At 33.8% G+C, this 63,569-nt stretch overlaps 3 protein-coding genes, 1 non-coding gene and 1 pseudogene across 11 annotated transcripts; all 5 read right to left on the bottom strand.

The window, feature by feature from the left end:
- Nucleotides 1–18,524: 18,524 nt before the first annotated feature.
- TRNAI-AAU lies at nt 18,525–18,600 on the bottom strand. Its single transcript has one exon. It is a non-coding gene; the product is annotated as a tRNA-Ile (tRNA).
- A 4,345-nt stretch (nt 18,601–22,945) lies between these two features.
- On the bottom strand, nt 22,946–28,701 carry LOC123887486 (pentatricopeptide repeat-containing protein At5g55840). Of its 3 annotated transcripts, XM_045936811.1 has the most exons (5): nt 28,324–28,701; nt 24,935–27,880; nt 24,507–24,812; nt 24,159–24,383; nt 22,946–23,055 (listed from the first exon to the last, which is right to left on the bottom strand). In XM_045936811.1, exons 1-2 carry the CDS (start codon nt 28,356–28,358, stop codon nt 24,970–24,972), a joined length of 2,946 nt encoding a protein of 981 aa, XP_045792767.1. In that variant the 5' UTR covers nt 28,359–28,701; the 3' UTR covers nt 22,946–23,055; nt 24,159–24,383; nt 24,507–24,812; nt 24,935–24,969. The 3 variants fall into 3 exon arrangements, with proteins under 3 accessions (XP_045792767.1, XP_045792764.1, XP_045792765.1); XM_045936808.1 differs by having other exon boundaries at nt 24,483–24,812; nt 24,935–28,701; XM_045936809.1 differs by having other exon boundaries at nt 24,935–28,701.
- A 3,063-nt stretch (nt 28,702–31,764) lies between these two features.
- LOC123887487 lies at nt 31,765–35,365 on the bottom strand. The gene is made up of 3 exons (XM_045936812.1): nt 35,124–35,365; nt 33,058–33,125; nt 31,765–32,968 (listed from the first exon to the last, which is right to left on the bottom strand). The coding sequence occupies exons 1-3, from the start codon at nt 35,227–35,229 to the stop codon at nt 31,970–31,972; spliced, it is 1,173 nt and encodes a 390-aa protein (XP_045792768.1). The 5' UTR covers nt 35,230–35,365; the 3' UTR covers nt 31,765–31,969.
- Nucleotides 35,366–38,802: 3,437 nt separating this feature from the next.
- Nucleotides 38,803–40,497, bottom strand: LOC123886001 (annotated as a pseudogene).
- A 2,603-nt stretch (nt 40,498–43,100) lies between these two features.
- On the bottom strand, nt 43,101–60,047 carry LOC123887484 (histone-lysine N-methyltransferase ATXR7). 6 transcript variants are annotated; one of them, XM_045936803.1, is made up of 22 exons: nt 60,034–60,047; nt 59,593–59,674; nt 56,811–56,885; nt 54,978–55,536; nt 54,776–54,892; nt 53,967–54,287; nt 53,550–53,867; nt 53,162–53,473; nt 52,657–53,091; nt 52,101–52,521; nt 51,866–52,015; nt 51,542–51,691; nt 50,978–51,399; nt 50,766–50,888; nt 50,294–50,374; nt 49,197–49,250; nt 48,896–49,047; nt 48,003–48,089; nt 47,398–47,517; nt 46,262–46,380; nt 45,260–45,435; nt 43,101–43,862 (listed from the first exon to the last, which is right to left on the bottom strand). In XM_045936803.1, the coding sequence occupies exons 4-18, from the start codon at nt 55,473–55,475 to the stop codon at nt 48,068–48,070; spliced, it is 3,576 nt and encodes a 1,191-aa protein (XP_045792759.1). In that variant the 5' UTR covers nt 55,476–55,536; nt 56,811–56,885; nt 59,593–59,674; nt 60,034–60,047; the 3' UTR covers nt 43,101–43,862; nt 45,260–45,435; nt 46,262–46,380; nt 47,398–47,517; nt 48,003–48,067. The 6 variants fall into 6 exon arrangements, with proteins under 6 accessions (XP_045792759.1, XP_045792760.1, XP_045792758.1 ...); XM_045936804.1 differs by having other exon boundaries at nt 45,383–45,435; XM_045936802.1 differs by having other exon boundaries at nt 43,101–45,435.
- Nucleotides 60,048–63,569: the final 3,522 nt, after the last annotated feature.

Here is a 63,569-nt window from a genome sequence, read left to right as displayed (position 1 = left end):
CATTCACTTCTAATGTGACCATACCCCTCACATTCATGACATTGAACACCTTTATTTGGAGCTGATTTCTCATCTGTTACAGGTTTTCTGAAATTCCTGTAAGTGTTGCGACCAGTGTCAGCTGCACCTGTCTTTGAGCGTTTGTCCATTCTCTTTAGCACCTTATTAAATTGTTTTCCCAAAAGAACCATTGCATCAGAGATGCTACTTTCAGACTCTGTGTCACTCTGTTGATCTTCTTCCTCAGCATTCGAGACAAAAGCAATGCTTTTGTTTTTCTTATCCGTCTTTTCATTTGTAGCTCCCTCATAGGTTTGTAATGAACCAACCAGTTCATCCAGCTTCATTTCTGTGATATCCTTTGCTTCTTCTATAGCTGTGACTTTCATGTCAAACTTCTTAGGTAAAGACCTAAGCATTTTCCTTACCAGCTTTTCTTCAGGTATCTTCTCACCCAAGGCATCAAATTGATTATCATAATCAAGTATGGTCATGTGAAAATCCTGAATGGTTTCATCATCATTCATTCTTAGATTCTCGAACTTAGTGGTTAGGAGTTGTAGCTTTGACAGCTTCACTTTAGAGGTACCTTCATGAACAGTCTCAAGGATGGTCCAAGCTTCCTTAGCAGAGACACACTTTTTGATGAGTCTGAATATGTGCTTGTCAACACCATTATATAGTGCATATAATGCTTTTGAGTTTGCAATAGCAAGCTCATCCTCTTCTTTGGACCATTCTTCAGCAGATTTCAACTCAAGAGTTGGTTTACCATCTTTGTCCATCTTCACAGGTGGAGTCCACCCTCTCAGAACTGCCTTCCATGTCTTGCTATCAATTTGTTTTAGGAAGGCCATCATGCGGGACTTCCAATAGTCATAATTTGAAGCACCAACCAGAAGAGGTGGTCTGGTAACAAACCCTCCTTCTTTGTCCATCCTTGCCAGAAAAAGTTTCCCTGGAGCTCACCCTAAAATTCAGAACAGGGTGCCTGCTCTGATGCCAATTGAAATTCCTGGCACACAGTGGACAGGTGTTGATCAAGGTGTATCAACACTTGTCTGTTGTAGACAGATGTTGTTACCGGTGCACCAACACTTGTCTATAAACAGAGCATAAAACATAAAACAATAAAAACAGTAAAGTAAACAACACACAAGAGTTGTTAACCCAGTTCAGCCTAAAGCCTACTCTGGGGATACCAATCCAGGAATGAAGTCCACTATCAGCAGTATTACTTCGAAGCTAAACTCACCCGTTTACAACTTCTCACTTAATCACTACCCAATGACACTTCTACCTAGGAACTCCTAGATATGAGACCTCGTCCCAATTCCCACCTTAACAACACACTCAACGTTGTTATTAAATTCAACGATTACAAACGGTGGAGACACACTCATAAGAAACTAGGATTCACTCTTGCTTAAAAGCTTGCGAGCAAACCACACAACACAATAGAATAATCTCCGTACTTCAAAGCTTAGGAGAAGTTCACACTTACAACTCAATAAACACAGGTCCTAAGCTTGCATCAATGAGACACAAGAAAGGCTCACAATTAACACTCTAAAATCCCTAAAACACACGCTTTGTAAGACACGATTTTAGATGCTTGAAACCATATGCTTGCCTTCGTATTTATAGTAGTAGAAGGACTTGGGCTTCAAGACAAAATTAGGGCTTCTAGAATTGCGGCAGCAGCTGATATATTTTTGAAAATAATAGTTCTATTTTTGAAACACAAAAATATATTTTCCAAAAATATAATTCTTTTAGAAAATATAACTAGGGTTCGGCTGCCTCCTGAAACACATTAAACACGTGCGCCTTCCTCTGTAAGAAACCTTGAAACAATTCTTCAATCAAATCTTCAAAAGATTGAGTAGAAATTAAAACCCGCTAGCTGGCGCGCACAGATACACAGACAGGTGTTGTTCCAAAGTGTACCAACATTTGTCACAACACTTGGGGTTAGCACATATGTCTCAACACTTGGCTAAAATATGTTTTTGCAACATATAGCCAACATACAAAAACCCAACAATGGAAATGACAAGGTGCATGTTGAAAGAGAAGATGCTACCTAAGTCATTTTGGGAGAAGCAATGACCACTGCTTGTTATGTGTTGAACAAATGTGCTACCAAATGCATAGACAAAGTGTCAGAGGCTGTATGGAGTGGTTTAACTCCATCTGTGAAACACTTGAGAATGTTTGGCTCATTGTGTCATATACACACTTTAGATAAAAGAAGACAGAATTTGGATGACAAAAGTGAAGCCCTCATACTTGTAGGATATCACACTGAAAAGTCCTATAGGTTGTACAATCCAATTACTAAGAAGACCACAGTCAGCAGAGATTGAAGTGACAATAAATGTCACAAGAAATGGGGTTTGAATTGTGACCATTTTTAAAATTATTTTATGTTAGTTTAAATAACTCAAGATAATATTTCTTTTAATTGGTTAGTTAACAATAACAAGATAAAAAGAAATATAGTTATAGCAAGAATAAAATAGACAAGATATAAATGGACAATATAAATACTGAGAGTTAGATGCTGAATAAATAAATGTTTAAGGCCCAGAGCACTCTGGTATTATTTAGTTAGTTAGTTTAAGTATGTTTTAAGGTTTTTAGAGTCCAAGAGAAAAACACACAGAAGTTATCCTGGTTTACCCAACTTGGGCTAGTCCAATCCTCACAGTCCTTGTGAGATTGTCCACTAAAATGCTCAGATCAGAACCTTCTGTTTGGCATCAAAAACTTTGAACATCACAACTTGATCAATACAATCTGCTTTTCTTCACTCGAAAAGACTTTTACACAATCAGCTTTTCTTTACTCGAAAAGACTTTCTCACATACACTCAATTTAACATGAAAGAAAGACTTGAGAGGGTTACAATATTTGTGGGGAGTATGGGAGAGAGATTTGAATTTCATATCCAACTTGACATGTCACTAAGTTGTGCTGTCAATTTTGTTGCGAATAGTGTGTTATCGTTGCTTCAGTAACATTACCGTTAGTCCAATTTGCACTTCACTTTTGTTCCATGGTTTCTATTGCATTTATGTGGCCCATATAAGTCCATAAGAATGAATCTCTTCCTAATTTAGGGTTGGACAACTTGTTATGCAAGTGGGAGAATAACCATGTGCTCATTTGTACTTGTTTTGGTGACTCATATCCTTTGTTCACAACGGGATAACTCTTGTTGGATTTTTATCCCCTTTATGTTCCCTTGTTGTCGTTGGCAAATATCTTCCATCCACAATGTGTATGTGGAAGTTGCTTTTAAATGGGGCTTTACACTTTTGGATCCAATAATGGCAAGGCCCATGAATAATATTTATTCCATGTTTGACATAACTCCAACATAAGTGTTTCCTTAAAAGTCTTGGTGAGACAAAAAGGAATATCTTCATGTGAAGCTTTTATATCATTTTGGCTTTGACTTTAAAATGCTTCATTTGTTTCTACTCATTGCTTCTATGTTTTGCTTGTGCATTGGTTACTCATCCATAACGTTATCGTTCAAGTAAAGTAACATTATTGTTGAAACAATTCTCACAAAACACATTAGTAGATAACAAGATAATCATAATTAAAATTAATTAACATGTTTATTATCTTTAAAACATCAAATAAGAATTTTGTCCTCAACAAAGATGTGGCAATCAGTGAAGAAGAGCAATGGGATTGGGAAGCTGCAAGCACAAGGTCAGAACAAGCTTTACCATTCACTTTTAAAAATGATGAAGTAAGTGATACTCTACCAGTTACTGCAAGAATTGAACCAACAGTAGCACATGATGAATCTCAAGATAGAAGATCAGAAAGAAAAGTAAAGCCACGTGTATGGAGAAAAGCTATGGAAGATGAAATCCAATCCATTGAAAGAAATAATACATGCAAGTTAATGTCACTACCTGCTAAGAAGAAGCCAATAGCAGTTAAATGAGTGCATAAAGTGAAGCACTTACCTGATGACTCAAGTGCAAAGGCAAGACCTATAGCCAGAAGACTCTCACAACAGTCTGACATTGATTCCAAGGAAATGTTCTGTCAATCAGGTGTAGTGACAAATGTTGCAACAAGATGTGGAACATCTGACCACAGTGTGTCAGAAACTCAATTGGAAAGCTTGGTACCAGTTGCAAGATTGGAAATAGTAAGACCTGTGGTGGCAATAGCAGACCAAGTTAACAAAGGAAAGTTAAGCTTGGAGTATTGTCCCACTAACAATCAACAAGCTGATATAATAACTAAATTTGTGAAGAGAGATCATTTTCTCAAGCAAAGAAGGAAAATGGGAATTGTCAGCTTTGACAGTTTGATTTAAGGAGAAATATTGGTCAGGAAGAGTTTTAATTAAGGAGGAGTATTGGTTTTGTGATTCAAACTCATAACATGTTCATCCTCTGAAGCTGTAGAGCCTCTGAAACTGTAAAGCCTATGAAGCTAGAACAAGTTCTGACTCTGATGTCTGAAGTCAGTATAGGCTATGAATCTTCTTCTTGGTTCTGATACGCGTTTCTGTTTTCTTAGTTAGTAGTTAGCGGTTAGTTAGTGGTTACAACTGGCATAGTTTGTTAAGTCAGTTACATGACATTTTTTGTGTATATAAACAGTTGTAATATCTCATTTGTAAATAACGCAATGCAATAAGATTTTACTTTTCCTTTATTCAATTTATGCTTATTCTAATTCATCATCTTCTCTCATTTTTTTTCATTTTTCATTCATCTTTCATTAGTCTGTGTTCTTTGTTTTGGGATTAAATCCCCAATAATTTCTAGCTAAAAATTGATTCACAGCTCGTTATCTTGATTTTTTTAAACAATCTCACATTATTTTTTGAACTCTTCATAACAGATAAAAAAAATTGGTTACATCTTTAAATTAACTCATATTTTTAGAGAGGAAAATTAGTGCGAGGATGATTGCAAATTTGCAATGATTGGCTTTTGAAACAAACTAGAAAATTAAAATGGAAACATGCACAGTTTGTTATTTACCAATAAACAGTAAATTTAGTACAAATCTTTTCAAAAAGCCCTTCAGATTCAGAATATATGGCCTGTACTGTCTAATCAATCATGATAGTCAAAATTACATGATACTCATTCATTGGCGTCAAAAGTTTACATTCCTCTCGCAAGTTTATCATGCATTATATATTATACAGTGCAATACATTCAATCATTCAGAATAACGAGGGAAGAAATAACAATATTCTCCTAAATATATATAAATTTAAAAAGTATTTTTGTTTTACTATATGCAAATCATTTAAATCGTTAAATTTTAGGAACAATTTTTTTATTATTTTAGCATACCCTAATAAAAAAACTCCATGGAGATTTCACAAGTCTTGTCAGTAATTTGGTTATTTTTCCATCGATGCTAAAAAATAATATTTTTTTACAAGTAAAACTATTAATGCGCTAACACCAATATACTATGAATATGATTCAAATTTAAAAAATATATTATGAATATTTTAGTTATAATGTAGTACTATTTTTTTGTTAGCATGTATTCATGAACCAAGAATCGAACCACTAATCATACAATTAAGGAACCAAAACATTTACTACTTGAATCAATTTATTATTTTTCCGTTAACCTAGTAGTAGTATTATTATAGGACTTATTTATGATTCTATAACGAGTAACTTTAATTCTTGCATGCCCATATATACATACATACATACATAGTTTAATATTTATTGCGTCAACAAAAAAAAATTTATGAACTTGAAACAATTTAATTTGCAAAATGATAAGTATGAGATAGTACAATATAAAATAAATTTAATTTTTAAATTATATATTGTACGATTTATCTCATACGATATTTGATAAACAATGGACAATAAAAAATAATATAAATTCTACTATGATGTCTTTGAAAATACATTTAGTTAGAGAGACGAAATATAATAACTTTCAGGATTAATTTATCATATTATATTGTCTCATTAAATACTGAATTGAGACATGATATGATAGTAATCCTATCATGTTTCTTATCTGCACACCAAAATAGATCCTTAGTGCGTATTAATGTATATGCACGTGTCTTTGTAAATCGAAATCGAAATATTAATAAAGGTCAGGGAGTATAAAGAGAGAAATGGGAGAGTAGAGAATTAATATATTTTTAGTAGAAAAATAGCATTTTAATATTTCATATAAATCATATTTGTGACGAAAAATAGTTTCACGATATAGTGAGGACAAAAAAAAAATTTGGTTACAAGAGATAAAAGAAGAGAAAAACAAAACAAAAGGGACTACTCCCTAATAAAAAATCACACCCCTAGGATCAGCGTCAATAAGGCTGAGCAACTCGGTAGAGGGAACTGTTAACAACACTACAGGAGAATTCGCTGAAGCTCCCAATTTAGCTGAAAGGTCTGCACACTTGTTGTCTTCCCGAATAGTGAGGACAAGATTAATTCTTGTTTTTATTTTGTCTCTTATTTCCCTTTTTTTATTGACTGTCTCTTATTTCCTATTTTATTTAATTTCATAACCAATTTCTAAATAATCAAAATTTAATGATAAAATGATTTCCTATCAAGACCCTTATTTTTTAAAAAAAAAAAAACTCAATATACAAACATATCAATGCAATAAAATACTAACTAATAACATGTAGTATTCTCTCCTTAATTAATTAATTTATTCCTCACATTAGACATAAACAGTGTTTATAATTAATTTAGGGTTGTGTGTTGTCCTATAATTTGCTCTATACCTCGGTATCTAGGCTAAGTCATATGACCAAATTCCTCATTCATTTTGTATCTATCCAAAACAATAATATGCATGGTCCGTGCCTCATCACTTTTATTTTTTTATTATCAATTTTCAGTAAAGAAGACACATATATAATTACAATTGCTGGAACTTTGTACACTTATTTTTATTTCTTTAATTTTAAATTTCATCGAGATGCTAAAATGAGAAATATTATTGTATTTATTGAATGACTCAAAACACCCAATTGTAGTCTTGCTGTCCACTATAATTTTGGGAGGTGTGTTTTTTCTGTCTGATTTTTATTTTCCAAATTCGTCTTAATATGTAGCTGACATTTGTAAAATTGCATATGGCAGAGTTTCAGGTGGAGAACATTCTTTAAACTAATAAGAGGAGAGGAATTTATATGCAAAATTAAATTAAATTATTGAGGTTTTGTATAATCTTAAGAGTCATGCTAACCGGTGTTCCGAAAAAATTTTAGAATTGAAAATAACACTTTTTAAATTTTTGAAGAGTTTACTGCACAAACTCTAATGTCATATTACTACAGTGCCCCATTGAAAAGTGAATTGAAAAGAATCCGATGCTAGAGAGGAAAAAATTCCTTTTTATTCTAAACTTTGGTGGTGAATTTTGGAGGTATTTATCAAATAAATAATATCTTTGGCAATTAAAGTTTTACTATCTGATCAATAAAATAATTTGATATTTGAGAAAATTACTTTCTTTTACTAAATTAGTCATTTATTTTTTTAAAAAAATTACATCTTTTAACCTAACTTTCATTCTTAGTGCACTTTTTTTTTTTGGTATACTTCTTAGTGCACTTTTATTACCAATTTATATGATTATTACGATATATATATATATATATATATATATATATATATATATATATATATATATATATATATATATATTATAAAAATGTTTCACTACTCAGCACAAAAATCGGTCCTTAACACATGTTTCTGCCAAAAATATAAAAATTAAAAAAGATCTTGAATTAACTGTATATGCACCGTCAATGTAAAGTTGTTTTACACCTGCATCCAATAATATACAGACACATCATGTATGATATTTAAAAACACATGATGTATCACATTTATTAAATGATGTGGCAACGTATCATTGAATGTATGTGTAAAAAATCTTGACACCGACAATATACGACGATTAAACTCAAAAGTTCTTCTAAGTTTTGATGAATTAGCCAGATATATTTAATTCATCAAACTTTTTTTGTGTCACCTATTATGCATTTGATAAAAAAAAAACAATATTCCTTCAGTTCCTTTTTACTTGTTGTTTTAGAAGGAAAAAAAAAATTGTTTCAAATTACTTATCGTTTTGATAATTTAAGGTTATATTTTGTCTATTATACCCTCATGTAAATTCTAAATATTTAGGAGTAATTGTTGAAACCGTAAAAGATTTAATATATATTTGGAAAACTAAAGTTTTTTTTTTACATAACATATTAATTTTTTTTTGGTACATAATATATTAAATTTATTGGAAAAAGAAAGTGTGTGAAAAAGAAAATGTATTTATTGGTGAATTAAAATAAAGGTATAATAGGAAGATAAAGTGCAAAAATACAATTTATTAATCTGTTTTTTTTTTTTTTCTTTTTCCAAAACGACAAATAAAAATAACAAAAGAAGTAATAGTTACTTACCATATGACCTCTTATTCTACATAGCATTGGGAGCATCGATTAATACGAAAGATTGATTTCCAAAGAAATAAATTTGTTTTCAAACCTAGTTTTATTTCTATAAAAATAAATCACGTCAATTAAGTTGATAATAGCAGTAATAACAACATTTTTATATTGAGGTGACCAACACCTTTTGTAGATATCCAGAACAATATCAATAGAATAAGTGTCAATAATCTATATAAATCTATAAAACTAAGATACTAATGAAAGGTCAATATTGTCCTTACTTGCATTACATGTCCCTCTCATTTTTATTTTTTTTAATATCCCATGTTTATGAATTATGATGGTGAGTGGTATAACCAAAGCTTAAAATGGAAAAAGCAAATACAACTCTGCATTGATTCTCAAACACTAAATTGAGAAAAATGGTTAGTAATTAAGTGATAACACATGAAAAAAGGGTCTGCATCAAAATCATGGGTATTTTTATATGAATTATTTTATTTTATTTTTTTTATAAGCAAAAATTGAATTATAAGGAGTACAAGGGGTACTCAACCCTTACAATTCAAAGGTAATCACCTCATATTCAAACGAATACAATCCAAGGGATTATTACACCAGTCATGAAAAGCCACAAAATTATTGCTCCCTAAGCGGCCTATAATCCAAAACCAAGCAATATAAATAATTTGGTTCACTAAAGAAGAAACATTAGCGAAAGCTCCTCTAAATAAAATATTATTACGCTTGCTCCAAATACTTCATGTCGTCGCCAACCAAATAATGTGCCGGAAACTCTTGCTATTATTACCAAATATTGAGTCTCCAAATAAATTAAAATGACATGAAGTACTAGTATCAATGAACGGAATCAGCTTGGTTCCCATCCAATTGAAGACAATATTCCATACTTGTGCTGTGACGTCACATTTGAAAAAAATATGATGGGTATCTTTCACTTCGTTGAAACAAAACACACACCTTCTCTCATGGATGTTTGCGATGATGCCTTTGTTATACAGGGCCTCCCTAGTTGGTAATTTATTCAACAACAATCTCGACCCAAAAATGCATACCTTCGATGGAACATTATTCAACCAAACATTATTCAACCAGACTTGTTTTGCAAGGCCATATACACTGTTTTAACAGTAAAAAGACCAGCAGTATGTGAAATCCATTTTCTCCTATCGCTCATCTCCCTTTGTGGCCGCACCGCTTCCAAAATTAAAAGAGTATCGTGCGCTACTACTGTTTCTGTATCTGATATCTCTGCTGTCCATTCGAATTTCCACACCCAATTGTTGCAATCCCAAGCACCCATGGAAGATATTTTATTGTCTTGCTGCAAAGATTTATTGTAAAGTGCGGGGAACAACTCGCGCAAAGGAGTCGCTCCTATCCATTATTTTATGTTTGCTTTTGAGTATTATTAACGGTGACTCATAAATGTAAAAGTGAATCACAATTTATTTTTTTTGGAAGAAAACCTCACAAAATAAGTCTACATCCACCATTAATGGTTCAATTATAAGGTGAGAACATCTCTCGGTGTACTCTACCGAGAGATGTATATTTATGAACCAAAAGAATACCACATGAGATGAAATTGAGAAAAAGATAAAAGCAAAATCCAAAGGGGACAAATAGTAAATTAAATTAATGAAAGGTCAATATTGCCCTTGCTTGCACTACATTGAGCCACATATCCCTATCATTTTTTCTTTTTTTTTTAGATAGCTAATGCTTATGAATTATGATGGTGAGTGGTGTGACCAAAGCTTAAAATGGAAAAAGCAAATATAGCATTGATTCTCAAACACTAAATAGTAACTAGAACATCGACCCGTGCGGTGCACGGGTCTGATCAGCTGTAAGATATATAATGATTAAATAAGATATAATAATTCCAATAATGTAAGGTATATGAAAAAAATTGTGTAACATTAAACGACAGTTCAACAATAATTTTGCATAAATATTCATACAATGAAAATTATGTTATATTACGGAAGACTTCCTTATAGACCACATTCGAAGTCTTAGTCGTATCTTCATCGTCGTCATCGATGATCAATATTTTTAATCATTTTCTAGAAGTAACTCTTGAAATTGCAACATACAACTGACCATGTGAAAACATTGGCGACGGAAGATCTCAACATGCTTTAAAGATTGTCCCTGACTCTTATTAATAGTCATCGCAAAAGAAATCATTATAGGAAATTGTCTCCGTTGAAATTTAAAAGGAATTCTCACGTCAGATGGTGTCAGAGAAAATCTAGGTATGAAAACCTGATCACCAATATTACTTCATGAAATAATTTTTCCTTCAAGAGCACGTTTTCCCAATCTCGTAATAATAAGTCTTGTTCCATTGCATAATCCTAATTTTTTATTCAAATTCCTTAATAGCATAACTGGAACTCCAACTTTAAGTCTCAACTTGTGATTTGGAAGTCCCGACGTAGAAATCGTGTTCAAAAATTCGGGAGTATGAACATCATCCACTGTTTGACCGTCTACATTTTGTGTGAGTGGAGTATCATAACTCAAATATGTTTTTTCTTCACCAGGAATTAAATCCAACATATAATCATTTATTGTGTCGACTATTGAATTTTTAGGAGCTAGTATAGCTCTATTTTGGAAATACGCTATATCGTTCATGTTTTATAAAAGTTGGGGATAGGTGCTTTCAACGATAGAAGCAAGAGGATCACCTGAATTTGGAATCAATAAATCTGATAGAATGTCAAGTTCTAAATCATCGTCGTTGTCATCTCCAATTTCTCCATCGCCAAAACCCAAAACCCATTCAGAAAACAATCTTCTTTGTTCAACGTCTGCACTCGAAGCACCACCGAGAAGCCTCATGTTTTTACTCAATATTAAAACTTCACAAAAATTCCAAAGAACCGAAGAATTAATAGTAGCATGAACAACTTCTGGCCTTGTACCTTTGGGTATTACTGGTAGAATTTGTCTAAAATCTCCGTCGAAAACAACAACTTTTTCACCGAAGGGAATGTGTTTATTTTTTCATCAACAGACTTAAGAATATCTTTTAAAGTTCGATCAACAGCTTCGAAACAGTGTTTGTGCATAATTGGTGTTTCATCCAATATAATGAGCTTTGCTTTTTGTATTAATAGCGCCAAAGGGCTTTTAGGAACTATGGTACATGTTGAAAACTCGTCAACATTTAGAGGAATACAAAACCTTGAATGTGATGTTCTAGCGCCAGGTATAAGCAATGCAGCGATCTCACTTGAGGAAATTGTTAAAACTATCTCACCTTTTGAGCGTAATGCGGCTGACATGGCCCTCTAGATAAATGTTTTCCCTGTACCGCCATAACCATAAAGAAAAAACACACCAGGTTTGTTTTCGTTAACTCTTGTCATGATTGTGTCATATACTTTATGTTGCTCTTAAGTCATAATTGACATCAATCTAACATGTTCCTCAGCTAATGATTGTCTGTTATAATTCAATTTGTTGTGTATTAAACTATTTTGTATATCAGGAACTAATGATGTGTCTGCTCTAGGCATTGAAGGATAATCTTTTAAACTCTTCCCACAACTACGTAACATCATCTCAACTCAATATCTGCTAATGCATATTGTATCAATTATCATCGGTTAATATTAAATCTGGAATGTTAAAATCAAAATAATGAATGTGATTAGTGACATGACTATGGTTGTGTTTGGTTGTATTGCAAAAAAAAAATTGATTTAGCAGAATTGAGTTTGATAGATTTGATTTTGGTTAAAAGTGAGTTAAACAGAATTGATTTATGTTTGGATACATTAACGTAAAAATAAAGGGTATTTATAAAAAATATCAATTCTTTTTCCTTTTTTTTTTTTGACAATTTTTTTTTCCAATTTTAAAAAACTACAATTTAATAAACTTCATAATAAATAATTTAAAAAGTGATATAAGCAAGATTACGTGAGACATTGAAATGTAAAATATGTTTTTTTTTTAATAGATTTCAATATTGTTGAAGGTGTTATAGTATGAGAATATATATATAACTTTCCAAATCACACGTGATAATAACTTTCCAAATCTCACATGATAATTATTCTCTAAATTTATGATCCGGTAAAAAAAAAATCATTGATCAGGAAAGACATAAAAATATTTTGTGATGAATAATATAGTCAACAATAATTTTGATATGATATACTTTTAAAATTTATGGTGCTTATCAATTATTGCACATAATTTTAATCACAATTGATATATTTGCCAAAATGGTTGGAAATATTGCCTTGCACTTAAGGATTGCGGGTTCGAATCCTAATCAAGACAAAATTGTATTATTTTTTAATAAAAATTGCAAGATAAAATAGAGGAAAAACAGGAAAACAAATTAGGGTTTAGAGTCTGCTTGTGTATATAAGCTTATAATATAAAAGATTAGAGAAAAATGGTTAGTAATTAATAGGGTTGTCAATTTGCATCCGGTGGAGCGGATCCCCGCGAGGATTGCCCCATTTGGAGCTCCGAAAACAAAGATTTTATCCCCGTGGGGATGGGGATGGAGGCAAAAATCACCCCGCAGGCACTTCGGGGCGGGCATCGGGGACGAAGCATCCGTCCCCGTGGATTCCCCAAATCCGTCCATATATACACTATATATTATTATTATTAATATATATTAAATGTTGATTTTTTTAAAAAAAAAGTAATGGAGTCATCCATATTATTCTCCACCGATTGTTCGCTAATTTCACGCGTTCATTGCGTATTGCGTTTTCCAAGTTCCAATTCACAATCCTAGAAAAGTGGCTACTTTCTCCTAGACTCTTCCATTCCTCTACGTTACTTTTTCTGCTCAACTCCACCCTCACGGCCTAACTCCACTCCTCATCTATATGATCATTGCAACCGGCCAACACGCAACAACTCTCTTTCTCAGCATTGCAACAACCACAACAACTCTGTCTAATAGTATCATGTTAATATTTTGTCAAGATATTTACCAATTATCAATAGTTTTGAGATATTTTGGTTATGAACTTTTGTATGATTATGCATATTTTGCTATGAAATATTTTGGCTGTTAGGTTTTGTATGATTATTAGTAGCCAAATGTTTTTGCAATGTTTTTTGGTTATGAATGCATTATGTGTTGTTTTTATTTTTTTAAAAAGAAAGGCGCAAAATATTTGTATTTTTAAATAAGACAGAAAAATAACGTCATACTACTGTCATAAATTGACCGAAAAATATAGAAATTTTGTTAATATTTTATACATCCGTGGATCTCCGCAGGAACCGTGGGAATATGTGGGGATGAGGATGAGGACAAATATTCCCCCTGTGGGGACGGGGATGGAGGCAAAATCTCCCCCGCATGCACTTTGGGGCGGGGAACGGGGAAGCTTCATCCGCACATTCACTGCTCCGTTGACATCCCTAGTAATTAAGTGATAGCATATGAAAAAAGGATCTGCATCAAAATAATTGGTATTTTATGATGAATTAATTTATGTTAACTTTGGAGTATTATTAATAGGGCTTAATTGTACATTTGGTTCATTATCTTTTAAAAGTTTCAAATTAGTCTCTTATTTTTTCTTCCGTTTAATAAGTTAGTCCTCCCGTCAATTTTTTGACTAACGCCGTCAGATGTGGACATGTGACAAACAGAATATGAAATTTGACTTAATGGCCATTGGCCGTAGGTAAAAGTCAGTGAAATTTGACTTATAGCAACGGCACTGTCCGTAGGTAAAAGTCAGTTTCACAAACATAAACCACAACAACAACCAACCTCCGATCCTCAACAACAACAACCAACCTTCGTGAGATCTTGAAGCAAAAGGATGAAGATCTTGAAGCAAAAAGATGAAGATCGAGAAGGAAAAGACCGAGGAGTTGTTGAAAGCCAAAGATGAGATCTTGAAGCAAAAGGATGAAGAAATTGAAAATCGTGGTAAGGAACAGGAGAAACTTCAAGTTGAGCTTAAGAAATTCCAGAAGTTGAAAGAATTTCAAACTATGTGAAAATATATTGAATTTGGATTTCCATTACATTCGGTTGACAGTTGAATTGAGATTGGAAGCTCCAGATCTGGACTGTGTAATCTACGGCGGCAATAAGGCAGATCGACAGATTTTTTATTTTTTTTGAAGCTTTGTAACTTTTGCCTATGGACATTTTCTGTTGCTATAGGTCAAATTCCTTGTAGTGTGTTTTCCATTTTCCATGTGTCCACATCTAACGGCGTTAGTCAAAAAATTGACGGGAGAAACTAACTTATTAAACGGAAGAAAAGATAAGGGACCAACTTAAAACATAAAATAAAGATAAGAGACCAAATGTGCAATTAAACTTATTAATGGTGGTTCATAAATGTAAAAGGGAAGGACAATTTTTGTTTGGAAGAAAACATCACAAAATAAGTCTACATTCATCATTAATGGTTCAATTATAAGGTGGGAACATCTCTCAGTGTACACTCTACCGAGAGATGTATATTTATGAACAAAAAGGATACTACATGAGATGAAATTGAGGAAAAGATAAAAGCAAAATTCAAATGGGACAAATAAAAAAATAAATTAAGAGAAAAATAAACTTTAGAATTATGGGATGAAGAAATAGTTGATTACCATTGGTGAAAGTGCACTTTAACTATATGAAATAAGCTTCCTCAGCAAATTAGTGGTTTTTTTATTGATAATAATTTGGGTAAGCCTAGTTTTAGGCTTATCCGTGTGTAAGGAGGTTTTTGCCTAGTCTCCCTCCTTCTTTTGTATTTCTCTATATATATTTTTTGAGGCAGTAGCACTTTGCTACTCCTCTTTTAGGAAAAAAAAAGTGCACTTTAACTAATTAATAAACTTTAACTAATTAATAACTATTATTGTTGAAACAAAAAGAGTATATTATTGTGGGCATTGAAAATAAAATTATTTAGTCGCAACTGCCGCCCCTCATATGGTATTATTTTGAAATGTTGATTTTTTTTCAAGTCATATTTAATATATTATAAAAATCTCTCGTAACTTTTTTTTTTTACAAAAAAAGGTTAACTTATTTTAATAACTTATTTTTTTTTACTTTTGCCCTTAAAAATTTTGAATTTTCTCCCTAGTTATGTTTAATATATTATAGAAACCTCTCTTGCAAAAAGTTAATTTTTTTATAGAAGGATTCATTAAATATGAATTTTTATGAATAACTAATATACATCCGCAAAAATATCGCTCATAAATTTTTTGAAATAGATATCTCAAATTTTATCTTTAGTCCCTATATTTTCTACTTATGTATCAATACAACTATCTATTTTTTATAATTTCTAAGAGGACCAATATTGTTACTCATAGATTAATACAAGTGTTTATTTTTTATAATTTCTACGAGGACTTATATGTCTTTAAAGTCCACGATTAATTCATTTCTTTACCTATTATATATAGTCATTTCAAATTTATATTCATATATTTTCACGCGGACCTATATTTCTACTCATATATTAATACGTGATGGTGGCTCTGCAAGTGCACAGAATCGCAACCAAGTAATAAAGTGACAAGTTATCGTTCTCCACAGGGATTGTGCCAAAATTACTAGTTTCTCTTAGGAATTTAGATAATTTGTATTCGCTTTGTTTGTTTAGATATAGTTGTGCGGGTAAAAGTATATAGCAGGAAAGTAAATGACTATAAAAGTAAAAGGTGTGTGTGTGTCCACGCGGGGTGGTTAAGTGTTTTCGAATCTCTCTCTTACTTCTGCTTGGTGGTTAATTTTCTTTATTCCCCTCTATTACGATTAGTCTTTATAAAATAGGTTCAGGAGCACTCTTTGCTTATTTCTATTTCAAACTGGTTAGAGCCTAGTTTAGGTTGCCTTTACTGCTTATATGTATCATCGCCCCAGTCGATTCCACTTTTTCGTAGTAACTTATACTTAGGTATCCTTACCCTTAAGGCTCAATTGTTTCGCAAGTTGTCACGTGTGCCTAAACTAGTTCTCACCCTAACTTCAAGTAGAATTTATTGTTCTTGAATTAGCTTTAAAAATACACTAAAACCTCATATACTAAATTTAATTGTCTCATGGAGAATCCTAGTGTACGTCCTTCAGTCGAGAGAATTAGCTTCGTTTCCTATCCGGTACCCGCTAATATCCTTAGAGTTTATTCTAATGTGATCAGTATTAAAATAAAGAATAAAAATCGGACAATAAAAGAGTTTATATAAGAATAATTGAATTTAAACCCAAATTATACAATACCAAGCATTCGTAAGGGAGTTCATCGACTCCACCTAACATAGGAAAAATAAATTACAAAGACAATAACGAAAAGAACCTTATTGGCCACGGAGTTCCTTGACCTTTCTTACCTCCTCCTTAGAGTTCTCCTTACTCTAGAGTGAGTATCACTATTGTTGAGTGATTTATGAATGAATAATAGTGATTTATAGTTTTTCATGTGGGTTTGGGCTTTTTCTGCGCGTCCATTGCACCCATCGTGGCAACGATGGCGTGTAATTTTGCATCATCGTGGCCACGATGGATCATATCGTGGTACGATGGAAGATCTTCTCCAGATTTTCTGCTTTCTTCAACCGCCTTTATCGCGCCACGATGACAAGTCATCGTGGTACGATGGAAAAAATTTGTTGTAGATTTTCTTCAATTTAAACCGCCTTCTCATCGCGCCACGCTGGATCTCATCGTAGGTACGATGACTTGTGCTGTTTATTACGTTTTTGCCCTTTTTTCTGGTTTTTCCACTTTTCTTGCTTCTGGGCCAAGTAACTTCATTTTTCCATGTATTTGCTTGCTTTTGGGCTTCAATTGCTATTAAAACTACCCTAAATTACTACTAAAAACATCATATAATTGACTGTCATCAATACGCATGCTTAAGATTTCGTCTTTTAGTCCATATCCACAATTCACTTCTTTATCTATTATAATATGCATGCATACTTTATTATAATTTGTACTCGAAACTGTATATTAATACGTAGACCTATTTTAATTTTTTATTTCTATAGGGCCTATATTTCTATTGATATATCAATACGCATGTCTATTTTTTTTTTATAATTTTTATGGGACTTATATTATTACTCATATTAATACACATGCCTTTTTTAAAAAAAATTTATTTCTTAGGGGGCCTATATTTCTATTGATATATTAATACGCATGCCTATTTTTTTTATAATTTTTATGGGACCTATATTTTTACTCATATTAATATACATTGCTTTTTTATATAATTTCTACAAAGACTAATATTTCTACTCATATATTAATAAAAATGTCTATTTTTATAACGGGATTAATTTCACGCTATACAATATTCGCTCTATAATAAAAAAAAAAAATCGAGGTAACGCCGTGACCCGTGCATACATATATATATATATATATATATATATATATATATATATATATATATATATATATATATATATATATATATATATATATATATATATAGGGGAGGGATCAAATTACACCGGTGTAACATTTGAGTAATGTTACACCGGTGTAACATTTGAGTAATGTTACACCGCTCAATAACGCTTTAACGAATACAAATTTTACAAAATCCACCGTTGGATTGAAAGTTTATATTGTATAGATCATCCATGTTAAATTTTACAAAAATGTAAAATCGTTTAATATGTTATTGACATTGATCAAGATTACCGGTATTCTTAATGAAATCCTTCACAATGGCTTGAAGAAAATGATGCATGTCCTATGAAATATCAAAATGATGCATGTCCTATGAAATATCAAAATGATGCATGTCCTATGAAATATCAAAATGATGCATGTCCTATGAAATATCAAAATTAAGCTTAAAAATACACTAAGTCAAACGGGATGCATGTCCTATGAAATATCAAGATTAAGCTTAAAAATAAACTAATCTAAATGGGTCCATAGTAGATGTTAAAAGTGCATTCCATCGTTTTCCAAAAAAAAAAAAAAAGAGTAGTGCATTCCATAAAGAAAAGAAATGGAATGAGATGCTTAATTGCACTTTTTTCGTTAAAAATATAAAATTGGCCCATGCAGGTCTCGAACCTGCGAGAGGTTCGCGTTATTAGCACGACGCTCTAACCAACTGAGCTAATGGGCCAATTGGTTTTTACTTGGATGCAAATGCTACAATATAGTAGTTACTTTACGTGTTAAGATCTCATGCCATTTGATAGTTATGATGATAAGATAAAGTTAGATAACATAAGAGGGATCAATAAGAATATGATAAAAATATCATTTTAAAGGTGAAATTTTTTGCCACTAAACTACTTAACAAAAAAATATATGAAAAAATATAATTGCTCTCGTTTCTTATCATATGTTTAATGTGTATTTAATTATACATAACAGATTATATTTTGATAACACGAGTATGGATATGATAAAATAAAAAAAAATATTTCCCTGTGACAGAATTATGTTAAGTTTTTAAATTAATTTTTATGTATTACAAATATTTCTAAATTTTGAAATATGAATTTTAATTTAAAATCATAAAAATTACATTTAATAATGTTTACAGGGATGTCAATGAGCCGATGATTGAGCAGAGGGTACTTTACCACTCTTTGTTCCACCGTCTAAAATGTTTCTCATCCTTGTACCTGTTAACTATAAAATTTCTATTATTTTCAATCAAACTAGTTGTAAAACAATAGTAAATTTTAATTATAAAACAAATAAAAAATTAAAATATTTTTGTGAGTCTTGTGACAGTAATAAACATCATATATAAACAAATGTATACACATATTGTGTGAAAATATAATTAAAAATAACTTATAAAGTACTTAAATATACATTTATAAATGTTAATTTTAATAAAGTTTTTGGGACAAAGTCTTTGTAGGGTAGGGGATAAAATCTCGTCCCCATCCCCAGATCTCTCTCAGGTAGATTTTCTTCTTCATCCTCACTCCACGAAAAAAAATTATTCATCTTATGATTTCCACACGGGCCCCGCCAGGAATTCCCATTTACATATGAAATTGACATTCCTATAAACATTACTCCCTCCGTTTCAAAATGTAAGTCGTTTTGACCATATTACACAAATTAAGAAATGTAATTAATGTTGTAGGAAAAAAAAATTATGAGTTAGTTTACAAAATTGTCCTTCATTAATGGTATGAGAAAAATAAATTGAAGAATTGAAAGAAGAAAGAAAAATAAATAGTCAAGGGTATAATAGGAAAAAGAGCATTAAATGCTTCATTGGTAATGTAAAGTGACTTATAATTTGGTAAAATTATTATTCTCAAAGTGACTTACATTTTGGAACGGAGGGAGTATTAAATATTGTTAAATTTTATAAAAACCAATTCTAGGGTGACAATTGACTTATCCAATCATGATGACTAACAAAATTATCAATCAAATTAGATATACTAACTGACTTATTTTTTGTACCATTTTTTATCTATTATTTCTCGATGTTTTCTCTCCCGACCCCCGTGTTTCTTTTATACCCCTGAATTTCCAATTTTACCCTTGAAAAAACTTCGATTTGTAGAAATTGGAGTTTTTTTTGCCTTGAAAACAAATTTCGGTTTCTAAAAACCGAAATTTACTCTGAATTTGCACTAGAAAAAATTCGATTTCTGCAAACCGAATTTTTCTGCAAAGACAAAATTGGAATATTGGGGTATAAAAGAATCACATGAGATTGGGAGAGAAAGCATCCTATTTCTCACATATTGTGATAATTAAATGAGCCCTCAGGCCCACATGTGAAAACAATCTTGATTCTACCTATGCGTAACAAGAGAGTCGTATGATATTTAAGTTTCTCTCCCAACCCCCCTCAATTCTTTTCTACTCCATGAATTTCCGTTTTTGTCCTTGGGGGTACTGTGGTTTATACGAACCGAAATAATATGATATGCTGATAAATTTCGGTAACCACTTACCGAAATCTGGGACATTTTGGTTCGTAGGTACCGAAACAATTATTTCGGTAAACTGCTACCGAAAATGACCTAATTTCAGCGACCAACGTACCGAAATCTATGACATTTCAGTTCGCAGATACCGAACAAGCTGACGTTCGTTTTCTGTGTACCGAAAACGCTAATGTTCGGTTCGCAGTTACCGAAATGGTCTAATATTTGGATTCGGTGAATATAAACCGAAGTTTTTTGGCAAAAATGTTTAAAACCGCAAGGGGCAAAATTGGATTTTTGGGGGGTATAAAAGAAATGAGGGGGGTCGGGAGAGAATTGATTTTAAACTTATACTGCTAAATATGAAGTTTTTTCTCTAATTGTTACCATTTCCCAATTAACTAGTTTCATATTTTGGTGGTCTTGTATGTTTCTTCTACTTTTTCACTAAACATTTTGGAATTGTACTTAGACGACATAATGTATTTAAAAGTACACTTTCAAATTAAGTATTTTTTTTTTTGTCAAAATCATATTGACTATTGAGGGTGAGGAAAGTTTAGTTTGTCCTTCATCTAATACCAAATTAGTGTCCACATATTGTGCTATGATGAAGCTGAGCCATTTACAATTGATATGAGTGAATCTCATCTCACTAGTAACAATGAATCAATGATATAAAGGAGAAAGTTTTATGTGGTCATATACACAAAAAAGAAATAAAATATAAGTTATTAAATAATGTGAACAAGTTTAGTTCAACTGAAAATTGTCGATATTGCTAGGTTTAATGTGTTTGATTCGGTATCTTGTAATTACGTGAATTTCAGTTGTGCTTGTCACTTTATTTAGATCCAAAGAAAACAAAAGAATTAAATAATATATTTTTTATCGTATAATTTTTAGTTGAGAACATGTAACTTTTATTGATGTTTTCTCTTCCCACCCCCCATGAATCTTTTATCCCCCTTGAATTTCCAATTTTGCACTTGAAAAAACTTCGGTTCGTAGAAACCGAAGTTTTTTTTTGCCTTGAAAACAAATTTCGGTTTCTAAAAACCGAAATTTACTTTGAATTTGCACTAGAAAAAATTCGGTTTCTGCGAACCGAATTTTTCTGCAAGGGCAAAATTGGAATATTGGGGGGTATAAAAGATTCATGGGAGGGGGGAAGAGAAAACATCACTTTTATTTTTAGTTTTTTTCTGGGGTCCAGGGTCAATGGCATAACTCTGGACATATCTGGGCCCCCTTACTCAGTCCAACAAACACTGCCCACGGCCCACATCAACCATGATTAATAATTCATGTTAACATAGGTTGAATATATTTTTGTCACTTGCAAAACTTTTTAAATTGATTTTCATTTTAATAAAAAATTATTGATAATTAATTGTGAAAAATATATAAAATTTGTTTATAGTCTTCAGCTAAGGAATAAAAACACATTTGTTTTTAATAAATTTACGAATTAAAATGAATAATACTTTTTTTTACGGAATAAATAATACTTTTAGAATAACTAGAATTAAATTTGACTAATTTTATAGGATGAGAACATATTTAATTCTTTTAATATAGGAGTAATTAAATTTTATCTGATTTTTTATGTTAATTAATAAACAAAATCTCTCCAATCATGTCACTTAATTTCTCACTATTATGTTTATGACAAGTAATTTTTCAATTTTTCTAATAAATAAAAGTTTGCCCTTTAACGAAATCTTCACATCCGCTATTGAATTCAAATCTGTATCAACTATAACATCCTTTGTTTGTTAATTTCCCACTTTCTATTGGGTTGGTTGTTAAAAATATAATTAGTTAGAATTTCTAGTTAATTAGTATATGTATGTTTGATTTGTAGAAAAAATAAAATACCGTATGGATAACTTCTATTGTACTGTGTTTGATTTTAAATTTGTGTCTGAGATTAGATAAATTGGGGCCAAAGAATTAGATAAAAACTGAAATTCTTTATCACCACTAAACCTTTAATGTTGATTTTAAAACATTGATGATTTCTCTTCAATGGTTAATTGACAGCGGAAAATCGACCGAAGGTAGTGGTCGTGGGTGATCAACTTGCAGGGAATGTTTTTCTTCTCGAAGGGAAACTTATAATTGTATTTAATTTCTTCACCGGCAGTTATATGCCATTAAAAATATCAACTATGATATTTCGACACCTTGTGTTTCCCTACACCCATTCAATACCTCATTTTATCTCTATCTATCTCTTCCTATATATCCCTTCACCAACCTATCACATATATCACATCACTCTATCTCTTCCTCTCTCAAAGTGTATACACTTATATGTGGTGTCCCCCAAATATTTTCCTAAAAATATTACTGACCCTTGACGAGATTAACCTTTTGTGCAACATTTGGGGTGGCAAAAGTTAAGTTCAAATTAGGAAGAACATGAAATCAAGAGTTGAAGTAACACAAGCATACACCCAAACACAAAACAAACGCGCACATACATACATACATACATACATACATACATACATACATACATACATACATACATACATACATACATACATACATACATACATACATACATACATACACGCATTTAACATATAATGTTACTGCACAAGTACCTCACAAGAATGATTAATAAATCATGCAATCTCACTTCTCTTTGTAGCATCAACCTGCATGCAAACAGGAAAAGCAAATCTATCACTTCAAATGTTATCACTGGATTTACCAACATAATAACACTAATTAAAGGACATGAAAACTACATTTAACTGTGAAACTTAGAGAAACTGCATAACTAACTTTCTAACAAACTCTTAGAATTTCTGAAGGTCCTCATATTTATAGAGTGACGACCTTGGGTGTATTAGTCTTACACAAGATGACTAATACACCAACAGCTATACTTATCTTATCCTAATAGGATTAGTTAATCCGTGTAGTCTATCTAATACAGGATTACATACTATACACTTACATTAACTTCCTTTTTTAAAAAAAAAACTCGGTATCCAATCGAAGGACCGACTACATTTAACTTAATATTCCATTTAGATAAGCTTTTCCAGATTAGGTATTATTCAAGCTTATCTAGTGGAAAAATCAACCGTATAAAACGTGACCATGTGTCTGGAAGGATTGTCGAATAAAATGTGTCTAGAAGAGCCAAATATGCATTACAAGCCCTAACACAACTTCAGTTCTCGAGGTCAGGTGGTTATAATATTTTCATCATAACCTATGATCAGATTAAGTAAGCCACCAACTAACAATTAACCTAACCATCCGACGACAAGCCCATTTCAAATTATGGTGGCTTTACCAAATTCTTGAATTCAAACAATAGTTACACAAAACATGAACATCGTCTTGGTCAAGTAACATCCTATATTTTAGTTACAAGCGTACATATCTAGCTTCTAATGTCTAACCATAGACACTGATCAGGTCTGAATTCTCATCAACTTCAAAACAAAATTTCAAGGCTAAACACAATCCATTAGGTTGAACTCTTACGAGACTTTGGTCCTTTAATTTCATTATGTTTCAATATCATTCAATACCAACATAGGGTAAATAAGGATAATAAGATATCAGATTCATCTGACAAAATGATTCCAGACTTGAATTAGGAAACAACATCAATGAAACTTCTAACATAATTTTTTTAAAAAATACTACAATACATACTAACCACATAACCATAATTTAATTGACTTTATGAAAATTGTTATATACGAGTATAAATTTGAAAAATAATACAATAAATACTAACCACATAACAATCATCAAGTCCAAAAAGGTAATTGCTTCCCTGGCCTTGAATCATCTTCTACAACAGACTGAGAGGAGAAAAACTCTTCCGTGACAGCTTCTTTCTTGGAATAATATGTATATTCAATCGCCAGAGGAACTCCAGAATTTTTTGTGCCTTCCTTCACTTCTCCCGGTTCAGAAGTAGCATGTTCAAATGTTCCTTGCTTGCACTGAATGACTTCCCCTTTTTTAATATTACAAAAGATAAATAAATAAAGATTGAAGAATGAGATGAAATAAAACCAAATAACAAACTAGCTAAAATTGTCAATGCCATTGAAACCTGGAAAATATTTATTGACTATACCACTGACTGATATCACTTGTGTCGACATTTTACATGGATTTTCTTGCATTGAATCAGCAAGCAACTCAACCCGATTTTCCACTTTATTCTCTGGCATTGCACATCAACTCTCATTTATTGTGCCAGTAGGTCTGTTTCCAAATCTTCAGGAGTAGTTTTCTGGCATTCCACCAGCTGAAGCTGCTTTTCATGAGAATTTCATTTTCTTTCAAAACGTGCTTAATAGCTTCATTCTCTTCAGAATGATATGCACAGGGATGGAATCCTTCTTTTCTCTTTTCCTAATTGGTGCATGTGATGTCCTACCTGAAGCAGAACAAATAAAAAAATAAAGAAAATGAATTAAGAATCAAGAGTGCAAGAAAATGAAGAAAATAAAATGTGACTAGATGAATGGAATGCAAACCAAATCAGCAATATCATATTACCTGAGTAGCAAACCTGCTGTCTCAGCATCATGTGATTAACCATATTGCCTTCTTGTTTTGTACCTCATATGAATTAATTCTTTCCTTGCAATCATCAATAATTCATTCGGTCTTTCAGTGCCTCCATACAAATCTAAAGACATCAACTCCCTTGTCTGTAAATCCCTCAATAGCTTTTCACTTTCAATATGATAATTTCCAGCACAAATTGAATCAATAAGAACTATGTATATAGAGGTATTAGGCCAAAGATCCCTTTGTTTCATCTCTTCATAAAGTTTAAAAGCAGTGTGAATATCACCATCGGCACAAAGGCCAGATATAAGAACGTTGTATGCGGCAACATCAAGCTTCACATGAAATTTTTCCATTTCACTCCTCAATTCCAATGCCTTGGCAACATTCGCTTCTTTGCAATAGGTGTGCATTAATGTCGTGAAAGTAGCAACAGTTGGAACGACTCGCATCTCAAGCATGAAATCAAGAACGGGAATAGCATTGTCGGTCTTCCTTGAATGTGCAAGCCCTCTAATAATAGCGCTCATAGCAATACCTTGGGAGCCGACCCCGAGTTTCTTCATCTCATCTTGCAGCTCCATTGCTCCTTTTACATTTCCCATTCTACACATGCCCTTAATTAAAGTGGTAAATTGTTTACATGTGGGAGCATAGCCATTTTCCACCAAGGCATGCAGAATACGATGGGCTTGATCAAAAGCACAAGTTCTGATGAGTCCATTAAAAAGGGCATTGTATGTATCAGCATTAGGAGTAACTCCTAACATAGTCATTTGTTTTACCAGATCAAAGGCCATTTTTATCTCATTCCGTTCACAGAACTTACTTACAAGCATGTTAAACATAAAACTATCAGCTTCAAAACCTTCAACTGTCATCCTTCTTAAAAATTTCACAGCAACATCCAATGATCCAGACTTACAATATCCAAGAATAAGAGAGTGCCACGTTAACCTATCAGGCGCAAAACCATGTCTGATCATCTCATTGTATAACTTAGAACAGCTTGCCATGTCATGCCTCTTTGAATATCCATGCAAAAGAATGTTGTAAGTAGCCAAGGTGAAGCATAAACTTCTACTCTTCATTGTTGAAAGGATATCATTTAGCTTTGACAGTTTTCCCTTCCTTGAGTATCGATCCAAAAGAACATTGAATGCAATAGTATCAGGGCGAACACCTTTGTTTAACATATCTTCAAAAATATATAAAGCAGCTTTTGAATGTCCTTCCTTAAGAAGGCCATCAACTAAACTAGTGTACATAGCAGGATTTGGAGATAATAATCCTTTTTCAGTTGCCTTACCCGACAAAAGGAGTGCAGCAACTGTTTTACCCTTCCTGCATAGTCCTGCAATAAGACTAGTGTATGTATAGCTGTCAGGCACAAAATCATTCATAACCATCTCATCAAGAAGGGTAATTGCGTCCGATAAATTTCCTGATCTTGATGTCAAAGTAAGCACTGTGTTGTAGAAAAGACTACCAGTGGCATAAGGAATGCTACCAAGTCTATGCAGATATGTTTTGGCTTCATTAATATGTCCTCCAATAAGAAGTCCTTTCAATAGACCCTCGTATGTGAACTGACTCGGTAAATGGCCTAGACTCTTCATTTTATCAAACATAGAGAGCACTTTTGATGTGTCACCAGAATTTCCGTAACTATCTATGATGTAATCAAAAGCAACAGAGCTAGGCTTAAGACCCATCCTGCTCATGTGGTCCATAAAATACTCAGCCTCTTCAAGTCTTTTGCATCTACAAAAAGTGGCAACTAACACATTACTAGTAAAGTGATCTGAAACATGACCACTGCGGTTCATAACTGCATAAACATTTAATGCCTCTTTTAGGTTTCCCATCTTGCAGTAGTTGTAGATTAATGTTGAATAGAAAATCCTGTTTGGCACGAGTCCGGTCTTGTACATTTTACACATTATCTCCTTTGCATTATTTATCTTCCCCACTCTAAGAAACCCATTAATAAGTACTGAAAATGTAACAATATCAGGATTGACAGAAATTTTTAACATATCACCCAGCAACTGTACAGCTTCTTCAAGCAGGCCGTTCTTACACAATCCATCGATCATTGATGTATAACTAATATGACTGACTCTCACGCCATTCATCCTCATTCTCTCAAGAACAATAGAAACCAACCCAAATTCAGCGTGTTTGGATATTCCATTTAAAAGAGTCCCATACGACACTTCATTAGGTGTCAAACCATGTGAAACCATCGCATCAAAAAGTCTCAATGCCTCCTCAATGTTGCCAATGCTACAGTGACCAACAATCAAAGTATTGTAAGTAATAATGTTCGGTAACAAGTTACATGATGACATTTCCTCAAAAACTTTTGTAGCAACTCCAATCTTCCCCTCCTTAACAAATCCATTAATAAGAGTATTGTATGTGATCGCATTAGGATACACCATACTCTTCCTCATCCTTTTCAATATTAAATAACCTTTTGCACTTCTGCTTTTTCTACACAAATCATCTATCAACACATTATATGTACAAACATCAGCCGCAATACCCTTACACGCCATGAAGTCAATAAGCTCGGATGCTGCCTTATACCTTCCTTTCTTGCAATACCAATTAAGCAGAGTATTATAAGTGACCGGAGTTGGAAAATGACCGGTTTCTTCCATTTTCTTCAAGAGAAAACCAGCACTTTTAAACTTGTCACGTTCACACAAACCATTCAACAATATATTGAACGTAGCGACATTAGGAGAAACCCTATTGGCAATCATTTCTTTGAAAAAGGACCAAAACGAATCAACGTTCTGGTCCTTCACCAACAAACCTAGCACCATGTTACAAGTATACACAGACGGCTTAAACCCTCGAAAACCCATCAAGCGAAAAGTATTCACAGCATCACCAACCATGTTTTCACTTAAACAAACCCTAATGAGTAGGTCAAAAACAGCAGGGTTTGAATTACAAAAAGGGTATGTCTCCATCAAAGCATTAAAAACATTATTGAAACCAATAGGCATATGTAACATTTGTTTCAATGTTGTTTTTGCAAAATGATACATTCTAGCTCTAACAAGTATATGGGTAGTAGTGGAAATTATATGAGTTAGATGATTCATCTCCAAATTAGGTTGTTTGATGACCCAATTGAGAAATTTCAAAGCTAACATTCCATGAACAGGTCTAAGAGAACCTAACCTATAATTCATCCTATTAAGAGATTCCCAACGGTGTATAGTTAAAAAGGAATAAATACTCTTGTCCATATCAAAAACCATAGATTGATTCCAAAGGTAGAAACTTTATACTGAAAATTAGAAACTTTATGGTGAAAAAAAAGTGGGTTTAGAGAGGAATAGGGTAAGGGTTACCTTGAATGATGAAAAAGTGAAAGATGATGAATCATTTGTATGAGAATAAAGCCGTTATTGAAATTATCATCTCTTCTAGTTTTTTAGTTCACTCACCAGTTACTTCCGCCGCTTCAATTCATCTTTTCACTCACCAAATTTGTGAGCTGAAGTGAAAATTTGAACTTTATTCTCAATGCGAGTAAAAAAAAGGTATTTTGGGAAGTGTTTTGTTTTGGATTTAGAGCATAATTATCGGTCATGCCTTACCTGCAAAAGAACAGTTGTTGTCTGTATACGTGGATAATTGGCATTAGGCATGGAAATGGGACGGGTAGGCGGCGAATTTTGCGTTTGTCAAACTCAAACTCAGTCAATTCGATTTTTCCTCATCAAAATCGGGGCGGAGCGGGTGGGTATCCGCAGTAGGGGTGGCAAAACGGGTCAGGCCCGCCGGGCCGACCCGTTTGACCCGCCATTTTTGGCGGGCCGGGCTGAGGTTTTCGGCTCGCTACCTTAAGGTGGCCCGCCCCCGCCTAACCCGCCTAAAAAACGAGGCGGGGTGGGGCGGGGCGGGTTAGCCCGCGGGCTTTTTAATTTTTTTATAATTTTTTGCTTTAATTGAAAATTGGGCTTGGAATGAAAGCCCAAATCTCAATCCAATGTTCTCTCATATAAAACTTCACTTCCACCGTATGCTCCCTTCTTCCAAAATTAGGTTTCATTCATTTCATCCGCCGTTTTCTCCCTTCTTCCACTTCGCCCCGTGATACTCAATCCACTCCACCGTCGTTCTATTCCATCAAGCCACCGCTTTTGTTTTGTTCTTCTTCCTTCTCCCTTCTGTCACTACGACATCAACTGAAGCATCATATGTTTATGACATAGATGATGATGAAGATAATTGATGAAGTGTTTGTGATGGAGAGCTTTTGAGATTGATTAATTGCTGCTAGTTTTTTATGTTTTGTGTCCCTGAATTTCCTTAACTATGTTGTGGTCTTTGGCTTTTTGGTATTGACATAGTTGTAATTTTTTGAGCCATGTTTTGGTGGAACTGGATGCATCACAGGCTGTTTGCTTGTTTCAAATGAGAATTATCACTTGCTAGTATTTATCCATTTATCTTATATTGTAATGAATTATTTATTAACTTAGTTGATGTTTCTATTAGTTTAATTAAGGGTAATTGTAAGAAATTACTTATTAACGTTTCTTGTAGTATTTTTTTTAACATCAACTAGGAGGTAAGAATTGTGAAGTTATAATTCAAATAGTTAAAAAAAAAAAAAAAAAAAAAAGTATTTGGCGGGCCGGCCCGCCAACCCGCCAACCCGCCAATAAACGGGCGGGCTTGAGTTGTTGAGCCCGGACACCTAAGTTGCCCCGCCCCGCCCCGCCCCGCTTTTGGGCGGGCTTAAACGGGGCGGGCCTAAACGGGGCGGGCATGCCCACTTTGCCACCCCTAATCCGCAGAAATGGATTATATTGTCATGCCTAATTGGCATTTGTTCAACAACCCTAAACTTATGATCGATCCTCAACGACACCGACACTTTATGTGCCACATGTACACATGTGATTTTTCTTTTTTCCTTCAAACAATTAAATTCTTGGTTTTTAAATTATAATGTGGAAAAGCATGTGGGATCCAATGAGACTCATTTGAGAATTTTTGGTGATTTGTATGAATATTTAAGAATTGTGGTTGAGTTGTTTAAATAATTGCGAAATGTGAAATACTCCCTCCGGTCCTATATATAAGAAACACTTTGGAAATTTTTTTTTGTCCTTTTTATAAGAAACAATCTTTAAATTTATTCTTTATTAAATAGACAATCCCTTATATACCCTTATTAAATTGTGTAAAATGCAACATATTTCAATGTTATGCATTAATTACACAAACACATTCTCAAGGTTAACTTTGGAATAACACATAACATTTTAGAAATTTTAATAAAAAAATAAGTCTCCTTGGTATGTGTGTTTTTCTCAATGTGTTCCTTATATATAGGACCGGAGGGAGTAATACAAAGAATTAAATGAGACTCACTTAAAGAACCAATATGTGTTCTATGGATAATGGTGCTCTTAGATCCTTTTATGTTTTTCTTTCATGATTCCATTGAGCATCAATCTCAACCATTCATTCATTTTTTTTCTCTCTCTTCTAAACTATTTTTTTTTTCCTTCTCTTCTTTATGAATCATCACCTTAGATGAAGAAAAGGAGAGAAGGCAACACCAAAAGAGCATGAGGATCTAAATCCGAATTGTTCACTTCTCCACATTTAAAATGTGAGTATAGTCACTAAACTACTTATCCAAAAAAAAAAAAAATCACTAAGGCACAATAGCGGAGACAGGCTAGGCCATGGCCCACCCCAAAATAATTAAAAGGTGATATATACTCGTAAGCGCGACATTATTCATAATTGTGTACACAACCTAGTGCTGCTAGAGTGACTCCTATCAAACTCAAAGAGCATGAGTTCAAACCCTTGCCACTTCATTTTTTGTTCTTTTTCCTATTTCAATTTTTGCCTCTTTTTCCTGATTTAATGTTAAAATATTGTTTTTTTTTCTCTTTTAATTTTAACAAAAACAGTCGGTTTTAACAAGTTGCATAAGGATTTAAACAGGTAATCTTGAGCAGCATAATAATACATCATGCCATTAAAAGCAAATACATGCCTTCTAAATTACTACAATTTAAAATTTGAATGTATCAATACACTTGATTTTTAAGGTATTTAATTAAAAAAATTATAATTAATTTTATGCTTGTTATAACTTAAATTTTTATATACCAAATAATTTTGTATTTAATTTATCTATTATTATTTTTTAGTGGCCCATCCGAATATTTTTTTCCTTGGCTCCGCCACGGCTAGGGCATAAACAATTCAGACAAAACCGATCAATCTGACAAATCAAACCAAAAAATAACTAATCTTCTTTGGTTTGGATCAAAAACTAAATCAAAACAAAGAAAACTAAACTGGTTTGGTCCAGTTCTCAATTTTCGATTTTATTATCCGATGAACCGAACATCTTACTAATACAAAAAAAAAAATTGCATACGAAGATGTTTGAAATATAGGGGACTTATAATTTGAGTAGGCATGGAATCAGAATATTGATTTATTTTTTCAATTGTAGTTTTTAGATGAAACGATCAAACGAACCAAATCGATGTAATTTGGCTCAGTTCCATTAATGAAAAACACAGTACAAGTTCAGAGTTCGAACAATGTTTTTTACTGAAAATTGATTCAAACCGAATGGTTACACCCCAAAAATACATTGGATATGTATGAAAAAGAGGAATGCAAATGCAAATACTTACAATAAAGCGAATAAATACAGCTGTGCTATTGTAACAAAATTGACTTGGATCCTCTGCAGCCGGCTGCACCATAAAGTCGGCTACGGAAGATCCAAGTTAGTAACAAACTGCTAGAGAACTGCATACCTGCTTTTGCTTTCTTGTGATCATATAATATAAGTTAAAATTACAACATTTTTCCCACAAAATCTCACAAGGTAATGTTAAACCAAAAAGTCTACTATTACCAAAGTGGTTACCAAAATAAACAGACGAAATACAATGAAACACATCACCTATTTACATCCTTTTTGACAGTCTACACGCTATCATAATGTCAATCACTTTCACAGAGAGAAAATATCGAACGATTAATTTGAGATATTTCCTCTTGTAGTTTCTTATCTTTGAACTTACATAATGAAAGTGCAGGACTATGCTTAGTATTAGAAACGCCGAGACTCTTTGAAGCTGAAAGAAGAAATTTCCCCACTTTGGAAATGTTATTTTTGCTACATTTCTCAACTTTGGGTTTTCTAGTTTTGCTGCATTTCTCAACCTTGGATTTTCTAGTTTTGCTACATTTCTCAACCTTGAATTTTCTAGTTTTGCTACCTGAAATTTTGGAAACCGAGTCAACATATAACGGAACATGTGGAGGTGTTTTGGAAGTGAACTGTGGTAATGAACCAATTTGTTTCTTTGAGCAACTTTGTCCACTGATGTTTGATTGAACTTCAATCTCACTATGAATAACTCTCGATGTAACACCGGAGTTTGAAGAGCTGCTGTCGATGCCATTGTAACCTGTAAAATATTTATTGATTAAACCAGAGACTGACACCACTTGTGTCGACATCTTACTCGGACTTTCTTGCATTGAGTTAGCAGCACACAACTCAACCTGATTTTCAACTTTATTCTCCGGCATCGCACATCCACTCTTACTGGCCGTGCTGGTAGGTTTGTCTCCAAATCCGCAGGAGTATCTTTCTGGCATTCCACTGGCTGAATGTTGCTTGTCATTTTCATAAGAATTTCCCCTTTCCTCCAAAATGTTATTAATAGTGTCATTCTCTTCCGAAACATTTGCACGGGGATGGAGTCCTTCCTCTCTATTTTCCTCACTGTTGCATTTTTTCTTAATTTGGCAGTCATCCGTCATTATGTCCTGATGTTTTGAAACAATAGCTGCATCACGGGGTAAACATGGAACTTGCAAAGATTTTAAAGGCCTTGCTTCCACATGAAGAAACCATGTTTCTCTCATCTTTGGGAAAACATACTTCATAATCAGGGAATCGGGCAGATAGTAGAAGCATGATTTTCGCCTCACCTGGCAGAATATGCAGTACTGTGATCAACACAAACTCAACGTAGCAAAAACTCACAAAAGACACATACCAAAACAGAAAGAACATATACCATTAATCCATGAACTTGGATCTCTCCTATGTCTGGCAAACAAGTGAAGTGCACTTTCTCAAAATCTCCTGCACAACAAAAATTATATCAATCACTTTTCTTGTCAGAACCTGATATACTCAAGGTTGAACAGCGATTTCATCGATGCCTGTTCTTTTCATTTTTTAAGTTTGTGGAAAATAATGATCAAGGGTCAATAGTGTTCCAGAACATAAGTTATACGGAAAAACTAAATTTTCCTTTATCTGAAGCTTTTGGATTCATGGAGTGACTTTGCAAACAATAACAGACCATATTATACAATTTATGATTTCCATAAGTCATACTCTACGAAAACATCCCTTCTAATGCATGCTTTCATAGTAAATGTGTTTATCACATTACTCTGCGTTACGTACTCAAGCACCAAAACCAAGAGAACACAAATACATCCGAGATATGTAGAAGGTTTGCCTATATATCAGCAACATCTGCATCTAATCTCTATGATATTAGCCACTGCTACGTTCATCTAAACTATAGATGTCTATAATATCTTTACAAACATTAGTAGAAGATGCCATCATCTATAAAATCCACAAAAATCCATAATCACCCCGAAAGTCTGAAATAATTAGGGGAGGGTGGCTAGTAGTAATTATGTAAGTGTGTATTCATCAAATTTTAATTCGGAATAACTAAATAATGTAAATAGGGGTCGCATGTTTATTAGCCTTATCAAACTTCATCTGAACTCAGACGGCAACATGACTATACTACTACATTTTTCATGAGAGCAAAATCTTAACACCCAAATCCATAATAAAATCGATAAGATGATCTCCCCTTAAACACTATATTGAAAATTGATGAGCTAAGTATGAGTTGACACTATCGTAGATCCATCGTCATACAAGTTTTCAAATACATTTTTATGCAGTGTTAATCTCCAAAGCACATCATACTTCCAAATTAAGACTTATTGATCCAAACGCAGTGCATTCTCCACTAAAATCATGAAATGTTATATTAATCATTAAACAGCACATTATATTTCTTCTTCTCTTTTTTCAAACTCAAAGACAGTTACAGCTTCATTGTACTTGAAAAAGTACAGTGATAGATACAGTATATATTTTAATCTTTGAAACCTGCTACATAATAGAGTTGAAAGTCAATAATCTTACCCTAAAGCTAGACCGCGTTTGATTGAGAGAAATAGAACATACCAGTATTAAACTAGAGTTAAAAAGGAAGTTTAATGAAAATGAAATAGAAGCTGATAAATGCTTGAATGTGAGAGAAAAAAGTATAATATATGAACCAATGAATAAATGCTTATGAGATACAAATATATCTTTTATAATTGTTGTGCACAACTAGTAACAAAAGGTAATAATAACGAAAAAAGCAAATGATGATGAACACAAGAAGTTTGATAACGGGGAACCAACGGTACGTCTCTGACTTTAGAATTCGGTACAGCTCGTTTCTATTAGATGAATGAATTAGGGTTTCAGTGTTACAAGCGGTATTTATAATAATAACATTACGGTCCTGATAACAACAATAAATACCCCTGATACATATAAGCCATAATCAAAGTGCAAAAGATTCTCATTCCTAACTTAAACATGTAGAAGCAGAAATACACAATACTTATGAAACCCACACATGCACAACTGACATAACACTGGCACATAGTAAGTGATTGAATGTGTCATCATCATGTGATGTTGGACACCAACATTTGACACACTACAATCCAATCCTCAAAACTGTCATACTATGAAACTTTGTAGCACTGGCACGACACTTCTGATCAAATGTGTCAGGTGTCCGATGTGTCAATGTCGAACACCGGACACATGCGATTCAATTCAATTATGTCATTTTCTCAAATTATTACTGACTGTGAACGTGTTTGTGTCATTGTCGTGTCGGTGCTCGGTAGTTACAGTACTAAACAAGGTGATACAATACAACTACTACATAGAATTATGAATTTAATTTTCAAATGGATAAAATCGTTAATTAAAAGCAAGAGAAAGAGAATAAAATAAAAAAATTAAATTTGTTGTTCATACTTTTGAGTGCACCGGCTGTAATGTGAGAGGGGGCATTGAAAGCAATGCTAGTGCCCAAATTAGTGTCGGCAAAGACTGCAACTTCGGCCACCGTATCTTTCATCATCCGCCGCCACGGTGGTGCTGTTCAGGAATCACAAGTTGTCGAAAGAGGGAAGATGAATGGAGGCGCTGACGACACAGCAATTAGTGTTTTTAAGACATTTTTGGGAATTCAACAAGGGTCTGTTTGGTTCCTTCGATTAAAGACCGTAAAAGATTAAGACCATCTCCAACGGTGTAGTACCTATTAGGTACTCATGGTACTTATTAGGTACTACCATTGGAGCACAAAACATTTTAGTACCTAATAGGTACCACTTCTAATATAAGAACTCTCTCTTCTTTATATGAGACTCACTTTATTTAATATATTCAAAAAAATTTAATTTGGCAATATTATTTTAAATTAAATTTCAAATTTTAATGATGTGGAGTTATTGATGGGACCCATTTTAGAACTTTTTAAGAAATGCTCCATTGGAGGGGTTGAGTACCTATTAGGTACTATTATTAAAAAAATAATAAATTGATGATGTGTCTATGTGGGACCATTTAAGTACTCAAAAATGGAGTGCTCCATTGTGGATGCTCTAAGGCGATCTATTGGATTAAGGGGATCTATTGGATTGAGATTTAAAAAGACTATTTTGGCAAAAAAAAAATATTGAGAATTTTAGGGGGGTGTATTCAATTAGGATTTCAATGGATTTTAAAAGACTTTTTTATGATGACAAAATCTTGTGGTATTCAATTAGGATTTTAAAAGACTTTAAAAAAGTCTAGTGGTATTCAATTAGGATTTTAAAAGACTTTAAAAAAGTCTAGTGGTATTCAATCAAGACTCTTTACAACTTACAAAAAGTCTTGTGGTATTCAAAAGTATTCTAATTTCGATAGATTGTTTAAAAAATAGGATTTTAATGGATTTTGATGGACTTTTTAGTGAATTTTGAGCTACAAAAAGTCTTTCCTCATATCATGAGATTTTGATGGATTCTCATTTTTTTTTTATTTCTTTCACCTTTCCTCATGTTTCTATTTCATGTTTCCTGATTATCTCATGTTTTTTAGGGGGGTGTATTGGATTGGGATTTCATGAGACAATTTTGGCAAAAAAAGTCTTGATGATTTTATGAGATTTTGTTGGACTATATTGATTTTGTGAGATTTTAAAGACTTTTTTACAGAGACTTTTTTACAATCAAGATTTTTAACACATGATTTGAATGGATTTTGAGAGATTTTTTTCAAAAAACTTTTTACAATCAAGATTTCAAAATACTTTATATATTAAGAAACTTTTGTATATTAGGCAAATTTTAAAAGAATCAATAAATTTTAATAAAAGAAATTATATTTTTTTGGGAATCCAAATTTTTAAACAAAAAAAAAGCCTTACATTTTTTTCACGTATATGTTTCTAATCACAAATAAAAACCATTATCACCATTGATGGGAAAAGAAGCAGATGAAGGTAACGAAAAAAAATTGCCGTAAAAAGTTGTATTGAATCAAAAGTTTGTAAAAAAGATGTAGAATTTGTTAAAATATTTTTTTGCAAAAAAACATATTTGATAGAAGAAGAAGAAGAAGAAGAAGAAGAACTGATATAATGATGATGAAAGTAAAAAATCTTGGAGAGTTTGAAAAAGTCTCAAGTTTTTTGGTGAGATTCTTGAACAAGTGAACAAAGAAAAGAAGAAGGAGTGCAGTGATGATGAACTATGAAAAAATTATAATCGCTAATATTTTCTCCCTACCTCTCTATTGCCGTCGGAACTCATCAGTTCAAAATATGTTCTTCTCTTACAACTTGCTATATTATCCATACAAATAATTATAAACCTCTAACATAATATTACCGAGTTTCTTCTCTTACAAGTGGAATGGATTATACTTTTCAATCAATTATAACTTGCGTTAGATCAAAAATTTCTTCAACGTATATCACTCACAAAAAACGATTTGCTATATTGTTCAATAATCATCACACATATACCACTCTCAAAATTCTTCAACATAACTTTTTTTTTGTTTTTGTACCAATTTAACGTGTAATTTTTTTTCCCATCTGTTATGTTTTTATTTTTTATTTGGTTTGTTTTCTTGATTCATTGATTTTTATTTTGTTATATTGATTAATTGTTATTATTAATATTGGATGTTATTTTAGGAAATCAATAACTTTGTTTCTTTTTTTAAAACAAATTTACTGAATCATTTGAAATCATAAAAATCCATAAAGTACTCTAAAATCTAGAAAATCTGTGTAATCAATTCTTTAAAGTCTTGATTTGAAAATCGTGATTGTTGAAAATGTCATTTAAAATCCCACAAAGTCAATACAATCTCACAAAATCTTCAAGACTTTTTTTGTTAAAATAATCCTTTGAAATCCCAATTCAATACACCCCCTTAAAAGACTTTGTGAGATTTTATTGATTTTGTTAGACTTTTTTGAAAGACTTTTTACCATCAAGATTTTAACTCAAGAATCTCTGAGATTTTATAACACATACTTTTGAGATTTCAAAGTACTTTATAGACTTTTAAGATTTTAATGACTCAATAAATTCGATACAAATTTCTTCTAAATAATGAATCAATCAATAATTAATAATCAATGAAAATAAATCATTCCTTAAAAAAATCAATGAATAAAAAAAAGGAAGAAAAAAAAAACTATGAATCATAAAAGAAAAAAAAACAACGATGAAGAAATTGCAATTCTTAGGATAAAATCAACTGATCAATATACTCTTAAAAAAAAAAAAAAAAACTGATCAATCTACTATGAAAACAAAAACAACAAGATTTTTCTTTTTTTATGAGAAATTTGTATCGAATTATTCTTTTGGTTGCTAGTAAATTATGTTACAGAAATTTTCGAGTGGCATAGATCGAAACGAAGCATATATAGTTTGTTTGTTTATTTTTGCGTATGGAATTATATGATAAACTGATAAACTGGAATTGTATATGATAGCCATTGAAGGAGACGATTGAAAAGTTTAGGAGGTTGTAAAAGAAATAACGTGAACTCCAATCTTGTTGGCATAAAAAGTCTATAGAAAAAAAAGAAAAAAAAAAAGTCTTGAGGTTTGAGTGGGATTGTTGGATGGCAAAAATATTTATATTTTCAACAAAAAAAAAGTCTCTCAAAATTCATTCCACAAAAGAATCCATCAAAATTGGTATACTTTTGAATACCTAGAGACATTTTTAAAGTCATATGAAATCTCAATTGAATACCTACTGATTTTGTTGCCCTGAAAAAAAAAATATTAATTGTCTTAATTGAATACCACAAGATTTGTTTATATTATGTATAAGTCTTGATTGAATACCACAAGATTTTTTTTTCCACAAAAAAGTCTTTTAAAATACTTTGAAATCTCAATCCAATACACCCCATAAACAGTGGCGTCTCTGAGTTTTTGGGGGCTCCGTGCGAAATATGAAAGTGGGCCTTTAATAAAAAAAAACGTAACTTTTTTTTATAAAAAAATCATCATCGATTTAAATTGCAAATAACATAAAATTATAATCATTCTTGTAATTAACATAAAAAAGATTCATAGTCTAACAATAACAACAAAATACATTATAGTTACTTTGCTTATAAAAAAAAATCTCGCTACTTAAATTGACTCATTCTTGCTGTATTTTTTGAAGCAAATTCATCAATCAAGTCTTCATATTGTATGTCATCCAAGAGATTATTCTCAATTGCTATCAATGCTAAGTCGTTAAGTCTTTCTTGTAACATGGTAGACCGCAAGTAAGACTTCAACAACTTCAATTTTGAAAAGCTTCTTTCTGCAGAGGTAACTGTCACAGGAATAGTTAATAAAATTCTATATGCAATAATTGTATTAGGAAAACAATTCATGTCTTTCAAAAAATTTAATATATCAATAGGCCCCATCTTTCCTCCAGGCAACATATTTCTTAGTAACCTTAACTCCACACATAGTTCTTTCCCAACAACATCAAACTGCTCATTATGTTTCAACCTTTCCTCTAAATTACTACAACAAGAGTTCAAAGTTGCATCATCCAACAAATGTAAATTTTAAGAACTAAACAAGAAACCAAAAACACTTTCATATTGTTGGTATTGCTCAAATCTCGTTTTAAGAGATACAACAGCTTGATCAACAAGGTAAAGAAAATAATTAACCCTAAAAGATTCCTCTTCAGATAGCTCAACTGACGCGGTACTCAAATTCTAATCAAATTGTCTTTTTCTTTGAATTTTACGCTTTTGAGAAAATACTGGATCAATGTTCAATTCAAGAGCATTTTCCGTAGCATAATTCAAGGCATTTTTAAAACCAGTTTCTCTATATTCCTCAAAAAATGAAATCAACCCCTTTATTTTTTCCATAGCAAAATCAATAAGCATATCACTTGACTGTAAGAGTTTGCTAACCGTATTAATTGCAAATAATATTTCATACCAAATAACTATCGCCACTAAAAACTTAAAATCACCAAGCTCATTTGTTGCTAAGGATTTGGCTTCACTTTCTATTTTAGAATCTGAATCATTTTCCGACACTTCAAGTAAAGCTTCTCTAAAATCTGACATTTGAAGTCTTATAGCTTTGACACTATCTATATGACTCTCCCAACGAGTGGATGACAATGATTTCGGAGTCAACCCTTTTACATTATCTTTTAAAATTTGCCATCTCTTGGTAGAATTGGCAAAAATAGTATAAATGCGTTGAACAACTCCAAAAAAATCTTTAGCTTTGCGACAAGAGTTTGTCATATCACACAATACCAAATTGAGACTATGACAACCACAAGGAGTATAAAAGGCTCTTGGATTTATATCTAAAAACCTCTTTTGTACACCTTGATGTTTTCCTTTCATATTCGACCCATTGTCATAACCTTGTCCTCGCACATCAAATAGGTCTAGATCAAGCTTTTTCAATTCATCTTGTAAAACATCAAAAAGACCCTGCCCTGTTGTATCATCCACATTCAAAAATCCTAAGAAAGATTCCTCAATCCTATTTGAAGAAACATTCACGTATCGTATTATCAAAGACATTTGTTCTTGATGACTAACATCAGGGGTACAATCAAGTATCACTGAAAAATACTTTGCTTGTTTTATTTTTCTAATAATTTCATTTTTAATTTCAGAAGCAAGCAAAAGTATTAGTTCATTTTGGATATTATGCCCAAGATAGTGAACATGAAGATTGTCATCTGTAATACTACTACCCTGTAAAAATTTTTTTGAGGCCCTCGATTTTAAGAGACCTTGTGCCACGGCCCATATCGCATATGGGCCTAGGCCGCCCCTGCCCATAAATATAATATTTTGCTCCTATTTAAAAAGAAACATATTTTTTGGCAAAAAAAAAAAAAGAAAAAAACATATTTTGTTCCTACAACAAAATTATCATGCACATATTTTTAGTCTTTGCTATTAAATAATAATGTATTTTTGAATAATTACTTTGCAACATTTTTAGAATATTATAAAAAGTTTTTACTAGAGCTGGACATGTTTGATCCCACGATGCTTAAGTGGTGTAAACCGGGTTTGGGGAGAGTTAAATGCAATATTAATGTGGCTTTCTCAACAATCAACAATCGAGTAGGAATTGACATTTATATTATAGATGAAAATGGTGATTTTATCCTTACAAAAATTTATTGGTTCACAACCAAATGTAAGGTGCATATTAGTGATGCTCTCGGATTTCTATCAATTAAGTCATCATCTCAATCATAAAAATAAGGATAACCACTAATTTATACTTGCAAACAACGACATATATCGTGTTAAAATTTAAAACATTTTTTAATTAGTGATCCACAATGAATCACGTGTGAAGGTGGTCCATGTTAGAACTGGTAAAAGTCACAAAATAGGCAAATATGTAGTATACAAATTTCAGTTCAACCAGTAAAAGTATTGAAATTGTTAGGTTGGACGTTGTGGTTGGAGTTTGAACTCCGGATCATTCACGTTAGTGTAAATTTCCAATAAATATTGTTATTTCGCCTACCTCAGAAAATGGGCAAATACATAGTCAAGTTTTATTTAATAGAGGTACGAGCCGGATGTGTTAAATAAGTGTGACATCTCACGTTGCATCATGAAGACCATTTTCCCAAAAAAAAGTAACACTATTTTAAAACTTATTTTTTATTGGTGAAATTCATGTGAGTCCCACAATTTTGAAAATAGAATCCACCATTTTAGTCTAAAGAGTTTTGCTCAGTTAGTAGGAACATTGCATTATATATGTAGGAGTTGAGGTGAAATTTATAGCCTAAGCTACTTGACAAAAAAAATATCATTTTATAGGAATTAATTTGTCTAAAGTGAGAGATTAACTTATTTTAAATTTAACATTAAAATTTATTCAAAAAAAAAATTAACATTAAAAATTTCTAACCACTAGACTAATCACCTAAAAAAAATAACATTAAATTACATAAACACAAATGAATTCCAATTTGATTGAAAATTCAATAACTTTACAAAACGTCAAATTTCATTGATCCACATTTGTCAACAATTTTTTTTTCATTGATCCACAATATTATAAAACAATAATAAACACTAAAGACATATATGTACTAACATAGTTAAAACAGTGTCTTCCAAACCACAACAGTTGGTTAAAATTTTCATAAAGACAAATTATTGCTAACAAATAGTACTTTAACATCTTCACTTTATTAGTTTATTCACTAAAGACACAACTTTGTCCATCAAACTTAGCTTCCACACCTCTTTACTTCCACGATCCTTGGCAAAGCATTCGACTTGTATTTACCTAATGATAAAGCAAGTGAAGATGTATGAAATGCACAGAGAGATTGTTCCCAACATTAACCATTTTTTTTTCTTTTTCACCACCAGTTGAATCTGGTTTGGGGTCAGTTCTGACATCAAGTGGTTTCAGCCCTCTCTCGATCACAGTTGCGGGGGATCGAACCGCGGTCCTCCCTACCAAGTTCAGCGTCAATCACCACTACGATTGGTAACATTAACCATTTTGTTGAAAATATGTTTTATCTATGTACAATAAATGTGAAGATGTTAACCAAGTCATTGGACTCAAATGGTTAATGAGCTTCATAAAAAATGACGGATTTCGGGAGAACCCGGATTCATTTCCTGAGTGGAACAATTTCTTGGCCAGACTTTACTTACCTTGCGACCGAACTCTGAATTACTAGGGCCCCTTTCCCCTAGGAACCAGAGGATTATAAACAAAAAAAAAATGTGAAGATGTTTGGAAGAATATTTTATGGATCTTTAGCTAAAGAACCTTAGAAGTGAAGAGTTGTGGAATATTGCCAACCTGAATTCCATTTTTTGCTCAGTTCTTGCATTTTCCATTCTTGTATCATTGGACCAAAATATGAGGATTTGGATCATTTCCAGCCTTTTCTTTTATGTTGTTTGTTCAACCCTCATCTCAGCCATTCATTCATTTTTTCTCTTTTTTTACACTATTTATTTTTTCCTTTGTCGATCAACAACTATTGAATTAGAAAAATGAAGAGGATTTAACACAAACTGCGTGAGAGAATCTAATTCCAAAATATTGTCAATGTTCTTAAGTATTACATGACATTACTAACCCACAAACACTCACTTAAGAACCAAAATAATGCTTTCAAGGACCAAACTAATAAGGCAAAAATTCAGTTGCTGGAGTACCAAAAATCATCTCTTTGCTAAACCACAAAACAAACGTGTCAATGAAGGGTCAAATAAATTTTTAAGTGCCTGTAAAATACTCTTCATTCCCCTATAAAATACTCCATCTCTTTGCTGGAGTAATATATTATATGATTCTTAATTGATGAATTTCTTCTAACAATCAATGTAATATAACTTACATATAAATGATCATTATAAAATAAATACTAAAATGGACCATTATATGCTCTCCAACGATCCATCCTTGTTAACAAAGATATTTCAAATAAGCAAAACACGAAGTTAATATTCATAGTAGATTCTTTTAATCATATCATTTGTAGCAAGTTGAATCTTAAGAATTAAGCTACGGATACCTAATATATTTTGTAAATTACTTATATTTATATGAACCCTATCTAATGTGTGACATTTTCAACAACTAACAAGTCAAATGAAGCTTAAATTTAATCACAAGCATTGCAACCCTCCTCCTTTGTCCGGGCTGGGGACCGGCTGTGTTTAGATCACATGAGACACAGGCGGAGTTATTTGCCAAAATCACATGAGCTCTCCGACCAATGTGCATATAAGCTTTCTCTGTCTTAGTGAAGCGAGAAACAAGTACCAATAACTTAAATTGATGGACATGAACATTTTAGAACATTGTAATTGCAAAACATCAATCCATTATACTTCTTTTGTCGGTCTTGACCCCTAAAAAAAGATTATTCTTGCGTCATAGACCACCAAGTTATCCATCTTTTGGTTAACATATCCGCTGCAAACTCTGCTCTTTAACTTGGTCGGAATCTACTCTTGTTTCAGAGTCTGACTTACACACAGATTTTTTAGAAAAGAGTTTTCACACATATGCAACCATGGTCTAGGATGCCTATTATCGTTCCGTATGTCCATATATATGCTTTGAGTTTTTGTTTTATCTAATGTTCAATGGCTGGAGAATTTTCAATAGAAGGGTCTCATCGTTCCATATTTCATGTTGCCTGCTAATAGAAAGTTTCAATAATCAAAACCCAAGTCATGCAATGTCATGAACGGAAATGTATAAACCATGTGAGCCAACAAGTTTAGCATACTTGCCTTTATTTAAAAGAACTACTTTCACCCGTTTCATATTTTTAGAAGTATATACTTACAAATAGCATAAGTTGTCCGGAAGAGCACTTTCGGACACAAAATTAGTACATTTTCTCTTCTTAACCTTGATATTATTTTTTTATGAAATAGTCTAATGGCTAAACTCACTTCAAATATAAAGTGAAAAATTCAATGTTCGGATCTCGACCCCTGCAATAAACAGTTTGGGTATGCTCCATCTACATATCCTTTAATAAGTGGGACCCACTTTAATAAGTGAAACCTACTAATGAATCCCACTAATTTTTTACATGTGTCTATTTCTCTCGTAAGGGAACAATAAATAGAGAATAGATAAACGAAGAAAACTCAAACATGCAATAATATCTATGGTAGCTATCAACTGAACTACACCTCATCCTTTTACAAGTGTCAACCAATGCATTGTTATCACACCACCTTAAAATATCATTTAAATTAAACTCAACACACTTACTACTCGGAGTTCATCAAATGAACAATAATTTTTCATGTGCCAACTTCTAAACCTTCCGCATGACATATTGACATATATTCCTCACATTTCTTTCTGAAATGTTATTGATATATACGTTTTGATGTTATGTTTAGTTTTATCATAAAGGTGCTTAATATGTATGTCTAATAGTTTTTTGTCATTTCAAATGTATACCATTTGCTAGCGCTACTAAAACAAAAAACACTCAAATTGCACTTGGTGGATTATGTTAAAAGAACTAATGTTGCACTTGGTGGATTATGTTAAAATAATTGCACAAAACAAAGTGACGTATTCCTAACTTTATACGTGCTTAATGCCAAGTTTTCCATTCACGAACTTGTTTTTTCATGCAAACCCCCTAAGAAACGTTGTTAGTATCTCAATTTATCCCCTTTGAAAAATCACAATGCAAGATGCTGCAGTATTGTTTGTAAAATTACCATATTATCAAAAACAAAAGTATCATTTTTTGTAAACGCTAACACATGTAAAATAGAGTTATTTACTCCACACTATTTTCATGGAAAATTTAATAGAGAAAAATAATTTGAATTATAAAAAAACTGATTTGATTAACTAGTATAGAACAATTTGAAATGAGTTTGTCGTAGTAATTTTGTGAGCATGTGAATTTCAGAGACAAAAAAATAAAGCATAATAAGAAACCACCAATCAACAAAACAAACCTAAAGCCTAAGGTCATGCTCTGCTCCTAACCCATTTTTTAACATTTTGTGTATCCGAAATTGAAGTGGTATTGGCCAGGAATTCATTTTTCAATACCTTTAGCCTGCTGCTTAGTGCTCACTTTATTTGCTGAGGAGTTGATTGAGTGGAATCACTGGAGAACATATAAAAAGAACTTGCCATGAATGACTATAACAAGGTGCAGAAAGAGAAACATACCAGTAGCATAATCCAATTCAGCAACCTAACAGTTTTTCCTATTTGAGCTACTCCTGCAACCACAGGAATTGAAGGTGGGAAGCAAAATAAACGAACTGAAAACATCGAACACAAATTAAATATGCTCAATCCCTGGCACACCAACATGTTATCTCTAGATTTTACAACTGAGCACAAATAAGATTTTAAGTTTTAAGTAGTCACTAACCACAATTTCTTATTTCTTAGAGTAATTATTATAGTGACAAAAAATAAACCATTTTGCCTGAAATCTAATCAACTTCCCAACGTTGATAAATGGAAGATTCAACATGGCATGAGTACCAATTTTTAAGGCATAGTTTTCCAGACCCAAAATAAATTGCCTGTTTATGCTATAGGAAAGTGATTTCAATTGAATCAAAAAAATGCCTTAAATCCATCATGCAGCCTAGACAAGTTTAGTCACATTAATATTTAACAATTGACTGTTCAAAAAGGTTGATATGGAAGTCTAATAATTTAACAATCCACTTGTCAACAGGAATTCCAATATTATTATATTGTTGGCCTGTAGATACATCGATCGAGTAGTTACCGTCTATTCAGCTGCAGCTACTAATACAATTCAATCAAATCTTTGTTATAGAAACAAGAAGGGTGGGACAAAAAGAGAAGGAACTCGGGAGGGAGAAGGGGGATTTGAGATTTGCAATGTCGTAATTTTTAGTAGCATGCACTAATGTTCCAAAGATTTTACTGTAAAAAGAATTAGGCACCTTTCGTACCAAATCATTCCTTCACATTCACTAAATTATTTTTTTCTGACAGAATTCCTTCACTAAATTATATAGACATGGAAAAACAATTATTTACAGCTTCTAAGAGGAGAAACTCAACTGCCACAACCGTCTACAAGAATGCACAAGTTCGTTATTCCATCACCAAACAAGTAGGCAACGCTGGTCAACAATAGCATCCAGTTCGGCCTATCTTCAACGATGGTGATCCATAACTACCTGAAACACCGTAACATTTAAATCAATGCCCATAACTCCAGCACTAGATGGCATGTCTTGGTTTAATTTCCACTATTATTTTATCATCAAGATGTCATTGGCATAAAAAGCTCAAGAGCTATCACAAAAATATTTTATAATCCTACATTTCTTATTTTTGTTTTCCACACCAGATACTCAGTTTAATAAAAATAAATGGTTTACCTAACAGCAAACTAACAATCAAAGAAACCAAACATCTAAACTTTTATAGAAGCATAAAAAATTGCCCTTTAAACATATATATGACATTTCAATGAAATCATTTCCATAATAGTTTACAATTACAAAGAAAACGGTGCTGTAAACTAGCAGCTATAGCAACGCAGCTCTATTGCATAGAGGAATTTGAACAAATTGCTAGTGTTCTGTGATACGCTATTTAGTACAAAATATTGTGAAATAGTGGCTATAGCACTGTTGCGAAGCGGAATTTGAAAAAACCGCTATTTTATGTGATCAGCAATTGAAAAATTGAGTCCAAAAACTACAAACACACAGTATCATAAAAAACAAGGGATGCTAAATTATGCAAGAGAAACATCCATTCATTGGTATTTGGAATTTAGACTAGCTTTCAAGATATCTGACAACTTTAGATAAAGAGCACATAAAAGAGTAGAACTACATTTTTATAATAAAAAAAATGTCAATAACCACAAGATTTCCACTTAGTGAAGAATAACTAATGCAAATGTAAATATAATGTGCAGACCGCATCTATCAAGCAAATGCCAAATGAACAATAAAAATCCGTTCTTTAACAGAGGTGACTAATCTATGAAACTATTCCCCTGTATTTTCCTATCCACGTGAGGTCCATATATCAAGTAAACAAAATTAATTTAACATGCTCAGAATTAAAGATATATATATATATATATATATATATATATATATATATATATATATATATATATATATATATATATAACCTCCATAAACACCAAATTATGTTAAGCAAAGTTTAAAACGTACAAAAGGTATAGGTAAGCAATCACTGCTGCAGCTGATCCAATTTGATGTCAACAGTCCAGTGTAAAATAGAGTAAAAGTCTTCAAATTTTCAGTATGCAACGTGTATTTTGGGAGTATAATCTGCAAGATGGACAAGAACAATAAGATTATGTTCCGATCGAAGAAGAATAACTCTTTCAGTAGAATAATTCTCTCTGATCCATTGCACCCACTTAACATTCACAATTGAGGAAACTAAGCCCATTTCCAAAACATTCTTTAACATATGTTTGATAAGAATAGACATGTTTAAAGAGTTGAATGCATGCACTGAGCAACACCCTAGACAAAGAAGTCAGGAAAATGAGGACCTGTAAAGGAAACGGAGGATTGGCTATAAACAAAGGGAGAGAATAAATTATAATTGTCTATAGTATCAACTAATTAGTTACCAAAAAGAGGGGAATGTCAACATTTGAATCAAAGAAAGATAAAGATTTCTTACAATGATGATTAAATAAACATACATGAACACTGCACAGACTAAGGAAGCACATAATAAAATGAACAACAGTTGTTCACTGCATGCCAAGATTTAAACATAAACTTTTAAGACAAGTGCATACCTAAGGCAAAAAAATTGTCCACTCTTCAGTGGTAAGTGAATACCAGTACTGATCTTAATAACTGCCTAATTCATTGATCCGCGACACCTGCATTATAAGTACACAAATGTTACAACAGAGCTGCTATATAGTGCGAATCTATCTCGACGAAAATTCAGGAACGCGTGTGACCAGAGCAACTTTAGTTTTTTATTTGTTTAAATGCTCCAATAATCTCCGTAACCTTAACACTTAAGAAAATTAATTTTTAACGCTTAAACAAAAAGCAAAATAGTGCTGCAAATTCAAACGGTGCTGCAGACTACCTTTTCATGAGGTCCAATAATAATCTTGATTAATAATAAAGAATTACAACAATTTAAGCTTCTCTTATCTACTAGTTATTACTTATTTAATTTCCAGCATGCTATTTGGGCTCATCGTATTAACACTCACACACCTTAAGTGGTTTCCTCCACCATTACTACTGTTATTGATTCATACCAGTGAAGGTGAAAACAGGCTGAAGACGTGTGTTCAGCTCTAAATGTTGACATTCAATGATAACCACATGATTGACTCAATGTAGGATGTTTGACAGAGGTAGAACGTGGACTTATATGATTGGCCACTAGAAAAGAAGTGTGCAGTGTTACATGCATATGCCACAACCTCAATTATAATAGGCTTTGTTATTCGTGACAATTCGTTGAATTTTATTTCGCATTATTCAGCATTTTCCATGTTACAATTACAAGAAGAAGAAAAATCTGACTTTCACCTATACAAATACTTATATGATATTTGTATTGTGTCCGTGCATCATATAGAGTCAATGCAACTCAAATATCTAGGAACAGTACCAAGAAAATTTGTAGGACATACTATGTGAAGAAATTCAGTCATAATCTTACTTTTTGGAACCACAGTTGCAGGGAATCTTTTTGTCCTCCAAGGGAAACTTATAATTGTATGTAATCTCTTCACCAGCTTTTATATGCCGTTTTGCATATATAAAAATCTTCTTTTGACCCTCAACAGCTATAACCTTTGTGTAACAGTTGGGCTGCCAAAAGTTCAGTTCAAATTAGGAAGAACGTGAAATCAAGAGTTGATGTAACGCAAGCATACACCCAAACACAAAACACAAATGCGCATGCGCATGCGCACGCGCACACACACACATTTCAACATATAAGATTACAGCACAAGTACCTCACAAGAATGGTTAATAAATCTTGCAATCCCACCTCTCTTTGTAGCATCAACCTACACACAGACAGGAAAAGCAAATCTATCACTTCAAATGTTATCGCAGGATTTACAAACATAATACTAATTAAGGCTCCGTTTGGATTGATGGAATATAATGGAATGGAGTAGAGCGGAATGGAATAAATATGCCAATTCCATTGTTGGAAGAGTTTATGATGGAGACAAAAAATTTACATTCCATCCCTTGCCTCCCAAACTGGGTGGAACAAAATTGAGGGTAAAGTGGGATGGAATCCATTCCATTATTATTTTTATAATCCAAACAGTGGAACTTTAATCTATTCCATCTCTTACTATTCCATTCCATTTCATTCCATCAATCCAAACATAGCCTAAAGGACATGAAAAACTACATTTAACTTAACATTCCATTTAGATAACCTTTTCCAGATTAGGTATTATTCAAGCTTATATAGTGGAAAAATCAACCACGTGAAAATGTGTTCATGTGTCTGGAAGGATTGTCGAATAAGGTACCGTTTGGCCCAACTTTTTTTAGATGTAGAAGCTCTTTTAACCATAAAGCTAGAAATAATAGCTTCTTAACTAAAATTAAAATTGTTTGGATAAGCCATAACACTCCAGTTATTAAAGTCAGGTGATTATAATGTTTTCATGATAACCTATAACAATTAAGATAACCATGCCACAAGCTCATTTACAATTATAGTTGCTTTACCAAATTCTTGAACTCAAACAATAGTTGCACAAAAAGTGAACTTCTTCTTGGTAAGTAACATCTGAGGTTTTAGTTACAAAACTGATCAGGGTCTGTGAATTCTAATCAACTTCAAAACAAAATTTCAAGACTGAACACAATCCATTAGGTTTAACAATTACAATATTTTGGTCTTTTAATTTCATTGTTTCAATTGCAGCAACGCATAGGTAGCAATACCACTGAATAACAACATAGGTTAAATAAGGATAGTAAGATATCAGATTCATCTGACAAACTGATTCCAGACTTGGGATAACAATATTAATGATACTTCTAACATAATTTTTTAAAAAAAATACTAGAGATACATACTAACCACATAACCATCATCGAGTCTGAAGAGGTAACTGCTTCCGATTCCCATCTTCTCATATTGAAGCTCTCGTATATCAGATATCTATGAGGGATAAAATCACATCAGTCAATTTATCAAATAAAATATTAAAAAATAATTAATAATAAAGGAGCAATTGCATTAAGACAATATTGACTATGCCACTTGTCAAACCAAGATTTGAACTGCAAATTGGAAGACATAGTAAGCTTAATGATTAACTGTTGATGTGTAGAACTACAAAAATAGGTACAGAAATAATTTATTTTCTTATTTCCTTTCATATGCATGTTGATTTCCTTATATTCTTAGTTCCTTAGTGTTTGTGCACCTTAATTATTATATTCTGAACAAGTTAAAGATTTATAGTATTTATTCTTCAGGAAAGCAACCATTAAGTAAAAAGTTCTCAAAAGAAAATCTTGCACCCAGAACAATATTTATTTGTTTATACCCGAGAGCGAATTAATTCTCCAATATATTCAATCACAAAGTCCTCTGCTTCTATTGGCTCCAAGGCAACAAGACCCCAGTCGTGTATCTTGCTCCTTTGAAAACGTAATCGCTTTTTCCGTGCCTGAAAAATGCAAAATATAATAGTTGAAACCTGATTTATCCCAATGCTCTAGATAAGTGCGACAAAAAAATACACTCGTTGTCAATCACCTTCAGTTGAGGCACTTTCAGAAGATCTGCACCCTCAGCTGCAGCAAGAAGGTTACGCAATTTCACCCTATTCGTTCTTGCAGAAAGACCCTTACCATTTGACAACTGGGATGAATTATTTTCAGAATCTATGCGCTTGTTTTGTGAACGTGGAAGACCCCTCACACGTGCTCTGGATGCAGGACTAGCATTTTGAGACCACTTACGCCATTCCCACCCATTAATAGAAGTCCTAGCACATCCATTAGATCTAGGACATAAATCCAATGACTTGGGAGCAGAATTTCTCCGTGCCTCAGTTACTTGTTTGCTAGCTCCCAGACTTGCACCCCTATTTGAAATTTTCAAAACCTTAGAAGGATGTGAGGATGTAACACCATCTGCTTGATGCTTTCTTTTTGATTTTGATACTTTATTTGTCGCTGCAAATGGGAATAACAAACCAAAAACAAAATAAATCTATCCTGAAAGTGAAAACTACCAAAGACATTTTACATCAATCAGGAAAGTTTCAACAAGAAGCTGAGAAACAACAAGTCCAGTACGAATATGAAATAAACCTACCACTTAGTTTCTCTAGGGAGATATGACCATTGGTCTTCCTGGGAATGGTGCCATCAGAGTTATTTCTTTTAACCACCTTCATACCAACACTATTATCTGTTGACACTGATAGCTTCTTTCCATTAGACTTCACAACATCCGTAACACCGTCTGAATAACAGAAAATCAAGCTGTTACTCCTAGAAAAATTATAATCATAAAACCAATGACAAAATAAATCTATCCTGAAAGTGAAAACTAATAAAGACATTTTACATCAATCAGGTAAGTTTCAACAAGAAGCTGAGAAACGACAAGTCCAGTACGAATATGAAATAAACCTACCACTTAGTTTCTCTAAGGAGATATGACCATTGGTCTTCCTGGGATTGGTGCCATCCGAGTTATTTCTTTTAACCACCTTCATACCAACACTATTATCTGTTGACACTGATAGCTTCTTTCCATTAGACATCACAACATCCGTAACACCGTCTGAATAACAGAAAATTACAGCTGTTACTCCTAGAAAAGTTATGATCATAAAACCAATGACAACTTAACAAGGAAAATTATATACTTTGAACTGTACACGCAAACTTCAAAACTTTCGGGCTAGTTTTCTTCAAGGATAATTGATCACTGGGTGAGCTATTATCTACATTGACAGAAGACCTGCTCTTAGAGGATGTATCCTTCTTCCCTTTAATCATCTTAGCCTTTCCACTTTTAATAGCGGTTATTTTAACTTCTGCACTCTCCTTCACATCTCCAGAAACATGTTTCCTTAACTTAGCCAGAGGCTGCTTCCCTGGCCCTGAATTATCTTCTACAACTGGCTGAAAGGAGCATAACTCTTTCCGTGACAGCTTCTTACGGTGATATGTATGCTTTCCGGTCGCCAGCGGAACTCTGGAACTTTTTGTTCCTTCCTTCACTTTTCCCAGTACAGAAGTAGCATCATTCAAATGCTCCTTGCTTGAATTGAATGACTTCCGCTTCTTAAGAAATATTAAATTAAGATAAATAAATCAAGATACAAGAATGAGATGAAATAAAACCAAATAACAAAAACAGACATTCAGAGAAACCAAATGCAGATTTAAATTCTCATAAATATCAAACAAAGTTCTCACCTCATGACCACGAGACTGAAATTTTTTCTTTATGGTAGAATCGAGAATTGAAAACTTCCACTCTTCTAGAACTTCATCATGCAGCTTCTGTCTGCACAATGCAGCTGCAACATATTCTGTAATCTTAGGATTACATTCAACTAATCTTGAAGGTCGAAATTTTGAATTGCAGTGTGGGAATATTGTTTGAGAGTTCTTCTCGAATCCAGGTGGTAGGTCACCAATCTCCTCTTCATCAGCCACATCATTTGAATGTCCACACAATTCTTGAAATGCTTTTGAGAATACATTAGACATGTGGTTTCCAGATGAAGGCACACAAATTGAGTCTCCATTTTTCACAGGATCGATGGACTTATCATTTAGAATTTCTTTAACAAATGTTTTACCGGTAAGCATCTCTGAGATACGGCAGTCACTAACATCAACCTGCAACTGTTAAAGGGTTCTTCAGCAAATAGTGTGTAAGTAGATAAAAGAATATGAACACTTGTATGCAAGTTACCTCACTAAATTTGTCTTTTTCTAGGGAAGGAATTAATTGGCTTACTTCCTTTTCAACAACACTTCGAACATAATCAGCTAAAGACACCTTTGCAGAGAAGTGAAGCTCGTTCTGCACACTTTCAAGAATGCATGTCAAATCTTTAGAGTTAGGATAACTGCATGAAATTCTTTGACCTTCTGCTATATTTTCACTTTTGAGGTTATTAGGAGATACAAATAACTCAGGATGACCATCTATTTCTGTCGCCATCACTCCAGACTGGATATTAGCATCAACATTGCATACAGAGGAACCTGGCCTGAGAACCAACTGTACAACAACTGTTTGATTATTATATGTATAATTAAAGCAAAAACCTCAAGTAAGCAAGCCACTCAGTACTCACAGCTTTTGATTTAATCTTTTCAACATAATCTTTAGATTCATTAACAGATGACTGAAGCTTAGGATGAGACCAAAGTTTTCTCTTCCTCCAGGACAAAAAGTACTCTGATACCGTGTCAAAAAACACGTCATTCCACGCTTTTTGCATGCAGTGATCAAAAAGTACTTTACGAACAGCAGCATATGACCACCAGAAATTTTCAATGCTTCCAACTGACTTAAGACTCGTTGAAGACAGTTTGGAAATTTCATGACAAGCCTGGCCGTCCAAAATATGGGAAGGTTCAGGCTCACTTGGAATGGAAGTACCTTTATTCATCTACACATAAAACATGGGCTGTTAAAGAAACTATTTGATGACTTGGCACACTGAACAAAATTTCAAGTTTCCAAAAACTGCAAAGCAATTAAACATTACCATTTTATTGTCCAACATGCAAGTTTCATAAGTTCGATCAGCAGACTCAAGCTTGTGCTTCTTGCTTTTCTTTTCAGTAACAAATTCTGCAATGATGTCGCCAATAATCCCATCTAGCATAACTCTACGGGAAGCTTTCATTACACCCATGTGCAATTGAGAAGAAATGTCTTCAGATATTTCATAAATTAAGTTCATCACATCACCAACTCCGTTGCTTTTGGAATCTGGTCCACAGATGGTTCCAGATGTATCTCCTTTCAATGCATTTACAGCAGACAGCAACACAAAGGTTCCATATTTATTGTCAAAATGAGAGACCTGAAAATTAATAAAAATAAATCAAAAGAATAATTAGTAGAATAAAAGTTCTTTCTTTATAGAACCCAGTAGCAAACATGGGCTATGGGCAATAAAGTCATGTTCCAACAAATTGGTTTTTATATTTTTTTCTTTCCATAGATAAGCACCACAGTGGCTAAATAAATTCTCGGTTTAAAAATAGAGGTCACACCACACCACTATAAGAAGAAAGGACAAGAACAGGAGATTTTATTCGGGCATATCAATGAAAACTCCACCAACACTTGTAGACACCTCCAAAACCCTTGCATTAAAAGAAAAATTAATCCTAGCTTCATAAATGAACTTGCAGAAAAAAATTGAGGTGCAATATATATATTTTTGGGTACATGAAACTGATAATAATCATGAACTTCTTTAAGAAAACTTATCAGCTCATCATTTCCTCTCCTGCACCACATCTGCAGATTATATATTATTTCACTGAATGAATTATGGCATCTTACCACTGTTGAATCTTCAAGATATCCATGGTGGTGCCAGGAAATCAATTCAGAAATGGAATGTGGGCCATGTTTCATACCCTTTTTATCTTCATAAAGCCAACAGCATTCTCCTCCCAACTAAAACAAGAAAACACCATCAAAATAAGCAACAGGTATGTCAAACTGACTCGTATTTAACAACACAGAACAGATATTGCACTACCATCTGACAAGAAATTATCTTGCTGAATGCCTCAGAGTTTAAATTCATGTGATTGGATTCCTTATTGCAGTCATTGACATGTGACTGTGAAACAGACTTTGAATCAGGGTTAGCAGGCATATCCTGAGAAGAAGAGGGGTAATTTGTAGACATCCTTGTGTCTGATAAATCCATACTTAGATACACAAATCCAGTGGAAACATGGTCAGGATACTGTTTGAAATAATTCAATGGTACAGGGCTCATTATTGTACCATTGATCACAGGATACACAGGAAGCTCAAATGGCAAGAAACCTGTAGTTAGGCCCTCATATAACTGCTCCTTAATATAGGGACCGCACATTTGTCCCTGTTCATTCACATACATCCATCCACTCACAAAAGAAGGCTGTTGCACAAAGCCACAGAAACTCTGGTGTGAGTGTGAAGTATTAACTGTGCTAGTAGAGCACACGGGAATGTTGCTATTAACATTTAATGGGCAACTCATCTCCATTCCAGAATTTGGATCAACTTTATCAAAAATATTGCCGCAAGAGAGAATATCACCAGTACTCCTGCACCAAGAGAAGCATTCAAGCATGTAAGAGAACTTAATATGGAGAAGGAGCAGGGAGTATGGTTTATTGATATATTCACATGTATATGACATATCATTAACAATTGATTTAACTACATCCAATTGTCAGCATCTTTCTGTGTCTTTCACTTTTTATCGGACAAAACATTTGATTAGGAGAAAGGGACAAAAGCATTGAGTAAAAAAGTATTCGTCTTACGCAAATGCCAAAGAATTTTCCAAACTCTCCACATATTTTCTAACTAGACTACCTTAAAGAAACCATGCACAAAGTACAAGAGAGGCAATAAAACATCTCAGTTTAATAAAAATCCTCAGCCTTCTACAAACCCAAATTAGCAAATAAAATGTTTAAACACGGCATAAAAATGTTGCCATTCTTGCATGTTGCAGAATCCCTCTATGATAATTTTACAGAAATCCACCTAGAGATTGATTCCCCCCACATTTGGGGGAAGGAACAATAGGCTCATATGAATAACTTCCTGAGAAATGGATTGGGGACTTGACTGGGTTGCAGCGTTAGAAATCACGATTATTAATTATTTTCGCTAACATGAAGAATCTGTGTAATTCTGAAATACGTTCATAACAAGCAAATGAAAGCACGCAGCAGATATGTGTGGGTGAGAGCATAGATCTGTGGATCTTTATTAGGGTTTTTTGGGGTCATTATGGGGTTTACAGGTGCTTGGGGATTATAAACGAGAAAATAATACCTGTATGCTTTTTTTAAAATTAGGTTATTTAGCTACAATTTATGCCATACTCGACACGGCAACAATGGTCACCTTATGAAAATGGTCACGCAAAGGTCGTCAAATGGCATCTTTTAAAAGTACCTACGCCATACCACTATGGAGCTACCAATACCATCACCACCGTTGGATAACAATGATCCCATGAGAGTAGTAGCTATGCAAATTTTACTCCGTTCAGTTTCCAACATACTATGACATATTCCAAATTATTTCACTCCACTATGCAGCTCATGATTATAAAGAGGAAGTAGATGCAAAGAACCATCCAACCAGAGCATACATAGAAAATATCAAATAAATTATATGATGCATTAATTAATAGAAACATACCGAAACATTAATAGAAACATGCAGTAAGAAATTATGTAATATTATCTTCTACCTTATATTTCTATCATCACTTATCAATAAATCAAGTCAATATCTACCCTTATCCACAGGAAACCCGACTGAAAATTGAAAAACAGTTATGACTAGTTAAGATTACTACCTTCATGGCACAATTGAGGCACTATATCTTATATACTCACTCCTTTCACACTTATTGCTTGTTCCAGTTGAATTGCTGCAAAATCAACACACTTTATTAACAACACATGAATAAGCTACCTTTCATAAATTGTAACTAACGAATAAACCATCTGTGAAATATAAGTTTGCATTGACCTCTTTGGTGGCATAATGAAATTAAGAGCAGCAAACAAACACAAAATACTGATCACAACAAAAACCAACTAAACAGTTCCAATTTGATAAAAACATTCATTGTATTGTGCCATATAAAACAAACAAATTAACAACTCGCGTCATATCAACTAAGAGACAAATCAAGCATGCATATATATATATATATATATATATATATATATATATATATATATATATATATATATATATATATATATATATATATCCTTATCTTTATTAAATTATTATTAAACAATAAACATTATAAGAAAGCATTAGGAACAATTGATTTAGGGTTTCAGATAAAAACAAAAACTGATACATACAATTGGGATAAAAAGAAAAAGAAAACATACAATTGGCTCAAATTTGACGAAAGAAAACACAATTATTTAAAAGAGTGAAGTTATTGCATTATTAATGATGGCGTTACTATATAGTTTTTTTTTTTTTTTTGCTTCCATTTACAATTGGGTATTAACTACGCAGAAACAAACAAACGAGATAGAGATGGAGAATGAATGGAATTGAGGGAGAAACCTTTGGATCTCGATGATGGTGCTATGCTATGCTATGCTATGGTTTGATCTGTGAAGGTAATAATAGGTTATGGTGTATCTGATTTCGTCGGTATTGGGTATGCTATTTATTTATCGAGGCATACGATATGATAGAGATGATAGAGAAGAAAATCAGACTAAATTCTTAAGTTGTGAATAAAAAATATTTATTCCGACAAAAAATTAAAATATATATATATTTATTTATGATTTGCCCTCGGCACAAGTTTACAGTGAATTCTAATGTGAGGGATCAATTAAGTCCCTCACCAGTGAGACATGAAAAAAATATTATTAGATTAAATTATTGGTCTAGATTTGTTGCAAATAAAAATGAGAACATCTACATGTTTTCGCACACAATATTTTCTGTTTTTTCTCCATTTTTGTCCTTCAACCAAAAATCTGTGCAAAGATGACTCTGAAAATAAAAAAAATCGTGACGACGGTGATTAGTATAATATTTTGCGGCGGTTGGATTTTAGTAAAAGCGAAAGCAGAGGGACATACATGTATACGGCAAATTGATGAAGAATTTGAGTTTTTTTTTTTGTTTTTTCTCTTCAAAACTAAAGAAGTTAGAAAAGGAGGTTAATTATTTGATTATATTTTGGAGTGGGTGAGTGAATTGATAAATTGGATTAAGCAATCAAAGTAAGAAAAACATGTTTCTGCACAACACAAACTTGTGACGCTAATTAGCGGCAAAAACAAACGCGTCATGGTGAAATTGAATAAAGCTTATGTTTCTTTTCTGTTTTGTTTGGGGTTAGCAGTACAAGTAAATCTCTGCATCTTCACGTAAATTTTGGAGAGGAATCATACGGGGAAGAGAAAAGGGTAGGTTAGAAATTAGAATAGAGAGGAAGAAATAGGGAAGAAATTGTGTGTGAAGATATGCAGATATTCTCATTTTTATTTAAAATAAATCTAAACCATTTATTTAATCTGATGGTATTTTTTTCATGTCTCACCGGTGAGGGACTTAATTGAGCCCTCGCCTTAAAAGCCACCCAAGTTTACCTAGACTCCTATTTCTTCTCGTCTTTTTACTAGAAGGAAGATCCAAGTTAGTCCTAGCAAAAATCGGCAAAGTCATTCAAAAAAAGATAAAATTACTCTGTAAAAATAAATCCTAATACTTTTTATTTTTTACTCAAATCCTAAGGGATTGCTTCAAGTTTATTTTTATTCTGGAGAATGATTTTTCCCAAAATATAAGGATAGTAAAAATTTCCTAGGTATTTTTAAGATAATATGTTTTGTTTACATTTAAATATTTTTTGGGGAACCTTTATAATAGGGAAATTAATTGGTAGTTATACGTGAATTTATTCTCACCTTCATGGGAACCAAAGGTATCGATATGAGGATTGAAGTGAATATAGATTCAAGTGAATAAAGATTTATCCATTTGGTGGAAATCAACCAAATAGAAATTTCTTCGGTTAAAAACACCCCCTAACACTTGTGGTTAAAAGCATTGATCTAGGATTTACGAGAAATTGAGTGTATTTGACTGTTTGAGGGAGGGAACATCGGAGGTAAAAACTATACTATTCAAAATCGCTGTTTTAAGGGTTTAGTAAAACCCTCAAATACTGATATTTTGGTTTAAACGTTGGTCAATTACGATAAGCGATCGACACTCATTGCACATGTGACATGGACAAATTCATCATGTTTTGCTTAAAACTCTCGTTCGCACATTCGAGCCTTTACCGTCACATATGCGGACGCATACCTGGGCTCCCTTATACACTACAAAGTAGATGCAAGAACCATCCTACCAAAACATACATAGAAAATAGAAAATAATAAATAAATTATATGAAGCATTAATTAATAGAAACCTGCAGTGGCATTAAAAAATAGAAACATGAAGTAAGAAATCATATAAAATTATCTTCTACCTTATATTTCTATCATCACTTATCAATAAATCAAGTTAAAATCTAAGTCCCTTCGCCACAGGAAACCCGAGTGAAAATTGAAAAAATAGTTATAACAAGTTAAGATTATCACCTCCTTGATGACACAATTGAGGCACTATTATATCTTAAACACTCCTTTCACACTTCTTTGCTACCTCACTCCAGTTGAATTGCTGCAAAATCAACACACTATTAACAACACATTAATGACATGATTTCATAAATCGATTCCCAATGCATCTCAAAATATCGATGATCACAACAAAAAACAACATTCCTATAGTGATGATATAAACTAAGAGACAAATCAAGCACGCATCATTATAATTATTATTAAACAATATAAACGTTATAAGAGAGCATTAAGAACAATTGAATTAGGGTTTGAGATAAAGACAAAAAGTGACGATACGTAAAATTGAGTCAAGAAAAACGCAATTAATCATTGATTGATGATAGTTTAGTTTTGTTTTTTTGTTCCGTTTAGGAATAATAACTGAATATGGAGAATGAAGGGAATTGAGGGAGAAACCTTTGTTTGGATCTTGTTCTGGACTAGACTAATGCTAGTCCACCTAGACCCTCACAAAGTTCACATGGCTTGCCCAACCACCTCCATGTCAGCATGGCACAACCTCTCCACCAAGATAGGGTAAAATTACTACTCTACCCACTATCTAAGGGTAATATCTTGGCAGTCCCTCTTAATGGGCCTTGGCTAGTCCAGCCCACTAAGAGGACCTTTGGCCCAGAGCTGGGGGCTATAAATACTCTCCCTCTTGGGAGAGCAAGGTAGAACACTATTCATTATCACAATTACTCTCTCTCTCTAACTTCTCTCTAGTATCTCTTTTGCTCCCTATTCCTTGTCTGACTTTGGCATCGGAGCACCTGCAGGTACAACCCCCCCCTCCGTGGACCATCTGCTCGGATTGCTGCCTACCACCTGCTCAACGGACTTCCAGCTGGCCTTCTACCTGTTCTGATCAATAGTTAAGATCAGTGGCGCCGACTGTGGGGAACTGAGTTCTCCCCTTCTTTGTTTCAAGCAAGAAAACCAAAGAACAAAACCAATCAATCACTTTTTCATCATGGCCAGTTCATCTCATTTCAACAATGACGTTGAGGACGCTGCTCCTCCATCTTCTCCCCGTCTGTCTCCTGCTCTCATCACTGACCTCCAGGCCCTCCCCGAGTCAGACCCTAGAGACGGGCAGGAAACTTCCTGGACCTCTGAGGATGGCGACTTGGTCGTCTTGACTGAGAAGCAGGCAGGGAAGCGCCCCCAGTCCGAGCAGGGCAAATCAGCAGAGACCGACTTGTCCGCTGCTTCAGTTACCAATGCTGAACTAGCAACACTCATTGCTGCCCTGAAGCAAACCACCGAAGCTCTCCAAGGCCAGAATCGCCGAATGGACGAGCAGAATCTGAGACTCGATCGCTTGGAAAGGAATCAGCGACTCTCAAGGAACAACTCTCCCCCGAGGAGAACTCCTACTTCTCAATCCCCTCCTCGTCAGGAAACTGTCAGACAACGACGACCTGCCCTTGAGAGGATTGAGCAACCTGGCAGGAAAAGAGACCATGTCTCCCCTCCCCGCGAGGGTATATCTTCTCCAAATGTGAAAAAAGGAAAAATTGTGGACCGAACACCTCCTCGTCGTCATTCTCCCCAGGGACTCAGCTTGATGACCAAACAAGGGCAGCCAGTAAGCCGCAGCCATCACACTGACCAATTCTCCAGGAGCCCAACTCCTGATCGTGAAGGCTCACCTCCCCTAAACTCACAAGAGAGTGACGAGGAGGATCCCCGCTGCCCTTTATCTCACGACATCCTTCAAGCACCCGTTCCAAAGGGATGTGAGCGACCACCCCCTCTCCCAGCTTATGATGGACTTACTGACCCAGATGAACACATCGCATCAGTCAATGCTACCCTGAACTTCTTAAGGGTCAGCGGAGCAATTAGATGCAGAATCTTCCCAACCACACTAAGAAAGGGAGCTATGGCCTGGTACCACAGCCTAGCTCCTCGCTCCGTTATCTCATGGATGGATCTGACCGACCAATTCTGCAGGCACTTCACTGCTTCCCGCAAGCAGCCAAAGACTGAAGCAGTCCTGGACGCAATCTTCCAAGCTGATAATGAATCTCTCCGCAGTTTCATAGAGAGGTTCAACAAGGAAGCCGTCCAGGTAGAAACAACTGATGACATGAAGAAATACCTGCTACAAAGGGGCCTTAGGCCAAATAGTGACTTTGCAAGAGCCGTGGGAATTGAAAAACCACGCACCTTTAGCGACCTCCTCCTTAAATCTCAAGCCTACATCCAATATGAGGAACAACAAGCTGCAGATGCTGCCCGTTATGGGCGAGCAGGAAACAACCAGCCTGCTCCTCATTCAAATGCTGAACAGTCCAGCCGAGGAGGAGGAAGACGAAGAGGCGAAAGGCCTAGAGAACCCCGTGGACCTCCCAGCACTTTCAGCAACTATACTCCCCTTAGTAAAACTCGGGAAGAAATTTGGAAAGAGTGCAACTCAGCTGAGTTCACTAGAGCAGGAATTAAATTTCCAAGACAACAACCCACAAAGCCTGGCCAAGACAAGAGCAAATACTGCAAGTACCACAAAGGTTACAGCCATCTGACTGACGACTGCATCCAATTGAAGGATGCCATTGAAATTTTGATTAGAAATGGGCAAATCAAACAATACGTGAAGAGGGGCAATGCTCCCCGGGCAGAAGCTGCTGAGACCAGCAACACTGAAGAAGCTGCACCAGAAAAATCCGGGCACAAGCCAGTTGCCCTTGCCATCTCCAGACCTGAAGACTTCTTTGTCCCTGACTACTTGGACGACACCTATGTTGCTCCCACACTGAACAAATGGGACGCACTTGCCCAAGCTATGGTTATCTCTGGTGGAGGTTTTGACAAACAGACTGTGGGATCCATCAAGAGAAAGTTTGAAGAATTGATAGATGGCTCCTCCAACCTGAGCGCAACTTTAGATAAACCGAAAGGGCAATCAAAGCCCTTAGCCTTCTATATGGAAGAGCCGCCCGGTGGAACTGCAAACTCCCAGATACCCCTGCTCATCAGAGTGGACATGGCAAATATGGACGTCCGCAGGGTACTGGTCGACCAAGGAAGCTCCTGTGATATCATGTATTCCCAACTTTTCAAGACTCTGCAACTAGATGAAACCTACCTCACTCCTTATTTTGGATCTGATCTCTCCGGATTTAATGGAGCAACAACTAAGCCATGGGGCTATGTAGACCTGCTAGTCACCGTTGGCTCTGAAGAAACTTCAAAGACCATCAAAGTGAAATTCCTGGTAGTAGACTGCCCTTCTCTCTACCAGTGCATCCTGGGCCGGACAGCTATTGCTGACTTAATGGCTGTCCCTTCAACTGCCCACCTCAAGATGAAGTATTATACTCATAAAGGCCAAGTTGCGACACTGCATGGAGACATTGAAGCTGCAAGGAGAGTCTTCAATGCATCCTCCAAAGGAAATGATTACATCGGGCAGCTCCCCGAGTCCAAGAAGTCCAAGGCAACAACTTCCCTGCCCTTGCCAGAAATCAGCTCCATCGACCTCGACAGCCGCTTTTCCAAACAGGAAAACAAAGATGAGAAGAAGCTCCGCAAGGAGAAGAAGGAAGACGACGAGGCAAGCCAAGAGCACCGTCGTCCGGTTCCAGACGGGGAGTTCGAGCTGATGCCCTTCGGAGAAGACCCGAGCAGGGCAGTGAAGATTGGGACTGGGCTCCCCGAACTTGCTAGGAAGCAACTTGAAGCCTGCTTGAAGGAAAATGCTGATCTGTTCGCCTGGCACGCTTCCGAGATGCCCGGCTTGGACCCCAACGTAGCATGTCACCAGCTGACTATTGATCCTACTGCACTTCCCATTGTACAACGTAGGCGTAGGCAGTCTCCTGAGAAATCGGAGGCTGCAGAAAAATGTGTAAAAGACCTCTTAGAGGCAAATTTCATTTCGGAGGCCAGGTATACAACCTGGCTGTCCAACGTTGTACTCGTCAAAAAATCTAATGGAAAGT

The sequence above is a fragment of the Trifolium pratense genome, linkage group LG5, assembly GCF_020283565.1.
Source record: "Trifolium pratense cultivar HEN17-A07 linkage group LG5, ARS_RC_1.1, whole genome shotgun sequence".
Classification (NCBI taxonomy): domain Eukaryota; kingdom Viridiplantae; phylum Streptophyta; class Magnoliopsida; order Fabales; family Fabaceae; genus Trifolium; species Trifolium pratense.
Note: the sequence above shows the minus strand (reverse complement) of the source record. Positions and strands in the feature narration are given on the sequence as shown.

What these genes read in the sequence shown, in the direction of transcription:
- LOC123887484 (XM_045936802.1), bottom strand. Translation starts at nt 55,475, where the DNA reads ATGGAGATGAGTTGCCCATTAAATGTTAATAGCAACATTCCCGTGTGC. An exon ending in GAGAATTAATTCGCTCTCGG is followed by an intron (nt 50,375 to 50,765) that starts GTATAAACAAAT and finishes TATCCCTCATAG; the next exon opens with ATATCTGATATACGAGAGCT. An exon ending in TGCAACTGTGGTTCCAAAAA is followed by an intron (nt 48,090 to 48,895) that starts GTAAGATTATGA and finishes CTTATAATGCAG; the next exon opens with GTGTCGCGGATCAATGAATT.
- LOC123887486 (XM_045936808.1), bottom strand. Translation starts at nt 28,230, where the DNA reads ATGGTTTTTGATATGGACAAGAGTATTTATTCCTTTTTAACTATACAC.
- LOC123887487 (XM_045936812.1), bottom strand. Translation starts at nt 35,229, where the DNA reads ATGATGAAAGATACGGTGGCCGAAGTTGCAGTCTTTGCCGACACTAAT. An exon ending in TACAGCCGGTGCACTCAAAA is followed by an intron (nt 33,126 to 35,123) that starts GTATGAACAACA and finishes TTTGTTGTGCAG; the next exon opens with GAGATTTTGAGAAAGTGCAC. An exon ending in TCCAAGTTCATGGATTAATG is followed by an intron (nt 32,969 to 33,057) that starts GTATATGTTCTT and finishes ATATTCTGCCAG; the next exon opens with GTGAGGCGAAAATCATGCTT.